The sequence below is a fragment of the Echinops telfairi genome, unplaced genomic scaffold (assembly GCF_000313985.2).
Source record: "Echinops telfairi isolate 266 unplaced genomic scaffold, ASM31398v2 ScPeMD7_3533;HRSCAF=4204_1, whole genome shotgun sequence".
NCBI classification, from domain to species: domain Eukaryota; kingdom Metazoa; phylum Chordata; class Mammalia; order Afrosoricida; family Tenrecidae; genus Echinops; species Echinops telfairi.
Window position 1 is genome coordinate 16,703,977 of NW_022107432.1, and position 72,089 is coordinate 16,776,065.

Below are 72,089 nucleotides of genomic sequence, written 5' to 3' on the forward strand. Positions count from 1 at the left end.
AAGTAAAGTTTTGGAGAGACGTCTTTTCTGAGAAATACCTACATGGGCATAAGGTAAATTAAGGCATCAGAAAACAAAATAAAGAGGAGGACCATTTCTCTTTCTTCTTTAGATTTTCATTTTACAGAACATCACTTCATGCAATCAGGTGATCAGGCTTTAAACAGCTTCAGGTCCATGAATAAATTTATTCCCTACGTTACTGCTACGAAATTTAAAGTATCCTTAAATTCCCATCCACTTCAGATGAATCAAAGCCAATTCTTACCAACAATAACAACAACAGCGATCTCAAAACAACAACAACAACAACAAAACTTTTATCTTAAGGCACATGTTTTGTTAATTGCAGGACAAAATGTATCCAAGGGATACATATGGACAAATGATGGTTGTGTCAGGAAAGATGATGAGGGTGTTAATGGGAGAACATAATGTTACTTTTACCAATAAGTAAATCCTGACCAATTTCCAAAGAATTATACATGATCCTATAAGCAATTAGACAAAGTTTGATTTGTAGCTCACTGGGGGCCAGAGGCTCTCTCTGCTCAGCATTCCTGTTGACAAGCCACATACAGACACAATGATGGAGCCAGAGCCCTGGAGCTGAAGAAGCCAAGTGGAGACCCATACCAGGGCTGAAATGCTTCTACCACCACTGGATCCACAAGCCTTTCCACCCACTGGCCTGTGACCTCCCTGCATTTGACATCATTGCATGTGTTTCGAGAGTCTGAAGAGGACTTTATAGATTGGTATCAGACATATGGGCTCATATCAGACTTATGGACTTGATCTGGACTGGGTTGGGATGTTTTCTAAATAGACAATTACTCTTGGATATAAAGCTCTTTTTTATATACAAAAACAAACAAACAAACAAACAAAAAGAGTATCCTGACATACAGGGGTAACTTAAAAAAACATGTATGTCTTTTTAGCTTCTAAATTATTCTTATCTAAAGTGTGCTTTTTATTAAAAACCATTCTAAAAGATATGCCCATTTTCTTTTTCTGACTAAATGTGGTGCTTTTATTTTTTCCAGTTCCTTTTATTTTTCTCTTCTGAACCTCTAGATGTCTCCCCAGGTTCAGGATTTTTCTATCTCCCTGAATCTGTACATGAAATAATGCTTAGTGTAGAGACTCATAGGTGCTGTTGTTCACATTCTCAGAAAAAGCATTCCTGCCCAATAATCTGCTTAGATGATCCTAAAGTCATCATTTGTGATTGTGATCTATGGCTAATAAAACTAAATGTTGATAATTGTTTATGAACTGTGCTGCCTGTTATGCCAAAGTGATCAGTTCATTAGAAACAAAGCTATAGTATGACCTTGACTATGAGATTAATATTGAGTTATACTCAGTAAATCCATTGACTCATGTTGGTATTAATTCTTCATGGCCTATTTTCTCCTGCATTCAATCCTCTTATTGTTATATTGACCTTCTCTTTACCATTTATCTTGAGATCAGGTTGGATATGCACAGGATTTATGTGCACAAAATACAATACACAAATCCCCCTGGACTTCTAAAAAACAGAGTATGTGTGCAGAATTTAAGAACTTCTTTCAAGGTGTTTCTAATTCTCTTATGACTCTAAGATTATGAGTAAATATTAATTCAGATGAATGTCATGAATTTACAGTAACAGTACTTAAATGATTTACTGTCATTTGTAAATACGACTACTTCTAGTAATAAAAATATAAAGATTCTATTGTATTTTCACTTAGCTCCATGTGGTCACTACATATTACCGCACTCTCTCTAACAAAGAGATATTTTGCTCTTTAAATCTTTATGTGACTAGAAAGCTCAGCCAACCTAAAGCTGGTTTAAGATTATAGAAAAATATCCTCAGGTTTTCTGGACTATCTTTACTTAACTTTAAAATTCTGACCTATTGCCTCCCTTGGTTTTACCATCTTCTTCAGATCAGATGGTCATCGGAGCAGTGCTAGTACCAATTGCCTGTCATACAGAATCTATGTTATATAGGCAATATATTTTGAAGGGCACTGGGCAGATAACCCTCTTTGCCTTTATCACATTCTGTTTGGTTTAAGATGCCAGTGCTTTTAGAAATATTTCATGAAATTGAAAACACACGAGAAAGGTATAATATGAGCGTGAACATTTGAACATCATTCTAAAGCACTGACAGAGAGCGCCATGGCTGACTCTGCACAGGTTGTGCATTGCCCATCTCCAGAGACAGTCATTCACCCTGTTCTGTACCTTGTGCTGCCAGTTTCATACTGAAAGAAAGGCAATAATAGATGTGAATGCACCTCTTTGTTGTAAGGATTAAAGTAGATATTGCATCTAAAGAAGTTTGAACTGTGCCAGGTACAATCAAGGCCCAATAAATGTCTTTCATTTTAATTATTATTACGATACCAACCTCACTTCTCACGCACTGCCTTCTAGTCAGTTCTAATGGACCAGGACTCTATGTGGCAGATTAGAACTGCCCTGTGGCATTTGGACACTAGCTCTTTACGAGGCTAGAAAGCCTTATCTTTCTCCGGCTGAGCGGTGGTCGACCTTGCGCTTAGCAGCCCAGCTCATAACCACTACTGTCCCCGGGACTCACTTCTTGTTCTCGGAAATTAAAAAAAAAATGTCTAAGACATGACTCCTCTCCCTCAGGAACCAGTGGCCAATTTGCAGGAGATGAACACCTTAAAAGATTGCGACCACCGGCCCTAAAGGAAGTTTCCACAAAATGATACAAGAACACAGACACCCCCCCACCCCACCCCCGGCCCCGCCCTACGCTGCCACCCAAACCAAAAACACAGAACAATTGTCATTGAGAACATTCCAATTCGTGGTGGGACTACGTGTGTGTCAGTGTACAGCAGTGTTCCACTGGGGTTTCAGTGGGTGATTTTTTTCAGAAATGAAAAATCCAAGGCCTCTCTGAGTGGACTCTACCTGCTAATGTCATGTACCACTCAGGGAATCTTTGGGAAGCCTCATTGGTGTGGTAGAAGCCCTGGTGGTTTAATGGTTATACATTGGGCCGTGATGCCCAAGGTCGGCAGTTCAAAACCAAAGCTGCTCTGAGGGAGAAATATGGGGTTTTCTATTTCCATAAACAGTTGAAGTCTTGAAAACTCAATGGTGCAGTTCTACTCTGTCCTATATGGTCAATGAGTCAGCATTGACTCAATGGCAGTGAGAATGAGAGTGGTGTGGTGGTTTACAAGCTGGGCTGCTAACCACAAAGTCAGCAGTTTGAAACCACCAGCTACTCTGATGGAGAAAGATGAGACTTTCTATTCTCATAAAGCAGTGATTCTCGACCTTCCTAATGCCACGACCCTTTAATGCAGTTCCTCATGTTGTGGTGACCCCTAACCATAAAATTATTATCTTTGCTACTTCATAACTATAATTTTGCTACTGTTATGAATAGGGTGACTCTGTGAAAGGGTCATTCAGCCCCCAAAGGGGTCACTACTCACAGGTTGAGAACCACCAAATAAAGAGTTACAGCCTGAGAAACCGACAAGGACAGTTGGTTCTAACCATGTCCTACAGGGTTGCTACAAGTTGGAATCAACTCTATAGTAGTGAGTTATTTTATTTATTTTTTGGCTTGGGGAATGAATCTATGAGAACACAGGACCCATTTAACCATTTTTGTCGAGTTGGTTTTAACTCATTGCCATTCCATGTGTGCCAGAGGAGAGCTGGTTCCACAGCATTTTCAGTGTCTGATTTTCCAGAAGTAGATCCTACGTCCTTCCTTCAAGGTACCTCTGTATACACTAAACCACCTACGTTACCCACCAATCACTGTATGTATGTATGTAACTCATAGGAAGTTGCTAACGTATTCCTTAGGACAAGTGAGTCTAGATTATGAGAGGGATTACTGGGTAGAGGTATGAATATGCACTGTACAAGCATAAGGAAACAGGATGTGTTCAGGGTAAGAGGTTGATACAGCTAAAGCATGGAATTCATGGTCAGAGATAAGCTTGAAAATGTACTGGAAGGAGTTTATCATTTATTAGCATTTTACTGTGAATTCTTTTTTAAGCATTGATTTTTTCTGGTAACTGATTTTGGGTAGCAAATATGTATATATATATGTATATTATTGAAGAAACCAACTAATTCTATAATCTTTTGTGTGTGTGTGTGTGTGTGTGTGTGTGTGTGTGTGTGTGTATGAGGGATGGGTTTTGAGCTATCAGGTAGTTTTCTCTCATATTCTTTTTATATCTAAGTCCTGTGTGATAAACAGCTTCCTGAGATGCCAAAATAGTAGGGGAGCAGGAAGGCATTTAGCATTTTTTTCTTTACCTCGGATTGACCAAGGCATCTATGATTAGAGAGCATTTCTCAAACTGTCGTAGATGGCATATCTGCTTTGGCATCCTTTATGAATGTCTATTAAAAAGCACTTGAGCTTCATATAAACCCTTAGATTCAATCAATTTTTCTTTTTTCTGTCAATCCCGCACTCAACCCGGGGTAATTATACGAAATATGTTTGTTGGCCACAGCATGAGCGGGGAAAACAGGCTTTTGAAGCTTGTGTCTTTTGTACACTTGGATTTCTGTATTACTCCTATGAAATGGCTCTGAGAGATGGTGTCTGAAATGGGCCAGATACTGACAGCAACCCGTCTCCACTACCCTTGCATGTGAGGTAATTTAAACACTTTCTATTTTGTTTAACCTAAACAGAAAGGTATTTCTTCAAAACACTAGGCTTTTTGACAAGAGGATTGAATAATATTGTGAAGCAAAGACTCAGCACAAAAAGGGGTCATTTTTATCTTTGGCCCCAAATGCAAAAGGTTGTGTTTTTGTTCTCCAGAATGTCAGGCCTGATTATCATAAAAGATATCTGAGATGATTCTAGACTGCTGTTTGCTTAGGTGTGTTCTGAAATGATGCTTAAAATATGTAAATGTTAGCTAATCTATGGATATGATCACTCTTCAATGGAGTAAAAATAATCCTATGAAACATCTTTCTGCCATAATTCTTCTAAAGATGTGACTAATAGGGAGTACCATGATATATTCTAGTAGAAAAGAGTATATGTTCTGAGAATCATCAAAGTTACTACTCATTTGGACAATAAAGTTGTAGACCAAGAGGAGCTAGATAAGGATGAGTGAGAAAGTAGTTTCCTAGGGCTCTTGTCCATACATAACCTATTTCCATTGAGTACTTTCTGATTCATAGTATCCAAGACTGTAAAATTTTATGACATCAGGGAGGGTAAAGGGAGAATGGGTAGGAAAGAGGGAACCGATTACATGGAACTGTGTGTGACCTCCTCCCTGGGGGACAGACAACCAAAAAGTGGATGAAGGGAGACGTCAGACAGGGCAAGATATGACAAAATACCCATTTATAAACTATCAAGGGCTCATGCGGGAGGGGGGAGCGGGGAGGGAGGGGAAAAATGAGGACCTAATGTCGGGGGTTTAAATGGAGAGAAAATGTTTTGAGAAACGATGTACAAATGCGCTTTACACAATTGATGTGTGTATGGATTGGGATAACAGTTGTATGAGCCCCTAATAAAATGTTAAAAAAGAGAAAAAAAAAAAGAAAAAAAAAATTTATGAGAACAAATAAGCTCTCAACTTTTGCCCACAGAATGGCTGATAGATTTGGACCATAACCTTCCAATTAGTAATCTAACATCTAGCCCACCACACTAGTCCAGTTCCATTGAGGCTGCGTTTGGATTAAGAACCAGGAGATCTCAATATATGTATGATAGGACACTGTCTAAAATATCAGACATGGTTGTGTGCCCCATAGGGGAACACTAATAGAAAGGAAGCTGTGTGTTCCTACAGCTACATAGTATCTGTACATATTACCTTGCCTTTGCCAAATGCTTTATTCTCATAAAAAATTGAGAATTGTAACAAGTATGTGTGTATGTGTGTGTGCATTATATCCTCTCCCTCCTATCTGAACTCATTTGAAAATATGAATTTTCTGAAAGTAAATTTTGTTTATTTCATATTTCTTCTGAGGGTCAACTAAAGGGTAGCCCAGGTGTGCAGATGAAGTGGAAACAATGTAATTGTGTGTCTTGATGGATATTCTGCATTCTTTTCTATTTCTGCTTCAAAGATTCTGACTCCAGTTCTCTGTGCCCTTGGAGCAAGCTTTCAATTCAGGCTTTCACGGCTGTGAAACACCTAACACAGCATAGCCGCTCAGCCGTGCTGAGCCGTATTATAGTACAGGAAGAACACGGATTTGGGCAATAGATTGGTATGGATCCATTATGTCTTGGCCATTACCTAGGTAGTAGATTATGGAAAGTTATCTTTTGTTTTGCTAAGGGCCAGTTTTCTTTATGTTGTTATACTCTCCTGGATTTAAAAAATATGACCCTGTGTCTTAGGCAAGTAACCACTGAAGACATGGTGGGTGTACTCCTCTTCAGGAGAAAGAAAATAAATGCATTCTTTTTCTAACATTACAATGGACAAAGTCATTCACTCAGTTAAAACTGGAAGGGAAATAAAAAGTTAGATTTTTTAAAATTTCAACTACGGAAGATATCACAAGTCAAAAGACACTAGAAAATTGGATGAGATATTTGTTTAGCCTATTTCCAAGGTGTGGGCTTGTGACATGGAAATCTATGGCAGCACAAGCAAAGTAAGTTCTGCAAATGAGTTTGATTTGAGTCACCTTGTCAGTTTAGAAACAATGTCATAAATATAAATGACAAAGTCCCCAGGAAAGGCAACAGACATTCCACTTTGCTGGCTTTCACAAAACGTAATTTTCCATGCAATCTCTGGTGCATTAAAAAGGTGAAATGTAACATTCGTGTTGAAGGGGGTCTCCAGATGGTCTTTTATTAGCTACTGAGGAGGCTGCTTCCACTCTCCATCAACGGCACACATCACAGCAACAATTCTCACCTTTCTGTTCAATACACTCTCATTGTTGCAGGAGATGTTAAATGACACTTGGAGGACTGACTGGTCCCTCATATCACTGTGAAAGTGCTATGTGCGTGGCATAGGTCATGGGGCCAAAAATCTGGATGTGGTTTTTTACCCGAGGATCTGACCATGTGCTCTGCAAGCTTGAGCATCAAGCACGTCAGGGTCCCGCCCCCCCGACCCCCGATTATTTCTACCTTTAGCTTCTCTTAGGAACGTTCCCATCACAACTGTTCAGGACTTGACGTCTGTTTGTAAAGGTAGTTCAAGGACCACTCTTAGCCCCATTTTATATTAGCTTAGGGAACATATTTGTGTATTTTCCCCAAGTTTATATACCATTTTAAAACTGGGTCTGAGAAAATGGCATGGGGGGTGGAGATATATGGCTTCCTCTGGTTGTAAAAGGGAGGAGAACTTAACTCCACATTTATACAAGTATCATTTCTACGAGGCAGAATTCAGACATGCCATCACTAGCCAACATCCTGTACCTCATTCCTCCCCTAGCTTTCTAGTTTCCTCTTTGGTCAATAATCCATTGAAATGGGCACACATAATGGTACTAATGACTCTGGGGTTCCTTAGGGAAGTTAATAGGGTAGTGCAAGGAAGAATCAGAAAATAGCGAGAATACAGTCCTTTTTGTCCACAGAACCACTTCCCGGCCATGGTGGCAGGCACATCTGTCTCTCTGGTCTGTGGCTTCTCAGACACAATGACCCTTGGTCTCTGCCCTGCTCATGTAAATGTTCTAAAGCTCCATTGTGCCTATAAAGTACACTCCATTCTGCAAGTCAGCCTGCTGCCCAAAGTCACTCACCTTCACTGATTCTGAGGGCTTGGAAGTCCACTGCTCTTCCATGGCCTCAGCCTCTGGTGCCTTTTCTGGCTCCAGGACTTCATGTAGAGATCTTGCAATTCCTCAGCTGGTAGATTGTCTTTCTTTATGGTTGCCAGGGTTTCTGGTTTCTGGTTTCTGGATTCTTATATGAAGAATGGAAAAATTGTTAAATCCCTGAGTTAGAGTTGTCTACACCTTACTTAGCATGCTCCCACTTAGTCATTTGGTGAGAGCAACAAAGACTCTGGCTAGCAGAGCCATACCAAGTAATTTCACTTCATCAAAATCTCTATGTTGTAATCCAATATTCCAAGAGCATATTTATCCAGAGCGCCTTTAAGATACAGACTTGAAAGCAAGAGTAATGGGACTTTTGGTAAGATGGAAGACTAGACAGAAAGACCTTATCTTTCAACAAAGAGATGAAATACCAAATGAAATGGAGAAGGATAAAAATATTGGAAGTCTGAGCTTCAGAGGAAAAGATAAAGAAGTGTATTGAATACTACCTAGAAGAAGCTAAACATAAGTATTGAAAGAGGAGAAAGAATGTGTGGATTGTTAACTGGACTGACATAAGTCAGATGTCTTGAGCATTTGTAAGCAGTGACTGAGACAGCAATTGGTGACTGGTGGCCCCCAAACCACCATACCACTCATCTCAACTACACTTGTACCCCCTGCAGCCCCACTCACTGGATGAGCGTCACTACTGACTACTGCTCCATTGCATCAAAGATAGACAGCAGCCAACACCAGTCAAACCTTTCCTTACATTCACTACATGGGCACACATACTCACATTCTATCCCAAGTATCAGGAGAGGTGCTGAATGCCTAACAACATATCATCATGTAATCATCAGTGAAATAGATGCCAACAACACTACATTGTCTCAGAGACAACAGACACACACACACACACAAAGACAGAGTATCTCAAATAAGTGATGAAAATAGAGAGTAACAAAATCTTCCTGAGGAAAAAATTGGCATTGAATGGAACTACCTGAGAAAGAATCCAAAACCATGATGTTTAGGGACTTTCAACACATTGAGAGAGAGATTGAGAAAGTTATGTATGAAAACAAGGAAAACACAGGCTAAACTTTAGACAATCACAGGAAAGCACTATAAAAACAAACCAACAAAATAAATGGAAAATTATAAACCATATAAAATATCAATCCAGAATATTAATATTAATATTTCAGAAATAAATAATAGTTTAAAAGCACAAAGACTTTGAATCAATGAAACAGGGAATTAGTAAGCTTGGATTTCTAAATACTTATCTGATAGAGCAACAATCAGAAAAAAATACAGCCCCCCAAAATATAAATAGAAGGAAATGATCATAATTATGAGGGACACTACCTACGATAGGGATTCCAGAACACCACAATGAGGAACACTACACATCATAGGAAGAGATCAAAAAAGGAAAGAAAGAAGAGATAGAGAATTGTCAAAAGGTTGTTGGAAGAAAGCTTCCCTAATATCATGAAAAATGAGAAATACATTTGAGAACTGAGAGGACCCAAGACAGGATAAACCCCAAAGGAAATGAATAAGACATATTGTAGCAAAATTTTCCAAAATCAATTACAAAGAAAAAAACCATGAAAGAAGCTTGAGCAAAGTAAAAAGTTACCTAAAAGGAGAACTGCTTTTTCTCAGCAGAAACTATGAAGACAAGAAAGCAGTAGGATGACATATAGAAAGCTCTGAGAGAGAGAGAAAATGCAAAAAGGAATTATATACCCAGCATAATGTTCCCTCAAATATGATAATGAAATTAGGACATTTCCAGGAAAACAAAAAATTGAAGTACTTTGTAAAAACCAAATCAATCTGACAAGAAAACCGCAAAGGATTCTTTTCTTTCTTTGTTTTTGCTGTAACAATTTATGTAAAATACTATTGAGCTATTTAGGTTTGATCATTTCAAATGATGATACGGAAGGTCAGAATCACTGGAAAAGTGTGTAGTGTGTGGTCCCCAGACTCCAGAGAGGCTCATGAGGACCTTCACCCCCTGTGAGTCCCTCCCTAGTATAACTCCTTCCCTGAGTTTAACTCACTTCTAATCAATAGATTTTTACCAAAGTATCAGTGATGGTATAGCACTCCTGATGTTAGACTATTAAGACAGTGGCTTCTATTTAGGGTACTATTTTTCACCCACTTTCCCTCCAAATGGAATAAGGTGCCTTGGCGCCCTGGTTAAACAGTTGGGTGACTAACCACAAGGACAGCAGTTGAACCAAACAGCTGCTCCATGGGAGAAGGATGAGGCTTCTGCTCATACTACTCACACGCCTACCAAATATTTATAGTCCTGGAAATTCCAAGGCTAGTTCTACTCTGTCCTGTAGGGTCACCATGAGTAGAAATTGACGGGAAGGCAGTGAGTTAGTTTTCTTTTGGGTTTTACGGAGAGATCCATGTTATTAGAGACTGAAGCCTTAAGATGACAGACAGCAAGAAACTAGTACAGTGTCTTAACCAGTGGGCTACTAACCACTAAGTTCATTATCAGTGCCCAATGAGTTTAGGAACAGTTATCCAGTCTCAAATAACTGTAGTCTTGACTGACAATGTGAGAGCAAAATTCGTAGCAAAACCCATCCAGATAGACCAAGCTCAGTTTTCTTTTTTTTTTGCCATCATCATTTTCAAAACATTTTTTTTCTGCTTGAGCCCTTGGTATCAACTCCTCCTTTTTTTTTTTTTTTTTTTAACATTTTATTAGGGGCTCATACAACTGTTATCTCAATCCATACACACATCAATTGTGTAAAGCACATTTGTACATCGTTTCTCAAAACATTTTCTCTCCATTTAAACCCCTGACATTAGGTCCTCATGTTTCCCCTTCCTCCCCGCTCCCCCCTCCCGCATGAGCCCTTGATAGTTTATAAATGGGTATTTTGTCATATCTTGCCCTGTCTGACGTCTCCCTTCATCCACTTTTTGGTTGTCTGTCCCCCAGGGAGGAGGTCACACACAGTTCCATGTAATCGGTTCCCTCTTTCCTACCCATTCTTCCTTTACCCTCCCTGTTTTGCCACTCACACCACTGGTCCTATAGGGATCATCCGTCCTGGATTCCCTGTATTTTCAGTTCCTATCTGTACCAGTGTACCTACTCTGGTCTAGCCAGTCTTGTAAGATAGAATTCGAGTCATGGTAGTGGGAGCGGGGAGGAAACCTTTAGGAACTAGAGGAAGGTTGTATTTCTCATCATTCAGTTTTCTAATCAACAGAAAATTCAGAATGATAAATGCCTGCTATTTATAGTAATAGACAGCTGTTATTGACTTGGCACCAACTCATAACCTATGTACAATAGAACAAGATGTTGTCTTGTCACGCATGACTCTCATGATGACTGGCATGTTCAAATCCATCATTGTGGATGACTTTCCCACCCATCTCACTGGTCTCCCTTATCTTCACTGGTTCTCTACTTCACGAAACATTCTCACAATTGATCTTTCCTGATGATACATCCAAAGCAAGTGAGAGGGATGATATTTTATTGTAATCTACATGGATTCCATTGGCCAATGTTCTGAAGCAGTTTGCTAGACATTCCTTTCTACTCCATCTTAATCCAAAAGATACCTTGAAACCTGTCCACCAATGGTTACCTTGCTGGTATTTTAAACAGCCTTGGCATAGCTCCCAGCACCCAAACAGCATGCACACTATTACAGGTGACAAACTGACAGGTAGCTATTGAAGATCACAAGAACAAATCCTTTATCAGATAAGATTAACAGCTCATCTTTATGCTCTTGAAACCTAGATCCTTCTCATCTTGCCAGCATCCATCCTACTGTCTACAATGAGTTACAAACATGTAAATGGGCAGACTTCTGTCAGTGGATTAGGAACTTTTGTTTAGAATTTCTTACACCAGCTTTTATGTATTGTTTTCTCATTCAGCTGCACCTCCATTGGAACATTGACTTGTTGAATATAAAGATTCCGATCTTCCACTTATTTTGCCTCTCTGCACTATACCTGAAGCACAGTGATTACTAACTCATCACCTGTCCGTGACAGGGTGCGCTGGGGATCTAGGAACTGGTTTAGAGTAACTGACAGGGAATCAGTTACCAAATTGGATTCACTAAGTCCCTGTGGGTCCTTGGAAGGAATGCACAGTCAGTCAGCACAACACCCTTTTAAAGATTAAATGGACTAGGTATTCATTCAAGTGTTCCTTGAAAAAATATTCTATTATTACATGTTTTAGAAGCAAATCATGAAAATGGTACAATAGCAAAGACAACAACAACAACAATGTTGATAGACTGCTAAGACAGGTATGTTTTAAGTTTTAGATTTAACCAGACTTATAGTGATCACAGCATAGTTTGGAGTCAGAATCCCATGGAATGATTCAAATAAGGGGTGTGTCTTGGCAATGAAATTGGAACAAAGGGATGTCAGAAATACAATAAATGAAGGTAGTTCTTAGAAAACAACCTCAGAAATCAGGCTTTTTCATAAAAATCATGTGGATTTTCAAATAGAAACTAACATGCGGGGACTATTGTTGTCAGCTGTAATGAAGTCATCTTTTTATTCATAGGGATCCTGGGTGACAGCGGAGCGCTGCAGCACAGGGTTCTCACAGCGGTGATTTTTATGGCCGCAGGCAGCCATACCAAACCAAACTCACTGCCATTGGGTTGGTTCAACTCTTAGCAATATGTGCAGACAACCTCACTCTTCTCCTTTAGGCCAACTCTTAATCTCATCCTATTCTATTCACTGGGAAATAATGTCCTCCAAAATAGGACTGTAGCCACAGGTGTATGAATTCTAAAACTGTAATATATCCCACAAGAGCGTATGGCTGGAAAGGCCATTTTATTTGAGTATGACACTCCTAAGGAGAAGCTGGTAGGTTTGAACTGCCCCCCTGCAGTTAGCAGTCCAGCACTACTTGACAACGCCCCCAGGGCTTCCACGGTTGCAGGCAGCCAGATCTTTTCTCTCGTGGAACTGCTGCATGGTTTTCAACCAATAGTCTTTTAGCTAGCAGTTGAGTGCTTAACCATTACATTACCAGGACACCTTACGTAGGAACTACATGAGCAGAAATGAGCCCTGGTGGTATAGAGGGTGATGTCCTGGACTGCTATCAGCAAGGTCAGGAGTTCAAACCCACCAGTCATTCTGGTTCTTCTCGGCCCTATAACGTTGCTATGAATTGGAATCAACTTAATGGCAGTGGACTGGCAGTGGAATGTGACCATTGATATGTGGTGGTCAAAGCACCAACCACTAAGAACAATGTCTTCAAATGTGCCTGCTGAGGAGGCTGAAAATGCCAGTACTTTTCTGTCTTGTCTCTAGAAGCAACGAGGACCTGCACAATGGGCACAATGCTGATCTATGACACAAGGACGGAAACTTGTTTGGTGTCTTCTGGGAAATATTTCACTCTCTTATTTTAAAAAATAAATGTGAAACTATAGTTTTCTGCCCTGATTTGGTTGCTTAGCGCTATCATGGCTCACTTGCCACTCTAACGAGATCAACCAAAACAAGTGCCACCCATCTGAGGGCTTCAGAGTAGAAAGCTGTGAGGAGAACAGATGTTGGATTCTCTTTAACTTCTACACAAATCCTGGGAATTCCTTGCCTCCACAAGTTTTGTTATGTAGGAAAATAACCTTGCAGTCCAAAGCAGTATAACATACATATCTTGACTATATCACAGTATCAGGTGAAATAAATTTAGGTTCCTATAATCCTTGCTTGATTATAGTTCTATAAGCCATTGTATGTTTTCATGTAAATTCATGTTCTTAAGCTTCTTATAAAACCAAAGAAATTGCATCACAGGAAAGCAAAGACAGATTGCTCACAGTATTTGGCCATGTCTCTTCAAGCTCAAGTCTTGAAATAACTTAAACTTTTGGCTACTCACCACAAGATGAACAGTTCAAATAATTAGTCAACCTGTGGCACAAAGATGAGGTTTATAATCTTGGAAATCTTTAGCAACAGTTTCACTCTGTTCCATAGAGTTTGTATGAATCAGAATTGACTCTCTGGGAGTGGGTTGAAATGAAAAGCAGGCATGTTATAGGCAAGATAAAAAGAATCAACAACAAAAACTGCAATCTTTCTACTTGATCTATATCCTAAATAAATAAAGAACAAAACACAAGAAGACATCAACACAATCATGTTTATTGCAGAAATTTCTATAACATCCAAAATAAATAATAAAAAAAACTTTTCCTGTAGAGGAATGGATATACAAACTCTGGTACACACACACACTCTGGTACATACACATTCTTAAAAATAATGATAAGTTTGTCAAATACTTCATGATATAGACTAAATTGCAGGACATTATGCTCAGCAAAATTTGTTAATTTCATAAAGATATTTTATGAGACATTATTATAAAGATAAAAATGTTTTTCTCACCAAAGAAGAAGACTTCAAAGACTATGAGGAGGGCAGCCCTGGAGGGTGGGGAAAATGGGAAGGGACAGGAAATGATGGAAGGAAGGAGAGCAGTAAAAGAAAGAAAAAAATAGCCACTTGTGTGAGGGCTTTTATGGGAATCTGTCACTGTTTTGATGAGATGGACTGTAAAAAATAAAAGTTCATTTATAAAAATGAAAAATAAAACAAATAAAAAATATGATGAAAAACAGTGTTCCCAACAGTGCCACTATTATTTAGCAAGGCAAATCTTCATCAACCACTTGCTTAAATAACTCCTGGGGTCACTATGAGTGGGTGCCAAACAACAGTAGACATGGGTAAATTTGGATAAGGTATATTTGGAGTATCCTTCAAATTCTAGTCATTGAATTTCAGTGACCTCATGTATGACAGGTGTTCCATGACTGCAGTTTTTATGGGAATAGATTGTCAGGTCATCTTCCCACAGAGCCACTCAGGGGTTCCAATCAGCCATCTTTTGTTTAGTCACAGAGTGCTTAACTGTTGCGCCACTACTCAGGTTCTTTTGAGATTGTAATATCTCCCAACAGGAAACACCATTTTCCCTGGACACATCTCATTCTAACTAAATGGGATGATGTCCAAACTCCGTTGTGGTCTAGGGTCCTCTGAATGTTTATAAAGTATTGAGAAATTGATGCTACTTAGGCATTCAGGAAAGGTTTTACAAGGAGCTAGAAAAACTAAGTAAGAACAAAGGCAGTTCTATACCTTTGCTAAATCTCCATTTTTCTGAAATCAGTGAAAGCTGGTTCTAATAATGATTCTAATTAGTGGATCAATCAATAACTTGTGTGTTCCCTTCATGAACAGTTCTCTCCCTCCTGTTTTCCTCAAATCGAAGTCATGTAATTTAATTATGTTATTTTTTTTAAAAAAAGAACTTCACATTGTGACCTGGGTGAAGGCTTACACAGCAGATCTATTTTATAATTTAAATTCAGGAAGATTGGCTATGAATATGAGCAAAACACTCCAAGTCATATATATTTTCTATGGATATTGCCTTTAGAAAGATTCAAGCCTATCATTAAATACATGTATCATTTAAAATAATTCAACTGAAATTGTTCATCAGACTGTATAAATTGCATCAAGTACATTTTACCAGTTGGGTACTTTTCATTGTTAACACTTTGCTTTCTAATTCTATCCTAGCCTGCAATTATCTCACTGCATGGAAAGAAAATATTGCTTGAATAGATGAAAAATGCCCTTATCACATTATTGCATTGAGCTGGTTCCATTGCTGGCTAGCAAACTGCTGATCATTACTGGCTACTAGTTTTATGACCCATGGAATCGCTTGCAGTTTAGTGGTTGTACAAGGGAACAGAGCGAACTGAAGGTTCTGTTTTCAATCACAACTGGTCTTCTGGATCCTTTAGCCAGATATAAGAAAGAACCGCTTACATTGAAAGATCCTCCAAGGGAACAGTAGAATTTCCGTTTCCCAAGGTCAGCCATGATTGATACTCAACAGTTAAACAAAAAATTTAGAGTGAAGACTCATAAAAATGATTTTGGAGATCAATTTCCAAGGCTTCCAGAGCAAGGCTCCCTGCTCAAATTAGGCAGCAGAGGAATAGACACACGCGGAGTTGGTGAGCATTACTGTCAACAAATGAGACCAAACCAAGCTCACTGCCATCGAGTCAATGCTGACTCATGGAAACTCCCTGTGGGTTTCTGAGCACCGAAACTGTTGGCGGGTGGTGCAGTGGTTATGAGCTGGGCTGCGATCTGCATGGTCGGCAGTTCCAAACCACCAGCTGCGCCGTAAACAGTTACATACACAGATGAGAGTAAGCAAATGCAAACCAACGAAGGGGATCTTATCTGGAAAAATGCCCAGGGGTGAAAAGTATCTACACAGGCATCTCCATAGCTCTGTACTGGGGTTTGTGGGGGTTCTTAAAAGTATCTGCCTCATGTGTAGCTGGATTTGGATTATGGCAGGAATGACATCAAGGGGTCTGTGATATAGGATGTGAGCTCTCATCTGTGCTAACTCTTCACGTGCCTCTGGGGACATGTCATGTCATTTGTAAGGGTAAAGGTAGAACTCAGAGGCATTGCTGGGTCATACGGCACTTCTATTCTTGGTTGTTTTAGGAAGCATTATGTCCATTTCCATGTCAATTGTATGTATTAACATTTCCACCGGCAGGGTTTGAGAATTCCAATCTTTCCACAGTCTCTCCAGCATTTGTTGCTCTCTGCTTTGTTTGAATTGGGCTCTGGCTGTCAGTGTAAGGTGATATCTTCTTGTTTCTATCTCCTGGATGGCTAGTAAATCTGAATTTTCATCCAGAGTCCTTACCTTTAACTGTGTGTGTGTGTGTGAACTGAGTGAAGATGTACAGAGCATATATTTTTTCTATTGAACAATTCATACATGTTTTGTTTATCGCATTGGTTGCAAACCTGCAATAGCATATCACTTGTCCTGGTTCCTCCCGTGCATCCTGCTGCCGTTTCTCCTTTCCTAGCTCCTCTGGGCTTCGTCCTTGTGCAAATACGCTCCTTTGATCTCAAATGGTTGATTATTCTAAAAGGTGGTACCTCCCGAATGTAACTATTCCCTTTATAGACCTGTCTTTGGTTTTGCATTGCTACTATGTGTTTATATTTATACTTATATTTATAGTTATATATTCATCTTGTGTTTTGAAACCTTCATAAATTAATTAGTTTAATTAATTTTAGTGTATTCTTTAAGATTTTCTAGACATAAAATCATATTATCCAAACCCAGAAATATGCATTTTTTATGTAGATGTTGTTTACTTCTTTTTAAAAAAAAACATTTTTATTGGGAGTTAATACTGATATATCATTCCAGAGTTCAATCACATCAGCAGTATTGTACAATTGCTAATACAATCAGTTTCAAAACATTCTCTTCCTTCTTGAGCTCCTTGACATCAGCTCCCTTTTACTCCCAGACCCACCCACCCCCGACCACCACCACTGTATCCCCCAGAATTCCTTATTCTACTTGCTGTCCCTATAGGTTCATCAATCCTGGGTGATGATGGCAACAAGTGTACAAAAGTGCTTGACACAAATGATGTTTTTATGGATTGTGATCAGAGTTGTACGAGCCCCCAATAAAATGATATATATTTTTTAAAAATCTACAGTCTTAGAAACCTACAGGGGCAGCTCTACCCTGACCTATAGGGTCTTTATGAGTCAGTTGTCACTCACTGGCAGTGAGTTTGGGTTATTTTACTGATTTTCACCTGTTGAATGTTGCATACCTATGATATATTTTATTTGGTGATGATGTAAAATTATTTTTATATTTAATATTCTGTTCAATAGTTTTATTGAGTTCCTAGTCCTCTCAAATTTTTTTGCAGCATCATCTCAACTTTCAAAATCTCAAATGTCTGCTGGCATCAGACTTCCTAATCATGTCCTAGCTGCCAGGGAGCTGGGAGCTTGGAAACACAATTTTTCTGTCTTTCTTTGTTTTGTCTTCCTCCTTCCCCTCTTCTTTGCTTTCTTCTTTTTGTATCAATGGATAGAACACTACATTTCTTTGCTTAGAAAGGGAAAATATTTGCATATCCTTCCTACAGAGACGACAAATGTCCATTGTTGTATTTCATAGAGCTCTCTATATTTCGGATACTAGGATTTTGTTATTCATTAAATTCATGTTTATAAGCATGTAGTATGATAATTCCACAAAATTAGTTTTTCATTTCATAAATTGAATGAAACCATACTCAGCTTTATAGTTTTGCTTTGATGTACAGCTTTCTTTGGTGCCTCTCGGGTGACAGTGGAGGCATGGACAGATATTGTGACATGAGTGCATATGCCAAGGATAGCATGTGGGATGATTTTTTTGTGGAATATGTTTTATTGATTGTGGTAGTAACATAATCTGGTTTTATTTTGGAGACTTGATAGGATTAACAGCAAAGGGATGGAGTCTAGTCTGACAATCCGGTCATAGCCAATGAAGCCTCTGTGTGGTCATGACCTTTGCCTGAGAATTCTGGGAGTTCCTAGATTATCCTCTTTGGAGGTGGGAGAGACTCTCTTTCTCTACTCACTCCCTTGGAAACTCTCTACTGACAAGACACTATACCTGGGAGCTGGTGAAGTCACATGGACCTACTCTGATGCAACCAGACCTCTGGTCCCAGAGAAACCCTGCCAGCGCTGAAATGCTCACAACGCCACTGGATCCGGAAGACTTCCAACCCACTGGCCTGTGACCCTCCTGCATTCAGCATCATTGCATGTGTTTCATGAGTCTTTTGCAGAATTTATAGATTGGTATCAGACATATGGGCTAACATTGGACTTATGGACTGGGATGGGACATTTTCTCCATATTCAATTGCTCTTGTTTATAAGCCTCTTTCTTATATGCATACGAGTGCCTATGAATTTGTTTCTTTAGTCCACCCAGACTAACACATTGATCATGAAAACCTCCCTCTATTTTCACTCTCGAAGCTATTGCTTGCTGTTAGGTGAACATGGTAACAGCCTGTCTCAGGGAGTCAGAGGCCACTTTTTAACCCAGCTCAGTTCGTATGGTTGTTTTTCTTTATTTTGTTCTTTATATCACCTCTCCATTCTCAATGCACAGACACCAGTGTAGCGTGTATTACCAAGGGGCTTTTGCAGCCTCGTGAGCCATCTCTGCAGGAGATTTGGATGACGAGTCAGAGGGAGGTGAGAACTTGGTCCGAGCGCCCTCTAACATGATGAGAGTTTCCCATTGGAAGTGCTCGGTATGTCCTCGTGAATTGATCATCTTAAGCTCCATGTGTTAGCAGAGTCAAGAGTTCCTGGCCCAACAGGGAGAAAGCTGGAATTTTCACACTGTGTTGAACAAAATTGTTTTTTGTGTTTAGGTCACAAAACCACCAACCCTAGAACTGAAGCACTCTTCTCAGCTCCCTTCGGTTTACACACTGCGTAGGGCAAGGCTTCACTCATAATTGGGCACATTCATCTTTTGGTGACAGGATGCTGGTTTATACTGTGTGCTGTGTAGAGTGAATGAGCTCATTCTCCTGAATATGGAGGAATACAAGGTAATTGTGCTTGGATTTTTAAACCCTGTCTTATTTTCTTGGAAATTGATTTGAAATGATTACAGGATTTTTCCCCCACTAAGGAAATGTTCCTAAATATCGCCAGAGTTTGTGATAAGGCTTTCATCAAGTGCAGTAGGGGAGTAAGGGGTCATGACTGAGCCAAGAAGCCATTAGTGGCAGCTGTGGGAAGTTGATCAAGTCACTTACTTAGGGGACAAACAGTGGAGTTTATGGACATCATGATATTCTGAAATGAAAACCAAGGTGTCGGGAGATGGGTAAGATGTCTTATGGTCACTTACAGTTTCATTTTTAATATTTTTAATTGCAAGCTGAGCCATATTCATGTTCAGATATATAAAAAATCTATAAATGTGGTAGAACTTTGAAAAGTATAAAAATTTTCTCTGAAACTCCTATCGACTATTCTAATTCACAATTAAGTGACAGAGTCCAGCTCCGGGAGGGAGGGTTGAACTGGATACCTGAAGAAGGTATGGAATCGGCAAACAGAGGAGACAGACACGAGAGATGTTCTGATGGAAGCAATCTCCAAACAGCTTCATTTATACCATAAAGAAGTTTTGCTTTATGCTTAACTCCAAAATCACCCTTATTTTTTCCACTGAAACCTGATAAAAGACAATTATAAGGTCTGTACTTTTTTCTATCACTTTCTGTCCTCTTCCTGGTTCTTTCTTTCTGGGCTGCTTGTCTTATAAGTCACATGCTATTCTTGATTGAGGTGTTCAGAAAATTTGGTTAGACTCATATCTTACTCACTGCCCTATTTTTCCTTCACAATGTTTCTTTCCTGGTTGACTAACTTAACATAATGAAACTACCTCACTTGCTACTTCAAAGCCTAATATCTACAAGCAGAGTTAAATGCTTCTCAGAGTTAAATATTTTCCTTTACAAACTCTCCCATGGTAACTGTTCCATTGTCTACCTATGTCTTTTTTATTTTTTATACTCCTGAGATACCATGGGGGGGGGGGGCAAACCATCTGATTCTTTGCAAAGACTTAATGTTTACCCTTTCACATGTTTTCTATTAATATTAACCATTCTCTCTCCTTCTATGTAAGCCCCTGTCCAAGGTATAGTGGCGTCGGTTGGGGGAGGCAGTCTATAAGGTCCTCTATATCGGGGCCAAAAGGAGTCCCCCACTACCTAATCTGAATGGAATCCAGGGCTTTTGATGGGTTTCATTTTCTCCTCTGACCTCAACTTTGGGGTTTCTTCCTCACTCAATTTCCACATATCCCTCTCAGAATTCCCAAAGAGGTCTCGCTGTCTAAGCCTCTTCAATGCCTTATAAGGAAAGCCCCACCATATTGAAGCAAGTTTCACATCTGATTTCATTTGTACTTCTCAAGACTGCCTTCGCATCTACTCCAGGTGCGGTAAACGTGACAATGCACAAAATTCTCAAGAATGGATTTAACAACAGCAAATATTTGAGGGATGTTGGAATCCCTCCCTGGGAAGCTCTGCTCTGCAGATGCTTCTTCCACCAGCCTGTAGCTTTGCTAGAGCATGGCTGGGATGGCTCCCAATATCTCCCCCTTTTTTATTATTTTTCAAATGAAGCCTTTGGATTTTTGCCTGCTCTGAGCGTAAACTGCAGAAGGTCAATCAGAAGATGATTGGAAGAAAAAGAACAAGAAGAAGTATTATCAAAGCTGCAACTCCCAGATTCACAAAAATTGATATCCAGGACTTTCCTGTAACATATCCAGTTATTTTTTCTAACAAAGATTTGGCCACTTCTGAAGCTGGTAGTACTGAGCTTCCAGAGTGACTGATGGCTGTTATACTGGTGTGTAAAGAGGCTAAATCTAATGAAATGTCTGAATGGTTCCATACTCCCTGAACACGATTCTTAACCTTTTCCCATGGGACTTCTGATTCATTGTAAATTAAAGGAGTGACCCAGACCCATTTAAACTGCGAGTGGCATCTAATCATCATTCTAGTTTTTAGAGCCTGAATCTGATCACTAACTCATTTGTCACGTTTTTGATCATTTTTTGCTTGTGTTATTAAGGCTATGGTAACATTTTTGGTGAATTCATCAACATGTTCAGCAGTATGTACTTCTTGGACCAAAGCTACAGTAGAGGTGGTCAAGGAACCTATAATAGCAAATAATGCTACAATACCTAAAATTAAAGAGGCAACAAATCTTCTTTTCCTTTGAAAAATATCTGACATTAACTGTAAGTCATGTACTCCCATATCATCATACCAAGGGGTATCCAGTTTTAAAGCAACATAACATAAGGGGGTTGTTGAACAATGACAAAAGAAATTATATTCAAACTAGAATAAATACAATTGGTTAAAACACAATTTTTACAATGAGTAACAAAGACCCCATGCCTCTCTATATGTCTCTTTATTTTCCTTCTTTTCTTCCATTAAATAGAGATCAAAACATTTTAAAATCATTTTATTGAGAGCTCTTACAGCTCTTATCACAATCCATCCATCCATCATGTCAAGCACATTTGTACATATGTTGCCATCATCATTTTTAAAACATGTTCTTTCTACTTGAGCCATTGGTATCAGCTCATTTCCTGCCCCTCTCCCTTCCTCATGATCCCTTGATAATTTATAAATTATTATTTTTTTCATGTCTTACAAAGACCAGTGACTCCCTCCACCCACTTTTTGTTGTTTGTTCCCCCTGGGAGGTGAGGAGTGCTATATGTCAATCATTGTTATCAGTTCCTGACATCAAATTTTAACATCAAAAAAAATCTCTGGGGGATAACAAACAAATGAAACACAACAAAAGGAGATGCAACTCATTATTACTCAACTACTAACCAAGATATTGGTAGTTCAAGCCCATTCAATGGCACCTCAGATAAAAAGGCTTGGTGATCTGCTTTCATAGGTCACAGCCATGAAAAATCTATGGAGGGACTTCCTACTACTCTATAACACATGAGACTGCCATAAGTTGGAATTGGCTTGACAGCAACTGATGTAATTTTTCCTTTAAGCATCGTGCTAGACTTGGTTATCTAGAGAAACAAAAGAGTGACACTCATACATGTGTGAGAAATAACTTTATATCAAGAAAAAAAATTATATCAAGAAGGCGTCCCATTTCAGTTAAACTTCAAGTCTATGGCACCAATGCTAGCTGGAGAGCTCTGCATTGGTCTGGAGATAACGCAGGGAGATCACAGGCTGGTGGGTGCAAGTCTTGTGGATTCAATGTCTGTGGGAAGACACCAGAGCAACTACTCACAGGACCAGCTAGCCCACATGCGGTTTCCTTTAGAGACAGACACAGAGTCCTAGTTAAGAGGAAGGTGAAGAACCAGAGAGAGGAAGATAATTTCTCACTGTCTGACGTAAAAAATACTACAGCCCCCAGAAGGCATCCTCAGGCTATGACCCAACTGATAGTATTGGATTCTACCCCTACACTTTCGCACAAGGTTAAGTTGACTCCAAATCTAATCGCTACAATCATAGAGAGTAGTCTCCTGTAGGAATATTAGTTTGGGGTCAAACATATGTGACCCTGAATTGTAGCTCTATCACTTGAGTGACTATTAGCTGGCTGCTTAATATCACTAAAATCCAATTTTTTGAACTGTAACATGGCAATGTCAATGCATAGTGTTGTTATAATAATTAAAGTTGATCGTGTAGATACATGGTGATTACAAACTCCTCTCTTTCTTACAAATTGGGTATCTAGAAGTGAAGGACTCTGTTCATAACATCAGACCATTTTGAAAAAGAGAGATAACAAATATGAAATACTAGAATGACAAATATTAACTAGTATAGTGCTGTGTGTCACTAGAGTTCATCAGGATATCCATAAATGCCTTAAAATAATTTTTAAAATTTACCAGTGTTATGTGGTGATGCAATTGGTCAAGCATTTGACCTATGAGGAGACCCCATATGACCTCCTCCTGCTTCACTGATGAGGAGAAGAATCCAATTCCACATCTGCGCAGGGAGGATTGCTATGAGGCTGAGGTCAGGCATCTATGTTTCTCCTGCATTTTTATTGGATTCTGACTCCTACCATCCCTCACATAGCATACAACTTAACTGCTGGGTTTGATAATCTATTGCATGACATCACAGACAATATTCACAATTTGGGGGCTTTCTTAGGAAAGATAATAGGTTATCACAGGTCAAGATTAGAAAACATTAAGGATATAGTTCTTTCCCTGCAGCATTGCCTCTTAGCCATTCCAGCAGCAATATCTCTCTTTGGTTTTCCATCTCTCAGCCATGGCATCATGGCCTCTGTGGGCCAAGAAGCCCATTACTCTTTTTCAATGATGTCCTCTATTCTGTCTCATTGTGTCAGTGCTGTGATCTCCAAGGCTTCTGCCTTTGCTGCCACTTCACACAGGGATATTGGATGCATCTTATTCCTTGCTCTTCTTTCTTTTAAGACCAATGACTTATTTATCACACATACCCATTTCAATCACACAAAGGGTGACTATCCACCCGTACTGCATGAGACAGTACCCCAGAATCACATCCAATACATCTGTAGAGAGAGACAATGGAGGCATTCAATATCAGCTGTTGGAATAAGCCAGGGATTGATTGTCAAATCTCCTTAATTATCCATATAGAAGTTCAAGTTGAAGCTGAATAAAATTAAAACAAATCCACCAGAGTGAAAGGATGACCTTAGTATATCCCACTTGCATTTAGAGACTATATCAAGAAAAAATTTGATATACTGTTCACTAGACAGAAGACTAGTCAGTTGCAATATGACATCAAGGACATTGTAAATGGAGAAATAAAAGGCTAATAACAAGGAAGGAAAATTAAAGATAGAAATGGATGTCAGAAGAGACTATACACTTGCTCTTGCATGTAGAGTAGCTAAAGTGAGTGGAGTAAATGAACTAAAACAACAACATATTTGTTTAAAGGACTAAGAAAAGTCATTGTACCAAAAAGCATTGTTCAACCTTCAACCATTTCCTGAGGTAGCAAATGTTGAGGACCCAGAGAACTGAAGAAAGAAGTTCTGTCTTCCCTGAAGGAGTTGATGGAAAGCAAGGATCAAAGAACTGAAAGAAAACCAGTTGAGATATTTCAAGAGATGCATACAACATTCAACGCAATCATTCTTTTATACCAAGATATCTGGAAGATAGTTACTTGGTCAATTCACTTATAGAGATTCAAATATTTGCCCAATTCCAAGGGAAAATGATACAACAGAATTCATACATTATGGAATAATATCATTAATATCATATGAAAGTAAAATGTTGCTGAATATAGTTCAACAACTGTTGCAGCAGCATATTGACATGGAGTTGCCAGATATTCAAGCCCGGTCCAGAAAGATGAGGGATATCATTGCTGATGTCAGATAGCTCTTGCTTGAAAGCAGAAGATACCAAAAATCAATGTTTACTTGTGTTTTACTGACCATGCAAAGGCATTTGACTGCCTGGATTATAACAAGTAATGGATAAAACTGTGAAAAATGGAATTCCAGAACACTCAATTTTGCTCATGCAGAACATACATACAGCTCAAGAGACAATGTTTTCAACAGAACCAGAGGTGAGTCTGTGGTTTAAAATCAGGCAAGGTGTGTCTCAGGGTATGTGCCATGTCTTCACACTCATTCCACCTGTATTCTGAAACTGGACTAGATGTAGAAGAACACAGCGTCAGGATGGGAAGAAAACTCATTAACAACCTGACATATGCAAATGACACATTTTTTCTTGCTGACAGCAAAGAGGAATTGAAGCATTTACTGATGAAGCTTTAGACTGCAGTGTTCAGTATAGATTATCCTGGACTGAGTTTACCATAAATCAGAATGGACCGAGTTTGTTTCTGAGTTTTTCCCTATAGAATTACTGCTGTGGTTACATGCCATTGAGTTGCCTTTTGTCTTAGTGATCCTATCTGATATTGATAGGTCTTTATTCTGATGAGTTGCTGACTGGGTTCAAACCACTAACCTTTGCTTCATCGCCAAGTGCTTCATCTATTGTGTCATCAGGATACCTTCAGGTAGAATGAATGAGGCGATATTTCATTGTAACAATACCGTTCTAGGTTTTTCTAGTATGGTTTATTCTTTCTTTACATAAAAGTAATGACTATTTATTAAAAATAAGTTAGCCTTCTTACTTATAGGGAAAATATGGAAGTAATTTTTTTCCCCTTTGGTCTCAAAGAATTCAGAATGTGTTCATTTAAAATAAGGAAGTTTTTAAGAGTATCAAAACTGAAATGTCAAAACATTGATATGCCTTTTTTAAAAAAAAATTAAGACTAAAGAGTTACAGATTAGAAAACATGTTTTTTCCCTTCAGTGGCTCATCTTAGCAAGTTTTCGATCTTTAAATGTGAACACATACACCCCTTGAGCAGCAAACCCTTCACCATGCCCCTCTTTGCTCTAATGTTAGCATCACTAGCTTCCTGTAAGGCAGTGATAGCTTCCTGTGAGGTGGAAATAAGTAAGAATAGGGTGGCACCTCCTTCTACTTCCTGCCAATTAAAATTGTCCTAATCCACCTGGCACTCCGTAAATACAACACTGGGCTCCTGAAGACAGGTGGGATTTATAATTTACTTGAGTAATTATTGTGTAATAATAAGAGGAGTTTCTTTCACAACCAAAGTAGGTCTAATTATCATGTTTTCTGCAGTATTCTGCATATCCAGTGTGGACAGAAAGTCAAAGCTGTATCACAGCTTACAGAAAATGTATCGACCAATGTATCTGTGAGCCAGTGACCTTTGATAGGATTCACAATACGGGACCCAACAAGCCATGTCTACAAACATTCTTTTTCTCTGCCCAGTTTTCATGTTGAATGCTTGAATCCAATACAGTAGGTCAATGAAGAACTGAGAATAAGACAAAGTCTTATCTAACCCACCTCTTTACCCTTTACACACACACACACACACACACACACACACACACACACACCTCTTTTCTTATAATTTCAAATTCATCACTTGAGAAGTTGAAGCCTCTAATGTTTCCTCTAGTTCCTGGGTACATCAATTATATGCTTCCAAATGTTTTCTCCAGATGTCGATGTAATGCGGTTCTTCTTGCTCATTGGGGTTTGGGTGTGCATCCTCCGAAGAGTACCCTGATCTTTGTGGGTGGGCTGGGTGACATGTAAGTGTACCAGGTTCTTCAGCCAGCTCTTGACGTATGCTTTCTAGAATGGTCTTGTATTCCTGATGGGCCACCATCATCAGCTCAGCCATCTTATGGAACTGGTCCTGGGCTCCATTGTAGGTGAATATCCCGACCCTACGGACAGGAACCGCTTTCTTTAGACTGCGTCCCAGAGATTTGCGGTGGAGAGCAAGCACAAATGGAATGTTCTGCTCACAGGCATAATCAATAATGGTATGCAAAGTGTCATCCAACCCACCTTTGGATTGTATCTTCTCAACAGTTGGGAGAAATAATGACACATTTCAAATATTTGAGCTTCAGGTGTTTGAGAACTTCTCTCAGTCCCAATACAAGTTGGGGTTTGGTTTTAGCTTTGTTTGGATCTTTCTGATACATACGGTCTTGGAAACGTACCAGTTCTTTTAGAAGATCCATAACAGTATCAACTTCCTTACTAAGCATCTGGCTGCAGTCATCCCTGAGCCTCCAGCTGTGAATCTTCGGGAAGCTGGCTGAGTCGAGACTAAGATGGCCAGTTTCTGAGTCACTCTGGGGCTCCGCTCTGAACGGCGATTCTGATCTTCTTTCCTCTCCAACGTGGAGGAGATAGATTCTTCCATTTCCCCTGAAGGGTCATCCTGCTGAAAGGACTGGTCGGCACCATGCTGTCTACATCTTGCATGTCAGTTGCAACATTTTCTTGAAGATGCTGCTGCTTTTTCTCCTGATGTTCCTTCAAGAGAATCTTCAAGAACGCTGGTGCTTGGCCTTGGGAACCTCTCTTTGCTTCCTTCCTTCCTCAGCCGGACACTGGAGTCTAAGGGGTTGTGAGGGGTTGGCTCCTGATTCAAGTGGTGGTCCTTCATCCCCTAGGGTCTTCTTTGGAAAGAACTGGCACAGCACCAACTGAGACCACCACAGGTTTGGAAGACTGCTTTGCATTCTGGGAGTGCTGCTTTTTCTCCAATGCTGCGAGCATTCTGCCCAAATCCAGCTGAACTGGAATTTCACTCTTCTTTCCACTGTTTTTAAAATCATTCTGTTGTTGCTGTTTGGATTGACATTTTGTTGACTTGACTCTGTTTCTTCTTTCAGCAGCAACTGGCAGCATCTTCAATCCTTGGTGGTTCTTGAATGGTTAGGACTTCATATTTTGATTTAGATCTTTCTTTCTTTTTCTTGAAACTTCATTTTGTTCAAGGTTGCCACTTTGTAAATCTGTGGACTTTTTAATAAGTTGAACACTATGTTTCTCTTTATTGTAGGAAGGATCAGAAGATAAAACTCTGCAAGATGCTGTACTAACCTTTTTATGGTCTGCTGCTGAAGCAACTGTCTTTAGACTTTTCATGGAAGTGACCTTTTTAGTGCCTGGTGACAGTTCTGTAGACGATGTCTGCCCAACAGCATAACCCATTGGCGTCCAAGATAACTCTCTTGTATATGAAGTTGAACTGTGAGAATCATTATCAGCTACTGATTGAGTTGCATTTTACTTTTGACCACGATTTCACCTTCTGATTAGTGGATGACTGCAGACAAGTTCTCTTGATCATATATTTGTCTTACGTTTCTGTACGGTGCCTGATTTAAAGCTATTTTCTGCATGAATGCATCTATGATGGGATACTTAAGCTGATTTTATATCAGATGATATAGTTCTACCAGCTCTTCTACTGTCAAACTTTGGCTCATCTTTAAGTCCTTTTCTAAAGCAGACCTTTTGTTTCTTGAGGGAGAGGACCCAAGCGCTCCCTTTGGGGGTCAGAGACTTGTAAATCTTGGTAACAACTGGGTTGATTATATTCACACTGGGACCCAGGCACTGAGCAGACATTTTGTGTAGATTCAAGGGTATAAGGAGAATAGCTGTATGGATCAATAGTTATATCAGAAGATAAATACTGAGGTGGTAAAGTTGAAGCTCCAAAGGCCATCTCTTCCATATATATTTTCTGCCTTCAGAGTCTCGCTGGAGCTCCGGTGCCACGGTGGGTGGTTCTGGGTGCCACCACGATGGCTGGTAGGACAGGATCCTTCATGTTACTTTCTCTTTTTCTTCCGCCTTTGTAGAGTATTCGTGTGGAAGTCTGTTTTATTCTTAATAAATACATTTGTCTCAACTGGAATGTTGTTTCAGAGACAAATTATGTCAGGAGCTGGTCTACCGTAAAATTTGAGGATGCTATAGACTAAGGACCCAGAATCTTCAGTTCTGATTCCCATTCAGAACGCCCTGGGGAAAGTGCTTTCTGTGATTTGGAATGAAATTCCTTGGTGGGGTTTTATTTCCCAATGCAATTTCATCTAAAAATTGAGGAATGCTTTACTTGCAGATCCAGCCCATACTAGAGAGTATTACTGGCTATGCGGGTGGCTTATGCTCTGCCAAAATGAGCAGTGAAGAGACATACTCTTCTGATATGAGATGCTGGAATTTTCTGTAAGATCTTAGCTATTCTATTCCACAGTCAACGTAGTGCATTTCCTCCTAGGTATCAATTCCTGCTCCTTGCACCTATGTGATTCTTGTTTGGAAAAAAAAAAAGAAATGGGCATTGGGAAGATGAGATTTTGAGGAAGATGCAAAACTTTCTGGTATTGATTGACAAAGATATTTCAGATGCTAAATTTATATGGCTTACTAGTGTTTTTTATATTTTATCAATTATTGTACCAGAGTTGTTAAAGTAACTGACACACTTTAACTTCTGATTTTTTCTCTTCCTTAAGTGACCTTGATCATCACGTCACTTATATTTTTAGTGTCCGATGTAACTGTCCTTTCCTTCCTTCTGCTGGTGTAGTGTAAATGGAGGAGGGTCTTCTTTTCTGTCCGTTCTTTTTCCACTTTGGTGATTCCTTTGACTTATCATTCTTATTGATGACAGATTCTTCTAGGTCTGTCTGTGTTTGCTTCTTTGAAAGGTACGATTCAGTTCTTTGATCCCATTTTTGGTTTCTCTGATGATGCTTTACTCATAAAGATTCATTATATTGTGGTTGAAATAGTGACTAGCAGATGAAGGCTTCTAATGACAGGGAATATACTATCACACAGTACCTAACTCACAGGGTCATTGAGGGTTAGAACAGCAAACAAGGAAAGATAACTTCCTTTGGTTCCCCTACCAAAGTCAGAATCACATGAAACATTCTCAACCACCAGAGATCTGTGAAGCTTTGAAATGCATTTCTCCCTTACCACCAACCACAGAAGGAATCTGGAATATATCTTTCATCCATGCAAGTCATAAATGGAACTTTTCTAATATACAAGGTACACTCTTAAAAATCTGCACACTCTACTTAAATAGAAAACTCTCATCTGCTTCAAGACCAAAAAGAAAAAAAAATACATGAAAGAATAAGGATGTCAGGTTATAAATAAACATAAGCATCTTGTGCCACTTTGGGCCACATATTTAGAAATCCCTTGAAGTGGTCTCTGTTGACATATACTATACAACCAAAAAGCAAATCTTTGACTTAAAAGTTTTTCTCCTCCCTGATGTTTTCCCATTTGGCTTAAGCTACCCTCCAAAAATCAGAAAGCATATTTTAGAAGCCTCATCTTTTATTCAGCAGTTCAGATGAAATCCTTGTCATCTTTGGTAACACATTCAAATAATAACAAGAACTTCTCTTTACTTTGCTAATGATTAATTATTCATATGATTGATATAACAAAGTGAATGATAGCCTTATTATTCTCCATAAAAGTACTTTGGTATAAGTTCTTTTATAAATCCTCCAAGATTACCAAGAACTTGCAAAATTATTTAATACATCTTTCTATTTCATTGAGCTAAGTCAACAGTGTTACAGTATTACTTGCCACTTAAAATTACAAAAGAATTTGAAATTATTTGTAAAATGTAATTAATGCTTGTAGGATTTTCCCACATGCACCCTTGTAAATTTTCCCCCTCACAGATTATGTTTATGGGTGGGTTTTCTATATACTATTTTTTAATACAGTGAAACCTGGGTTTATATATTAAGCTGTTATTTCATCTGTCTATACAGTTTTCTCCATTTATGTGTTCAGCCATTTCTGTTTTCCCACAGCCACATCCTAATCCAAAGGCCACTTACATGTTCTCATTCTTCTTTATTATTCTCTTTTTCATAATGCATTTTATAGCTGGTATTAGAAAAGTTATTTTATACATTTTCTTTACACTCATAGAATTTCTCAATTTTTATTTTTAAATGAGAGATTTTATTTTCTTCTGTATCAGTTGTATTCTTTATTGTCTTAAATGTGTATTTTAATTTCTCACTTGCTGTTTTGTTTTCCTTCTTTGCCTCATCTAAATTAATTTTAAATTATTATTTTAATGTTTTTAAGATCACACAGATATATTAATTTTGGATATATAAATTCTACTTTTTGATAATGTTCTTTTAATATTGCTACTTTGGTTTATGAAACAGATATTTAGTTTTTGCTTATTTATATAGCTTACACAATCTAAAATTCACCCTTCTAGCAAATTATTAAGTGATATCATTTATATCACATTCAAGAAAATTTTTCTGAATATAATTAATAAAATGATTGCAGGAATACATTGACAGGGCATCACCAGAAATTGAAGCTGGATTCAGAAGAGGAGGTGGATCAAAGGTACCATGGGCTGAAAGCAGAGAACACTGGAAAGATATTTATGTGTATTCTGTTTACCATAGACTATGTGGATCATAACAAACTATAGGCAATATTTTGAAGAACCAGAATTCCAAAACACTTAATTGTATTTATATGGAACTTGTATCAAGAGGTACATCAGATCAAGAGGTGGTTGTACTAGTAGAGCAAGAGGATATGGAATGATTTAAAGGTGTGTCAAGGTAGTATCCTTTCGCCAGGTATATTCAATCTACATGTTGAGCAAATCATGAGACAAGGTGGACTTTATGAAGAAGAATGTGATATCAAGATTTGAGAAAGCTCATTCATTTGCCAAATGCAGATGATCCAACCTTGTTTGTTGAAAGTCAAGAATACTAGATGTGCTTACTGATGATCGTCAAAGATGACAGTCTTAAATGTTAAGTTACAACTCAATGTAAAGAAAAAATCCTCACAATTGGATTAATTAACATCATGAGAAATGGAGGGAAGACTGACGTTGTCAAGGGTTTCATTTTACCTGCATGGAAACAATAGTCAAGAGATCAAATGGTATATCGCTTGGGGCAAATTTGCTGGGAAAATCTTTTTAGAGAAATAGAGAGGAAAGCTGTTACTTTGAGGACTAAGGTGCTACTGACCTGAGCCATAGGATATTTTCTTTTCTTTTTAATCTTTTTATTGGGGGCTCATACAACTCATCACAATCCATACATAAATCCATTGTGTCAAGCACTTTTGTACATTTGTTTCCCTCATCATTCTCAAAACATTGCATTCTACTTGAGCCCTTGGTATCAGCTCCTCATTCCCCCCGCCCCTCCACACTCTCGCCTCCCCCATGAACCCCTGATAATTTATAAATTATTATTATTTTGTCATATCTTACACCATCCGACATCTCCCTTCACCCACTTCTCCACTGTCCATGCCCAGGGAGGAGGTTATAAGTAGATCCTTGAAATCTGTTCTCCCTTTCTCCCTCACCTTCTCTCCACCCTCCTGGTATGGCCACACTCACCACTGGTCCTGAGGGGCTCATCTATCCTTGATTCCCTGTGTTTCCAGTTCCTATATGTACCAGTGTACATCTTCAGGTCCAGCCGAATTTGTAAGGTAGAATGAGGATCATGATAGTTGGGGGGTGGTGTGGAAGCATTCAAGAACTAGAGGAAAATTGTATGTTCATCATTGCTACACTGCACCCTGCTCCTCCCCACGGCTCTTCTACAAGGGGATGTCCAATTTCCCACAGATGGGCCCTGGGTCCCCACTCCGCACTCCCCCTCATTCACAATGCCATGGTTTTTTTGGTTTTTGATGCCTGATACCTGATTCCTTCGATGCCTTGTGATCTCACAGGATGGGGTGCTTCTTCCATGTGGGCTTATTGTTTCTCAGTTAAATGGCCCCTTGTTTATCTTCAAGCCTATAGGACCCCAGACTGTATAACTTTTGATAGCTGGGCACCATCAGCTATCTTTACCATATTTGTTTATTCACCCGCTTTGTCTTCAGTGATTGTGTCGGGATAGGCTGGTGTGCTTCTTCCATGTGGGTTTTGTTGTCTCAGCTAGATGGCTGCAGTTTATCTTCAGGCCTTTAATACCCCAGATGCTATATCTTTTGATAGTCTTGCACATTCAGCTTTTTCACCACATATCAGTTTTCTTCACCACATATTCTTGTGCACCTGTTGTCTTCAGCGATCGTGCCAGGAACGTCAACATCTCAGACTGCCGAATTGTTAGAACAAAGCATTCTTGTATTGAGGGAGTACTTGAGTAGGGGCTCACTGTCCATCTGGTTCCTTAATACTAAACCTATAAATATATGTATGTAGATCTATTTCCCTCTTGTCGTATATAAATATATTTATATCTGTATATGCCTGTATTTAGATCTCTATGAATGCCCTTTGCCTCTTAGTTGTTTCCTCTATTTCTTTGTACTTTCCTCTTGTCCCACTGTCATGTTCAGCCTTCATTTGGGTTTCAGGAATCTCTAGACATAAGAGAAATGTAAATTAAAACAACCATGAGATACCATCTAACACCCTCAAAGATAGCCCAATTCAAAAAATCAGAAAGTAACAAGTGTTGGAGGGGATGCAGAGAGATAGGAACTCTTGACCACTGTTGGCAGACCTGTAAGTATGTACAGCCATTATGGAAATCAATTTGGTGATATCTAAAACAGATTGAAATTGAGCTACCATATGCTACAGCAATCCCCCTACTGGGCATATACTCAGAAGAGGCAATGACAAACCACGGCCAGACATCTGTGCCCCAATGTTCATTGCAGCACAGTTCACAATTACAAGGAGTTGGAAACAGCCCAAATTTCCATCAACAGATGAATGGATTAAAAAACTGTGTTACATACATACAATGGAGTATTATGCATCCCTAAAATGCAGTGATGAACGCATGAAGCACATCGCATGGGAAGAACTGGAGGGAATTATGCTAAGTGAAGTAAGCCATGCATAAAAGGACAAGTACAACATGAGTCCTCTGAGGTAAGCGCAAAAGTCAAAAGGGGCATAGGGAAGAAGCTACTGTAAACATACGTCCCTGGGGTGAGGGCCAGGTAATATGGCAGGGGCCAGACTAAACTCAGGGATACATACGGTAGCCCACTGAAAAGAAGAGGGGAGCTGGGGGAATAGGGGGAGGGTTTTGATTGTGTCTCCACAGGGAGAGGGTTTTGATTGTGTCTCCACAGGGAAAGAGGGACCAGACTTCAACCCGATGCTCCAAGACAAGAACGCAACACACTGACATGAAGCAGGGAACCGACAGAGAGGCCTGAGGGGCCGGCCCCATTACCAACTAAGTGGACAGCACCGCCCCCTCCCCCACCCAAGAATTCACTTCAGAGGACAGCACTGAAGCTACAGTTCAAGGAGAGGGACTTATCTGATCAGAGCACACAAGAGCCAACGAAGGGAGAAAGAGGGAAAAAAAAAAAAAGAGTGAAGCACATCCTGGCTCACCAAGCCCTGAGGACAATGTTTCTGCTCAGAGCAGCGGTGCATAGAGAGGACCACAGGGCCGGCCTTACCACGGGACACAGCATTCCTCATTGACCCATAGCACCATGGGAGACAACACTAGAGACACACGGCGGGAATTGTGCCCACCCTGAGCCCACTACATTGAAGCCAGCCACTGAGGGCATGCAGCATAGCAGCAGGGGGAGCAGAGCAATGAAGTCCCCAGGGGGTGTCAGAGATAGATGTGGGGCCAGGGCACGGCACCCCATCAGACTCGACTGGAAAGCACTCATAAAGGACAACAAAATAGACCTTAAACTATTTATAGGTTTTGTTGTTGTTGTAGTTGTTGTAGCTATTGTTTTATTTTCTATTGTTGCTTCTTTGTATTTGGTCTTGTGATAGTGCATATTGTTGTCACTGCATGTCTACCTGGAAGGGACAGGCGGGATAAACAAGCCGGAAGAGAGAACAACGGGATGGCAGTTCCTAAGGGACACGAAAGAGGGAGAGGTGGGGGAAAGGAAAGGGTGTTAACAAACCCAGGGACAAGAGAACAACAAGTGATTCAAAATCAGTGGCAAGAGGGTGTAGGAGGTCTGATAGGGCTGGATCAAGGACAATAACTGAGAGGATATTTTCAATTGTATCATATGCACGTGAAAGCTGGATCACGAACAAGGAGGACTACAGAAGAATTGATCTATCATTGAACTGTGGTGTTAGTGCTTAATGTTGACTGTACCATGAACTGCTTGGAAAGCCAATAAGTCTTTTTTGTCAGAAACACCACCAGAGTGTTCCTTAGAAGAGAAGGCAAAGAGATTTTGTCACAGGTACTTTTCACATGTTGTTAGGGCGGGGGTGTCTCTTCTCAGAAAGGACATCATGCTTATTACAGAGCCAGCAAAAAAGAAGAGATGCATTGACATTGGCTGTGACAACAGGTTCAAACCCAACAGCAGTTGTCAGGATGACACAGAGCTGGGCCGTGTTTAGTTCTATTGTACATCGGGTTGCTATGGATTGAAACCAATTTGATGGCACACATTCCCAACAATAGGTGTACAGTATAGTCATATGCCTTTTGACAAATTTCTGCAATTACTGAACTACCACTACAAAGTCCATTAATCATAGGTGATTTCAAGTCGAAGCAGATTAAAATGAAAACAAATATGTGAGAACCAAACAAAAGCATTGGATGTATTCCAATTGAATTGAGAGACTATTTTAAGAATAAATTTGACACCCAGAACACGAATGTCTTCAAAAAAATTGTGGGATGATATCAAGGATATTGTATATAAATTTTTAAAAGGGTCATTAAAAAGACAAGAAAAAGAAAAGAATTAAGTGTATATTAGAAAAGATTCGGAAACATACTCTTGAATTTAGAGACGGTAAAGTGAGCATAAGAAATTATGAAGTAAAATAACTGAACTAATTTCAACCAGCAGCGTAAGCAGACAAAATAAAGTCTTATATTGAGATACTAATTGAAATGCTTCAACAAGATGATGAAGCACTTGTGTTTTATTGACTATGTCAAGGCATTAGAAAGTGTGCATCGAAACTAACTATGGGTAAACTTCTGAGTAATGGGAACTCCCGAGCATTTGATCGTGCACATGGATCAAGAGGCAGTTGTGAGAATAGAATAAGGGGATAGTGCGTGGCTTAATATCCGGAAAGGTGTGTGACAGAGCTGTATCTTCTCATTATACTTACACAATCTGAATTCTAAGCAAATAATCAGAGACACTGGATTATATGAAGAAGAATATGGCATCCGGTTTGGAGGCTAGTGATATGCAGGTGACACAAACTTGCTTGTTGAAAGTGAGGAGGCTTTGAAGCACTTGCTAATGAAGATCAAGGATGGATTACCACTGTATGGATCACAACTCAATGTAAAGAAGACCAAAATCTTCACATTGGACCAATAGGTAACGCCATGATAAATGGAGGAAAGGTTGAAGTTGTCAAGGATATTGTCTTGCTTGGATCTCCAATCACTGCTCAAAGAAACAACAGTCAAGAGATCAAGACACTACGTTTTGGTTCCTTTTGCTTTAGGATTGTGGAGACTGACACGTGTGTGGTCCATTCGTCCATTGCACTGATTGTTTCCATATGTCTTTCCATTTTAGTGACTCTTCTGTCCTATTCATGAGTTTTTCAAACCCCAGACACTACTCACCAAAGTAGGCAGCAGAACACTATCTTTGTGAACTACGTTATGCCAAATGACCTTGATGTCCACAGAGACTACGATCCTGATGGAATAGACCCAGTGCAATAGTCTATTTTTGGACTTGCGCACTATGTTTGCTGATTATGGAAGATATGAGTATGCTTTTGTCAACCCCACCAATTTATAAAATCATTTTGCTAATACTACACTACAGTGTTTACTATAATGCCGCAGTCAGTTTTGCAAGTTTATTTTATATTGGATATATTGCAATATATTTTATATTTTATATATAATATAAATAAAAATATTTTAAAATATTTAAAAATAAAAATAAATAAAAAATATTGCAATATATTTTATATTATTTTATATTTTATATATAAATGCCAATATATATATATTGGGCATTTAGGTTCGATGTTTTTCAGATAAATTTCACATTCAGTTTGAAGATTTTCACTAAAAAAATCTGTAATTTTATTTCCTTTTTAATTTAATTTGTGTTGTCTTATTTTATTGGATTGCTGAGACTTACCACTTATTATTGATAAAAACAGTGGGACTGCACATCTTAACCTTGTTCCAGACCCTAGGGAACAATATGTGTGATATTTTTACATGAAGTGTGATACTAAGTCTAGTTTATCTGCAGATTTTAAAAAAGTAAGATTAAGGAAGTATTCATCTAGACTTAGTTTTTTGTTTTTAGCACAATTCATGTTAATTAAATTTAATTAATAGATTTTCCCATAAAAGTTTTCCTTTACTCTTTAGTTTATTAATATATTCAATTTATTAGTTAAATTTTAACTGTTAATGCAACTCTACATACTTAGAAAAAATTCTACTGTTCATGACAAATATACTATTTATTAAACTGACAGAGGATATTGGCATTCCTTTTTTTGTGTGTAGATTTTGGTATTTAGATTATTTGGCTTCAGAAAATAAGTTCAAAAGTATTTTCTTCTCCAATGTTTTCATTAAAATTTTGCTTAGGGATAATTTTTTTTCTAAGGTTTGATATTTTTAGTTGAAAGATTTTATTTACAGATTCAATTTCATTAACAGAAATCTACTATTGGTGCTTTATATTTCTTCCTGTGTAAATTCAATAAATTTGGGATTTTCAATGAATATACATTTCTGATGATTTGTTAAACTTGGCATAAGGTTTTATTTTATAATAATTCCTTGTTTAACATCTTCATAATATGTAAGAATATTTTAGTTTTCATTTATAATTGTAGGTTGTACTTATTTTCTACTAATATGTCAATTTATAGGTTTATTAATTTTGATTTTTTTCTAAGAAAAAAATCTTTATTTTAATAGATTTTTATCAGATTGTCTGTTGACACATTATTAATGTCTTCATTTTTCCCCCTCCAACTTAATTTATGTTTGCATTGTCCTTTTGATCCTATATTCATAAGATGAAAGTTTAGGTAGCCTAATTTGAACTACATTTACTTTGTAATAAAAGCATTTAAAACTAATGTATCCTGCATACACAGCTTTACGTATATCCCAGGATGTGTTAGTCATAGTATTTTATTATCATTTACTTGAGTTATTTTATAATTTCAATAGTTATTTTTCACCCTTAAATGGTTTATTGAAGGTTTAGAATAAATTCTTTAATTTAAAAATATTGTAATATTCCTGGTACTTGAAATAATTGACATATAATTTAAATTTATTGTTATCCAAAGGTATTCTCTTTATAATATAATAAAATTAATTTATTTTCCATTTTTTGGGGGGGATCTTACAACTCTTATTATAAACCATACATCAATTGTATCTGACATATTCGTACATATATTCCATCATTCTTTTCTAGACTTTACTTTCCATTGAGCCTTTGGTATCAACTCCTCTTATTTTCTCTCCCTCCTCTCCCCCAAAGATATTCTTAGTTTCAATTCTTTGAAATTTACTTGGCTGGAAAAAAAATAAATTTACTTGGCTGTTTTAAAGCCTGCCAGATGGTCCATCCTGGTAATATTTCATAATAACTTTAATAGAAATATGTTAGCAGGTGTAGGGTACTTTAAAAATATACATTCAGATAATTTTCTTGGAATTTTCCCAAGTTTATTATTTCTATTTATGTATTCAATCAATTACTAAAACATAAATATTAATACTATACTACAATTATATATTTTTTATATCTTTAATTTTATGGTTGTTACTTTATGTTTTTTGAACTTGTGATATTAGGTGTATTGCTATTTGGAATTGTTATGTCTTCTTGATAAATTGAATTCTTATTTATGTGAAATATACCTCTATATTTCATAATATTCTCTTTTAGAATCCACATTATAGGATATTAATATCATCATTACAACATCCTTATATTCATATCCTTTCATTATACTGATTCAATTTATATGCTGAGCAAATCCAAGAAGCTGGAATATATGAAGAACAAGGCATCAGAATGGTGGCTAATTAATATGGATGATTAATGCAGATTTGTGGAAAGTGAGGAGGACTTAAAGTATTTGCTGATGAAGATCAAGGACTGAAGCCTTGGATTGCAATTGAAGTATGGATTACAACTCAATGCAAAGAAAACCAAAATTCTCACAACTGGAACAATAGAAAACATCATAAATGGAGAAAAGATTGACGTCATCAAAAATTTCATTTTGCTTGGCTCCACAATCTGTAATCATGGAAACAGAAGTCAAAAAATTAAATGACATTGTACTGGGAAAACCTGCATAAAACCTTTTTAAAGTGTTGAAGGTAAAAGGTGTTATTTGGAGGATTAAGAGGCACCTGATCCAAGCCATGGTGTTTTCAGCTGCCTCATAAACATGTGAAAGTTGGATAATGAATAACACAGACTGTAGAAGAATCAATGCATTTGCATTATGGTGTTGGTGACGGATAATGAAAGCTTCATGGACTACTAATCTGCCTTGGAACGACAACCAAAAATCTCTCTGTCAGAGTCAATTCTGACACAAGTGAACTTACAGAGTAGAAATGCCCCTGTGGGATTCTGTAGCTGTAAATCTTTACAGGAGTAGAAAGTCTCTTTTTCTCCCACCAAGCTGGTTTTGAACTGCTGATCTTGTAGTTAAATGCTCCTTAGAAGTTAGGATGACAACACTTCATTTCAAGTTCTCTGAACATGTGAACAGAAGAGACCGCACCCTGGAAAAGATAGCATGCTTGGTAAAGTAGAAAAAGTGGTCAGCAAACAGGAAGACCCTTGATGAGATGGATTGATGTAGTGGCTTCAACTATGGGCTCGAGCATAACGACAATTGTGAAAGTGCTGCAGGGTTGAATGATGTTTCCGAGCTGAGTTGATGGAGCTTAAGCACAGCAGCAGCAACCGGCGAACCTTGGAAAGAAAGGTCTGACAAATACTTCGAAAACGCCAGCCATTGAAATGGAGCGTGCTTCATCACGAGTCAGAATTGATTTGAGATTATGGTGGTCATCAGATGTGAGAATCAGCCTAAGGGACAGTTCTGTAATTGAAGGGAAGAAATTAAGAGACAGACAAAAGTTTGGGGTTGCTCACTTCCACCGTGGCATCAGGAACCAGGTCCCAGCAGAGAGAGAGAATATATTCTTAGCATCAATTTACATAGTCTTGGGGTATGCAAGGCCCTCTAAGAACAGGTAACCATACAGTTAGCAAAGTGGGCTGTACCCTAATCCTAGAGGTCTCTGAGTTCATCGGAGGAGTGACCTAACACCAGTGCTGGGGGCAGCCAAGGGGAATTGACAGTCTTCTGAGGAGGGAGAGCAATTGCAACATAGGAGCTTTACCTGCTCCTAGAGATAAAGCGTTGGGCTAGACAGTAATCAGCCATGTGTTTGTAGGAAGTAACTTTAAGGTAGCAGCATTAGGGGAGGATATTGTTGGGATTCGTTTTAGTTATGAGAATGTGATTGGGCCTCATTTCCAACTCACAAGTGCAAAGGCCTCCTTCCACCCAGAATCCTGGCCTGCCAGGCTTCTTAAAATATGAGAATCAAGAATTTGTCTACATATATTCTTCCTGTTCCTCATTTGCCCACAATCCAGTTCCAGATGGGCATACTTATTTTACTGTATAGAAAGCCAGGAGTTACTTTTTAATTGAGTGGAGGGAATAGGACAGAAAGACAGAGTGACTGCAGATTTGCAGCAGCTGATGAGAATGATGGTGTCAATGCTAGGTGGGAAGGAGAGGTTGGATAGACTGAGAAATATATTGGATGGCAAGCATGATCATTTGATTACTTCAAATGTGTTCCTCATGAAACTTTGGCATAAAATCAGTTCTCTCTCAGAAATCCATGCTTTTGAAAGGTTATGTAAGAAACAGAAAGGGATGGAGGGACAACAGTACTGAAGGTCATGTTAATTGACTCAACCATGCTCATCCATAGGATAGAAACAGCAAGGAAAAAGAGTTTTAAATTAAAAAAAGTGTTTTCTAACCAGGTAACATTTACTGAGAGCTGTGTTTTGCCAACATCTTAACTTCTCTCTATAGTCCATGTAGTCTAATAGATTGATACAACAAACCAGTACATGTTAGTTTCCAGCTGTTCCCTGAGTCATGTTACATGTTAATTCACACTCATGATGACCCCTACTGTGCAGAGTAGAACTGCAAGGTTTTGACCTTGGAAATCAAATCATCAGGCCTGTCTTGCAAGGCACCTCTGGATATGTTTGAACTATTAACCTTTTGGAGTACCAGTGAGTGCTTACCCATTCACATGATATTGAATTGAAACACAATCTCTAAGTCTGATGCCCCACTGCCTCTACCAGGTGATGCTCCCATCCTATTTTGCTAACATTACAACTTAGCCTGGGACTGGATTTCACTTCCTGTAAGAATTCTTGTTATCATACAGTTATTTAAGGAAATCCGAAAAGTGTTGATACTGTGAGAAGTCTGGAGAGCTCGTTAAACCAGATATATGCTGCATTGGAGAAACTTGCTAAGCAAATTTTCAAGGCTCCTTGGCATCAAAAACCTCAATGTTCAAGCCAGAAAATGTGTTTATTGAGATTGGTAATTTGTACAGCTGCTTTTTTTCACACCCATGGCCTTCAAATACGCCAGCATATGTCAAAAATATAGTTCTAATTAAGTTTGGAAACAACATAGGGGAAATCTTCCAGTCTGGAATATTTTTTCTTTGAACAATCTACAAAAAGAATTTTAGGTTAATGTAACAGCTTTAATTTACAACACTGCCATCTGAAATGTATTACTCGTCTGCAAAACAGAGCAAGAAGTGTTTTAAAAAACAGTGATTTCAGAGAGTAATTTCAAAATTACCCTGGGAAGAGAAATACAATTTTTGATGTTGTCAATATGTTGGCTCTATACATGTCTAGAATCTTGTGCATTGTCACTGCATCAATTCCGCCTCGTAGAGATTCTATAGACAGGGTAGAACTGCCCCTTTGGGTTTTTGAGACTAAATCTTTTAGCAGCAGAAACTGTATCTTTCTCTGGCTGAGTGCCTGGTGGGTTTGAACTGCTGACCCTGTAGTTAGCGGTCTAGCTCATAACCCATTACACCAAGCACATGTTAATTAATTATATTTAATTTTTTATGTCTGCATTAATCTTAATGAAAACATAACAGCTCCCTTTAACATTCTACTTCCATCTTGATTGATGGTGATGCATAACAGGTACCGAGCAGTAGAAAATTTTCATCATATCTCACAGCATATGAGAGTGAAATGTCACCACTTCAACAGGTAACTAAGCCCATCATTTGCATATGAAAAGATGGATGAACATACAATTGGAAGGATGTGAAGACAATGACAGTGTGGAAAGATATCTTCCTAATGAAGAGCTTTATTATTTGGATTAAGTCAAAATGTACTGCTATGAAATCATAGAAACTTTTACTAAACAAATTGTCAAATCAGAATCTATATTATTTCTTGACTTATCCTCAATTTAGGTCTGTAAACTTCTGAGGGCGGCCGTGTTTCCACCCCTCTAACCCTTCCTTGAAGAATTCTGTGCTGTTTGATTTACATCCTGTCAAAACACCAGGTTGGGCATCCTCAAAGGATGCAAATTATACCTTTTCAATGTTCTTTGAGTTTTTGAAAATAAAAGTAGTATGGTAGATGGATCACTGACGAATGAGCAGGGTGTGTTGTCCTGAAACAATTTCTCAGAATATTTTTCCTGGCTTCTTTCCCCACCAATTCAGGGTTCCACTTAAAAAAAAAACCTTTTTCATAGTAAACCTCCATGACTATCTTGTGTCTTTGAAGAAGATCTATTTAATTGTTTGAATCCAAAAAAATTGTTGCCATGCACCTCTGAGCTGACCTCTGCCTTAAATTCAGCAGGCTTAGCAAATCTCTCCAGAAGCCCTTTCACATTTTAAAAAACAATTTTAGTGGAATATAACTCACATATTATATAATTCACCCATACAAGGGGGTACCCAGTGGCGTGGTCTGGGAAGGTTCTGTGTGGTCACAGTGAATTTTTTTGTCAAAGCAGTTTCACGGGAACCTCATTTTTTTGTGATGGCCAATTTTACGAGAACAGCATACAGCTGTGACATTTTGTTTCCTGCTTGGGAAAATGCTGCAGAAAGTGTTGTGGGGTTGAACACAGCTTACAAGGACACGACAACTCAAGTGTACAAGAGATTTTCTCATTTCAAAAAAGGTGAAATGTTGATTGATGACAAACCTCATTCTGGACATCAGTCAACTCCCCAAACAGATGAAACTATTGACAAAAGCATGCACTTGTGCTCAAAGCCCGATGACAAAGACCAATGACAAAGCCCGATGACAAAGACTGATGAAGAAGACTGATGATGGACCATCAGCGGAGATGGGGAGATTATCTGGACTATCTTGGAGCTGGTTCAGTGCATTTTAATGGAAGATTTGGGAATGAGAAGGGTCACTGTGGAATTTGTGCCTCAGGTTCTGATTGACCAGGTGAAAAAGCAACAAGTGGAAACATGCTGTGCTTTGAAAGAGCGGCTCCGAAGCAACCCAGACTGTTTTTCCATCATTACTGGTGAGGAGGCCTGGCGCTACTTTTAGGACCCAAAAAGTGAACATCAATCAAGCCAGTGGAAGACGCCATTATCACCTCACCCCCAAAAACTCATCAAGCTCTTCAATACTCTAAAGAGGTCTTGTGGCGCAGATCTGACAGCGTTCTGCCTCATTCTTTAGGCCTTCAGTATCTGACAATATTTCAAAGTTATGCATAAAGGTTTCAGTGACTCCTTCCTTCGAAGTGGGGAGCCACGGTCTTCATGGTCTGTTCTTAGTCTGGAAGCTCCCCTGAAATTTTTTCATTTTGAATGACCCTGCTGGCATTTTAAATGCCAGGGTCATAGCTTCTGGCATAACACAAGCTGACTGATAAAATGGTATTTACAGGAGGCTTAATACATATGTGGACTGGTTAGACAGGGTTCTCTAGAGAAACAAAACCAGGACACTAATAATTTTGTACATATTTATATAGATAGACATATACAAAAGAAATAAATTCACTAATCTATAATGCAGTACAAATGGCTCATTGCAACTCTCTCCCATGAGATAGTTGTGAGACACTGGCAGTCTTTCAAGTCTTGAGGGCCACCAGGTAGTCCTCCATGGAGCAATTCAGGTTATCCAAGCACAGGCAGCAAACAACAAGCAGGTCACCAACAGTCAGCCAGATGACAGAGACTGACAGTCCTCGGCTCAAGAGATGTACCTCTCAGTAGTGTGGCGAAGCAGGTCTTGAAGGAACCTCAAGTTACAGCGGGTAGGTGTCCCACAGGTAGTTTAACTTGCAAATGGAGGCACAGAACAAGCAAGGCAGCCGCACACTCGTCTGATGATCAAAGAGGTGAGGTTCGCTGAGCTGTTTATCTCTCTGCCCTACAACCAATCTCACATGTGTTCATTGGCCATGTTGGCACAACAAACCTACCTATCACATGGACCCTGCAAAAAATTTTGGGCTTCCACTGTCATCCATAGCCTTCTGCAAACCAGATGTTCACAATGTAAGCTCTGACATCATTCCTTCCTTTTTATTTGTGTTTTATTATTTACAATCCTTGGATCCTTCAGGCTGGTGTGCTTCTTCCATGTGGACTTGGTTGACATTTCATTTAGATGGCTGCTTGTTTGAAGACAAGCCTTTAAGACACCAGATGATATTCTTTCTGAGAGCTGAGCAGTACATCTAGTTTTTTCACCACACTTTGCTATAGCACCCATATCAGAATCCACTGTTTTAATTGGATTTTCTTTTCAAAAGCACCTTAATTAAACTAAGACAAGTGTATCACTGAAAAAAAACACTTGTCTGGTAATAATGTGGTTATCTCAGTGTCATCTTTCAACATGCTTGTTTGGAATAAACTGGAGCATGTACCAACTAGAACCCTAGTAAGCCCACGAGAATAAAGCTGATTCTGACCTATTGTGATCATTTATGACAGAACTGCTCCATAGGTTGTTCGAGAATTTAAATCCTTTAGAAGCAGTTTTCTCCATCCTCCTTCTGGGGAGTGACTGATGGGTTCAAAAGGCCAATCTTTCAGTTACTGGCCCAGGACTGCACACGCTGTACCTCCAGGACCCTAGTAGTAATATGTATATATTTAAACACTCTCATATTAGAGATCTTAAACTGGTGGCTGTAGCCCAAGTCTGTTTTTATTACAAGGCTATTATTATGCTTTACTTTGGTGTACACTTGAATGCTTTCATATTGGGGAGCTCCTTTCCATTTCGAGTCAATGCCTACCACTTGTTTCTCCATTTTTGGTTTAAAGTTGGAAATATCTTATTATTTTTACTGATTATAAAGGGAATGGATAGCCACCATAAATGTTCAAACAATTTCATAGTTCAGATCTATCTTCTGACACAACAGAGAATGGGGGGAAAAAGACCAATTAGTGATAGCTAAGTTATTTGAACCATCCTCTTTCAGAAAACAGCTAAGATTTTGAATAAAATATACTTCCTTAAAAGCATGTGCAAGATAAAATGAATTAGTCATTCAAAACCAAAGGAAAGTGTGCACCTCAACAGGTAACAGAGCCTTTTTTTAAAAATCATATTGTTGGTGAAAGTTTACATAGCAAACTAATTGTCCAACCAATAATAATAATAATAATACATTAAACAGACATTGTTTTTAGACAAATTGCTGAATAGATAATTTGCTGTTAAAACCCACACAAAAACCACAATGAAAGAACAAATAGTTTTTGAATGGATCAAGCATTTTAAGAAAGGTCTGTGTGACCTTGAAATGCGTCACGCAAAGGAAAACCATCAGTCTCAAATAACGGAGAAGCTGTGACTGAAGTACAGAGACAGTGGAAGAAGATCATACAATGATCATTGATATACTTACTATTGATGATGGGATTTCACAATTCCACAATTTCAGTTTTCAATGAACATCTTGGTCTCAGCATTCTTTTTAAAAAATAGTTTCATTGGCAAATTTTACACCTACTTTACCATTTAACAGTTCAATCACATTAAGAGGAGTTGTGTAATTATCATCACAACAAATTTTAGAACTTCTTTGTTGTACTTGTTAGCTCCCCATTTCCTCCCAACCTCCCCTGTCTGGTTATTATCTCTATGGATTTACTTATCCTAGACTTTACATACAGAAAATAATATAAACAAAATCAACAATGACAAAATAAATCAGAGAAAAACTTTAATAAAAAAGAAATCAGAAAGTATTAAAAACTGAAACAACTACAATGTATCAAAATGGAGATCCAATGGTAAGTTGTTACATTGTAACCTATCTCTATCTGCCATCATGGACTTTGTGATGCTCTCTGCCTGATAGCAAGGCTATTCACATGTGAGGACTAAGGTCAGAGAGGAGTTACTGGAGGCGTAATCCATGTAGGGTCCCTGCAAATGCATTTTTGGTTTTCATTGTTTACCATAGCCTTCTGTAAATGAGTGCTCAGGATTTAGGCTCAAATATAATTTCTTCTCTGGTCTTGGGTTTTGTTATTTACAATCCTTGGATCACACAGGCTGGCTGCTTTTCCATGTGGACTTAGTGGATATCTCACTTATATGGCTGCCTGCTTTAAGGACAGCCTTTAAGATCTTAGATGCTATTTATTCTGATAGCTGGACACCATCTGGTTTCTTCGCCACCCTTTCCTATAGCACTTATATTTTCAGGATTTCTTTTCCTGAGGGAGGGTATCAAGCAGGGGCACGTCATATAAACTAATTGTTCTTAGATTAAGGCTACAATTGAGTGCAAGCCAAAATCCATTCATAGGTGGTTTATATATGTCTCCGGTTCACATTAGAGACATTATTTTATAATAGAGAATATTATCAATCATTTCCATGGGTCATAAGGTAATTCTACTGATAGTATCATTAGTGTAGCCAATGGTATAAAATTTAAAACGCTGTTGGTAAAAGCATGTTATACATTCATAGGCCAGCTTTTCAGACCAAAACACATAAATTGTTGACTAGTACAGTTTAATAGCTTAAGTGACTGACCATTATTTACATGAACAAAGAAGACGGAGAATAAAATGCGTGTCGTTTCTCATTGCCTTATACTCTGATTCAAACTTTAATGCTACTTTTAATTACTGAAGTGTAAAAGCAATTGACATGAAGAAGACACTTCAGGTTTCTTGAACTCTGTCAAAATTTAGAAGACTGATATCTAGTTGCAGCAAGGGTACATAAAAACAGCTATTATGTTACAATTAACACAAGAGTTTTAAAAGAAGGATAGAGCTTGGTTGTAATTGCTTTCAACTTTTAAAATGTATATATCTTTACTTTATTATTTTAATTTTAGAAATTAAAATATCCTAAATTTAGAAATATTTTCTAGAGGACTACTTGAGTATGTACAAATCTGCTATGTAAAATCTATGTTTTGCTGCAAAACTCACAGTGTCAAAATACTGGAAAAAGTATAAACGTCAACTATATGAGGGATTAGATTGATTTGTATATGTAAACGGATGCATAATGACTAAATGAGGGGGTACCCCCCAAAAAGAAAAGAGCTCTGCTGGGTGGAAATTTCATAGCACACATATTCCCTGTAAGGTGAGCATCGAACAACAACTTCTGAGTTAGTGCACCCAGTAGTGTCACCTGGGAAGGTTCTCTCTGGTCATAGTGAATTTTTTCATAAAAGCAGTTTCACTGGAACCTTGTTTTTTGTGATGGCTGATTTAAGAGAACAGTGTGTGGCTGTGAAATTTTGTTTCATGCTTGGGAAAAATACACAGAAGCTGTTGTAATGTTGTAAACAGCTTACAAGGACAGCTCTATGAGAAAAACTCAAATGTATAAGTGATTTTCTTATTTCAAAAAGGTGAAATGTCATTTGATGACAATTCTTGTTCTGGAAGTCCACCAACTTCCTGAATGGACAAATATGTCCACTGTAGAGTATTTAGAGTTTTTTCCACCAGGTCAGCTTGTTCATCAAGCTTTCTATTTAGAAGTTCTGAAAATATAGCAAAACAGTGTGCAACAAAATGGCCTGATTTGTGGCAGATGGGGGACTGGTTTTGCCACTACGACAATGCACCTGCTTACACAGTCATCTAGGTGTACCAGTTTTGGGGCCCCAAACAGCATGCCTCTCTTGCCCCATACACCTGACTCACCTGACCTCTCTCCTAGCAACTTCTTTTTGTTTCCACAAATGATGAGGAACTTGAAAGAAAATTTGACAACTGGAAGAGGTGAGGGGAAAAAATGAGGAATGTGTTGTCTCCATCCAAAGAGATGAGTTTGAAAAATGTTTTCTAGAATGGAATTGCAGCTTTGACAAATGTATTATGTGTGATGGATAATACTTTGAAGGTGATAAAGTTGTTTTCTAAAAGAAATTAAATATATAACCTTGAAAAAAGATCTGTGTTGGGGGAGGTACTCCCTCATATATACTAGAAATGAAAGTTCTCAATACAAAAAGGAAGTTTTAGATGAATGTGTACACTATGATCCCATTTTATAGACAATTGAAATAAAAGATTTCTGTATACAAATACTTGGCCATACAGAGGTGAGTCACTTAGGATTCAGTAGAGCAATAATGAAACCCACAACCTTCTTCTAGTTCTTAAACACTTCCTCCTCCCAACTACCAGGACCCTAATTCTACCTTGCAAACCTAGTTAGACTACAGGATGCATAGCAGTACAGATGGGAACTGGAAACATGGGGAATCTAGGACAGATGAACCCCTCAGGACCAGCGGTGACAGTGGCAATACCGAGAGGGAAGGTGGGGTAGAAAGGGGGAATCGATTACAAGGATCTACATATAACCTCCTCTCTGGGGGATGGGCAACAGAAGGGTGGGTGAAGGGAGACGCTGGGCAGTGTAAGATAAGATATAATAATTTATAAATTATTAAGGGTTCATGAGGGAGGGGGGAGTGGTTTTGAACTGCTGACCTTGCAGTTAGGAGCCTACTGTATGACTCACTAAGTCACTAGGGAACAGAAAATATGTCCTCCAAAAATCCAAACCAAACATACAGCTATCAAGTCGATATTGACTCACATCAATCCTATATAGGTTTCTGAGATTGTAAATCTTTCAGAAGCTGACAGCCTCATTTTTTATCCCTCAGAGCAGCTGGTAGGTTTGAACTGCTAAACTTAAATTAGCACTGTGATGTGTGTCCCACAAAATTACCAGTAAAATTATTTGTGTGTTTGAGTTTGTCATCTTGATATTATTATCTTCTTTGTCACATCTGTTCTTTCTTCTTCTTTCTGCCTTTATTCTGGATTGTTGAGAAAGTTTCAAGTTTTAGTTATTTTCCTATGTTTTCTTCCTAACTACACTTTATTAATTTATTTGCCCCCTCCCTTCATTTTATGACTTCACAAGAGGTTAATAAATGCATTTTTACTCCACAGTTTATGTTGAGTGAAGATTACCATTTTTAGATATAGGTGTAAGAATTGAGGGTATATGACTTGATTGGTTAAGGAAGACTTCCCTGATGAGTTAGTATTTAAGTTAAATGAACAATTGTTTTGGGGGGCTGCCATATAGCTGATTATGAATCACAAAGATCTCATATAAGAGAGTGGAACTTACCTGTGGGGTTTTTCACTGTTAATTATTTTTTAAATCATTTTATTGGGGGCTAGTACAACTCTTATAACAATTCATACATACATACTTTGTGTCAAGCACATTTGTACATTTGTTGCCATTATCATTCTCAAAATACTTGCTTTCTGCTTGAGCCCTTGGTATCAGCTCCTCAATTTTTCCACTCCCTCCTCATGCCTCTCCCTCATGAACCCTTGATAATTTATAAATTATTATTTTTTTATGTTTTACATGGTCCAACATCTCCCTTCACCCACTTTTATGTTGTCCATCCCCCAGGGAGGGGGCATATATGTAGATCCTTTTAATCAGTTCTCCCCTTTCTACCCCACCTTCCCTCCACCCTCCTGGTATTGCCACTCTCACCACTGGTCCTGAGGGGTTCATCTGTCCTGGATTCCCTGTGTTTCCAGTTCTTATCTGTACCAGTGTACATCCCCTGGTCTAGCCAGATTTGTATGGTAGAATTGGGATCATGATAATGGTGGGGGAGGAAGCATTTAAGAACTAAAAGAAAGTTGTATGTTTCATCGTTGCTACACTGCACCCTGACTGGCTTGTCTCCTCCCCGTAACCCTTCCGTAAGGGGTTGTTCAGTTGCCTAGAGATGGGCTTTGGGTGCCCACTCCACACAGTGAAATGATTTTTTGTTCTTTGATGCCAGATACCTGATCCCATCGACACCTCGTGATCACACAGGCTGGTGTGCTTCCTCCATGTGGACTTTGTTGCTTCTCAGCTAGATGGCTGCTTGTTTGTCGTCAAGCCTTTAAACCCCAGACACTGTATCTTTTGATAGCCGGGCACCATCAGCTTTCTTCACCATATTTGCTTATGCACTCGCTTTGTCTTCAGCGATCATGTCAGGAAGGTGAGCATCATGGAATACCAGTTTAATAGAACAAAGTGTTCTTCCATTGAGGGAGTACTTGACTGGAGGCCCAATGTCTGCCTGCTAATACTAAACCTATAAATATATGCATATAGACCTATTTCCCCATCATCATATAAACATATTTACATATGTACATGCCTATATTTAGACCTCTATAAATGCCCTTTGCCTCTTAGTTCTTTCTTCTATTTCCTTTTACTTTCCTATTGTCCCACTATCATGTTCAGCCTTCCTTTGGGTTTCAGTAATTCCTCTCCAATACATTGCCCTTGATCAAGCCCTACCTGGCCTCTTACACCCTCCTCACCACTAATTCTGGATCATTTGTTGTCCCTTCTCTCACTGTTAATTTTTACAGACGCTGGTCACTAGGTCTTTCCCCTATGGAGTAACTTGGGTGGGTTTGGTAATTGTTTTTAGGGACTGCCAAGTTGGCAGTGCTGACAATGACCTGAAACTCAACAGAACAAATTTTTACCCAGTCTTGCATCATCCTCACAATGATTTTTGTGTCTGAGGCCATTGTTTCAGCTATTGTGTCAATCCATCTCATTGATGTTCTTCTTTTAGACTGAACCTCTGGTTTACCAAGTATGATTTCATTTTCTAGAACTGATCTCTCTTCACAGCAGTCCAAACTACATTATGAGAAGTATGGCCATCTTGTTTCTAAGGAGCATTCTTGATGTACTTCTTCTAAGACAGATCTGTTTGTTCTTTTGGTAGTCCTCGGAATTTTTACTATCCTTAACCAACCCCATAATTCAAATGCATCATTTTTTCTTAGGTCTTCCTTCTTCAGTGTCCAAGTTTTACAAGCCTAAGAGGCAAATGAAAAACCATAGTTTGGTTAGGCACACCTTCGTCTTCAGAGTGACACCCTTGCGCTTCAGCATCTTATAAAGAGGTCCTGTGCAGCAGATTTGCACAGTTCCATAGTCAATTGACTTTTTGACTGCTGTTTCTATGAGAATTGATTGTAGCTAAAATCCTTGGCTACTTCAATCTTTTCATCAATTGTCATGATGTTTTCTATTGATTCAATTGTAAAGACTTTGGTTTACTTTATATTGAGTTGCAATCTCTACTGAAGGCACTGGTTGATCTTCATCAGCCAGTTTTAAATGTCCCTTGCTTTCTATAAGCAAGGTCGCACCATCTGCATATGACCGGTAGTTAAGCCTACTTTCACCCCTAAGGCCTCATTCTTTTTCATATAATCCAGTTTTTCAGATCAATTCCACAGTATATAGATTACATAAGTATGCTAAAAAGAAGACATATATAAGTCACACCTTTCCTGATTTTAAACTGTGCAGCATTCCATTGTATGTTTGAAGACAGCCTCCTGGCCTAGGAGGGTCAAATTCCACATGAGCTTGTTAAGTGTTTTGGAATTCCCATTCTAATAGCTGCCTTAAAGCATTACCCAAGCCATGACATGATAAACTGACAGAAAAGTGGTGGATACAATACATATAACATACATAAAATGTGAGTTGATTGCTTTAGTAATAAGTAACACTTTCAGTCAACAGTAAGCCATTAATAGTTAGGTTTTTGGGGAGTCCAAAGGTATATGTGGATTTTTGACTGCTCTGGGGCAGGAAGAAGTGCCCTTAACCCCCAAGTTGTTCAAGGGTCAACTGTGGATTTTCTTTCACTAATATGACTTAAGAGACTAACAATGAATTAGTAATATCCCTCATTCAAGCAGTTTGCTATACATTTTTAATGATTACACGTAAGATGTTTATCAGTTAGGGAAAACATTTGGGCATATGTAAAAGATAGCTGCTGAATACAAAGACTTAGCCAAAACAGAAACTATGGAGCCCTGCAATGTAAGTTTGAGTTAGCAGCCCGTATTACTTTTGCATCCTTACTATGTGCCTGCCATACTCACAGTCTCATGATAGCTGCTACAGTTACAGACCACATTCCAGGTGTAACAAAGAAGGAAAGGACAAAAAGGCAACTCACATACTTTTAGTAACATGAAACATTTCCTGAGACTCCAAGCTAAGTATGATTATAATCTCATTATCCAGAAATAGGTCATATGACCAGAAATATGTCACATGGCCATCCTAGCTACACGGGAATCTGGAAAATGTTAATTTTAGTCAGAAAACTGTCAACAGTTTGTGAGAAAGAATTAAATTGATAGTGGATATTAGATGGGAAAATAGTGCTGCCTGTAGTTTTTTTGACTTACTACATTGTTTACTAGAGTACTAAAGAGTTAGTGATATATTTCTCTAAAGTAATTCCTTTGCAAATAAAGTGGAATTAGACTATGCATAGATATCTCTCTTGGATGCTTATTTTTGTGAGTAGAGTCCCCCCCCCCCCAGTGGAGAGGTGGCCAAGTTATTTTCTGAACTACTCCCAAATTTGGAATAATATTTCAATATCAAGAAAATTAATGTATCAAGCATGATTCCCTATTAACTAACCTTGATAACCCTCATTTGATCATTGCTATATAAATGAAATTGTTCTTTTAACCAGAGAAATTATCTTTATCACATATAGTTCTTTGGTTATTTTTAAAAATTAGATGAAATTCTTTTTCTTTTTTTTTTTTGCACATGAGAAACTCAGGTTAGTTAGAGCACTTTTAATTCTCCTGCAGTTCAATTATAGAAGTAAGATCTCTGACTACATTAGCAGTAAAATTCTTGATTTGTTGTTGTTGCAGCAACTTTATCCACCCTAAAACCCAGTGACCTACTCTCCTCAAAGAGAAAGCTACAAGGGTGTAAAAATTTAACTCCTTCAATGTTAAAGTCTATTAAAAAAGAGTGCCCTGGGAGAAAGACAACTTGAAATAGACCTTGCTATTAGTTTATTCCTAGTGATCAACTCCAGTCACACACAAAAATGTAAAAAAATATATATGGCAGTTTCAAATTAAAAAAATGAGAGTGTTAAGGTTCTCTGTTAACCAAGATGGAAAAAATCTGGGATCAAAATGTTGCTACAACATAAATCATCTAATTTTGAAATTAAGTTGTTACTGTTGATTTTAAACAAAGAAAAAGAAGAATTACGGTAGACATTTTAGGAGAGGATAATTAAAATGCTGAAAGTTATTTTCTTTATTTATTTTAAACTAAAGCTTATTTTGCTTTTATTGTAGTTGCTGCTGTTAAATAACGTACTATTTACTTCACATTAAGTGAATTTAATTTACTTTGTGCTTAGTAAGCAAGCTGAACTCACACTGCCACTTTGTTTCCTTTTGGGTTACAGACATTTTTGATAGTGCAAAATCCTAAATGAAAAGAAAAATTGAGATAGAAGAAAAATAGACCTTTTACTGGAGATTAAATGAATAAACAGATAAAATGTGAAACTTAGATACTGTAATTATTATTTGGAATTTAGAGTTAACAGAGGACCAAATCCAAAATCAGCTCCTTACTTCTTCTCTCCCCAACAGCTATTTAATTTGTTTGATGGAGCTTTTAATTATGGGAATCAAAATAGCTTATCAATTAAGACTTATTAATGAGGCATAGTATTTATCATCCAAAGAAAACAAGAAATCACTCTTCAGATAATCCAGACATGCACACATTGACTAAAAGATGCCCTATCCATACTTCTTTGGTATTTACATTAATAAGAAAGCTCATACATAACCTTCTAGTGTAAAGCAACCACGACTCTTAGAGAAAGATTTTTCTCTGATGTGCTGGACTCGCTCAGGCTGGACTGATAAGCCTGGAAGCAGCCTTCATCAAGTTAGTTCTTCACATTTCCCAGAATTCCCCTGGAGGAAATTATGCCTGAACTATTTGTCACAGATTAGCACACCTTTATTGGCTTCCGCCTGTTCCCTGATTTAGTCTCTTTTCTACTGGTGCTTCCTAAGAGCTCCTCACAAATAAACTACTTGTCCTCAGATTCTTGTCCTACCTTCTGCTCCTGGCTCTAGGAACCCACTTACTTCCTCTGTTCTCTGACATAAAATATTATTGTAGGCTTACTTTCTTTCTGACTGCTATATCCTTCCATTCAAGGATGCTTCTGTAGGTGAAAGTGTTCATGTTGTTCTTGTAGTCTACATGGTCTTTATGCTTTATCTTCTGTCTAGTATATTCACATAAGCCTAGAGCAAAGTCCCTGCTTCAAGATTCAGTATCGCTCCCCAGGCTCAATTTTCCTTTACCATATCTTACCTCCGAGGATAGTGCTTATTTTTGGAAACCGTTCAGTCATTTATTGAAAAGGGTAGATTTTTTCATATTTTATAATTGAATAGTCTTTATAAAATAAAAGTTTATAGCATACCACATGTGCTATAAAGAGTTTTGATTAATTAAAAAATAAAATTGATTGCTTTTAAAAAATATAGACACGCTTTCAAGAATTTTCTGTAGAATATAAGATTTCATTGAATTTGCTTAATGAATTAAAGACTCAGCAATACTCTCTCTCCCTTGTATTTCTATCTGCTCTTTATCTATCTGTCTAAGAAATATTTTAAAAAGTGATTAGAACAAAGTGTTTCTTCTTCTAGGGATATTTGTGTGTTAATAGTAATCAAAATCTAAAGTTGTGTAGCTATGATGAAAATCTAAGCATCGTGAACATTTTGGAAGACAATTCATTTTAAAACTTTACCCATAATTATGGTATAATAGAGAGGGCATGGATTCAAGATTTAAAATTTTTGACTTACTATGTTGGAAGATTTTAGAGAGGAGAGACAAATACATCGTACATTTTTCTGGTGCTTTTCCGTGGATTTCAGTTCCCTAACAAAAGCCAGTGGTGCTCCATACAATTTCAAGACTTTCCGTAACTATGGAATACATAAAGCTCGTAATTTTAAAAGCAACTTCACAGCATTTTATGATAAAATTCCTTTCAAAGATGCATGAGCTGATAATTCTTTAGTAAAATGATACTATACAGGGTATTAAGCATATCTATAAAGCTCAAAGCAAATGCTGACTAAGGTGTAATTTTAGAGCTTTCAATTAGTTTTTATTCCCTCCTCCTTAAATTAGTTATAACAAAGCCTGCAGGAAAATTTTCTGAGCATGACAAAATTAATGTTCATGGCTCTTTAAAAAAAATTCTGGATAGAAATTAAGCTCCGTTGGAACGTAATCAGATCATCACGACAACTGTAGATACATAGCTGGAGAGAGAAATTGACATTCATGGGTATCTTCCAGTTCTGTTGATAGTTTAAGAGTTACTGCACTAACTTTTCCAGTTTGTACTATCTATGTGAAGAGCTTAGAATCCTATGGTGTTTCTGGCTTACTAAATTACGTGGGTGAATGTTACCTCTTCCTCGACTAGAAAGGTGAACTTAATCTGAAATGTTGAAAGTAAAATTTAATAGCCACGTTCGTGCCTGGATCACAGAAGTATATCTCAGAACAGAGGCAAACTACAACTGGTTGTTCGGTACTAATAAGTCAGTTCTGCCTCATAGAGGACCTATGTATAACAGAAAGAAACTTCCCAGACCTGAGCCCTCTTCACAATTATTCTAATGTTTGAGCCCATCAATGCAGCCACTGGATCAATTGATCTGGTCAAAGGTCTTCCTCTTTTTCTCTGATGCTCTACTTTGCCAAGCATGATGTCCTTTTCCAGGGACTGGTCTCTCCTGACAACATGTCCAAAGTATGTGAGATGAGGGCTTGACGTCCCTGCCTTAAGGAGTTTTCTGGCTGTATTTCTTCCAAGAAGATCGGTTTGTTCTATTGATATTACAAGGTACTTTGGATATTCTTTGCCAGCATCATAATTCAAATGCATCGCTTCCTCTTCGGTTTTCCTTATTCATTGTCCAACATTCACATGCATATGAGGCCATTGAAAATGCCATGGCTTGCGTCAGGTGCAGCTTAGTCCTTAAAGTAGCATCCTTGGTTTTCAACATTTAAAGAGGTCTTGTGCAGCAGGTTTACCTAAAGCAATGTGTCTTTCAATCTCTTATTACTGTTTCCATCAGCATAGATGGATCCAAGCGAGACAAAACTCTTGACAACTTCAACCATTTCCCCATTTCTCATGAAGTTATCTGTTGGCCCAGTCTGGAGGATTTTTTTTTTTTACATTGAGTTGTATTCCATAGTCAAGACTGCAATATTTGATCTTCATCAGAAAGTGCTTCAAGTCCTCCTCACTTTCTGCAAGCAAGGTTTTGCCATTTGATAGTGACTGTTGTTAATGAGATTCTCCCCAGTCCTGATTCCTTATTCTTCTTCACACAATCCAGCTTCTCTGTTTATTTTCTCAGCATACAGATTGAGTAATTATGGAGAGAGGTTATAATCCTGAGGCATACTTTTCCTGATTTTAAACCGTGCAGTATGCTCTCATTCTGTTTGTACAACCTCCTCTTGATCCATGTACAGGTTCTGCATGAGCACAATGTAGTATTCTGGGATTCCCATTCTTCTCCAGGCTATCCATAGTATGTTATGTTCCATACAGCGGAAAGCCTTTGCATAGTCAGTAAAATACAAGTATCATCTTTCTGTTAGTCGCTGCTTTCAGTCAATATCTATCTGATGTCATCAATGATACCCCTTTTTCCACATGTTCTTCTTGATCCAGCCTGAACTTCTGATAGCTCCCTACCAAGGTACTGCTGCAACATCATTGGATGATCTTCAGAGACATTTTACTAGTGTGTGATAGCAATGATACTGTTCTAGAGTCTGGGTATTATGTTGGGTCACCTTTCTTTGGAATGGGTACAAATATGGATCTCTTCCAATCAGTTGGCCAGGTAGTTGACTTGCAAATGTCCTGGAATTGAGTGAGTATGTCCAGTGCTTTATTGGCTTATTGAAACATTTCTATTGGTATGCCATTGATTCCTGGAGCTTTGTTTCTGATTACTGCTCTCAGTGCAACTTGAACTTCTCCCTTCAATACCGCTGGTTCTTGTTCATCTGTTTCCACTTGGAATGGTTGAATGTTGACTAATTCTTTTTGGTACAGTGACTCTGTGTTTTCTTTCCTTCTTCTTTTGATGCTTTCTGCATCATTTAGTATTTTTCCTATAGAACCTTTCAATATTGAGACTCCCAGCTTGAATTTCTTCATGAGTCCTTTCAGCTCAGTGTATGCGGAGTGTGTTCTTCATTTTTGGTTTTCTAATTCTAGGTCTTTGCACATTATATAATATTATAATATTTGACTTTATCTTCTTGAGATGTGCTTTGAAATTTTCAGGTCAGCTCTTTAACTTCATCATGTCTGTTACGTGCCCTAGATATTCTATGATGAAAAGCAAGTTTCAGAGTCTCTTGTGACATTCACTTTGATTTTTATTTTCTTACCTGTCTTTTTAATGACCTTTTTTCATGATGAATGCAACGCCATTCCTCTTGATTGTCATTCCCAGCATAGAAACCACATGATTTTCTGATTTTAAATGGCCAAGAATAGTCCATTTCAGCTCAAGAATGCTTAGAATGTCTTTTTTTCTGCATTTCATTTAGTTTTTGACAACGTCCAATTTTCCCAGATTCCTATTTTGTACATTGCAAGTTCCAATTATTAATTGATGTTTTCAGCTCTTTCTTCTCATTTTGCGTCCTGCTTTCTCAGCAAATGCAGGTCCTACAGGCTTTCCTCCCACAGACATCAGTCCATCCACGTTAGTAGGGTTGGCTCTACTGTGAAAAGGCAGCTCTTCCTTATCTGAGAGCCTTCTGACTTACACGATCTCTGACAAGGTTCTGCATCTTTTTATGAGGTTTTCAGTAACTCACAATGTTTTGATTCTGTCCTTAAGGTTTTGCTTCCAAATCTCACAGTAATGATGTAATAAAATTACCCTTTATTCCTTCTCTTGTTGCAGTTAGTGTGAAAAGTTGAGGGGCACATACAGTAAGTTCTGAAGAATGGCACATCCTATGATTGCCCCACAGTTCTTGCCTGTGGTTCATGTCCTTCTACAAGCTCCCCTTTGAAACGTGGACAGCCTCTATGATTTGTTACTAATCAGTATCATGTGGTAAAGGCAATGGGATTTTACCCTGTTTACAAAGTTATAGTATATGTATCTGGCAATTTTGAACACATAATTAATTTTGCATACATATTTTTGACATGATTAGGGTCACAAATCATTGATGTGAATCAATAAAAAGTATGATTATCAATGAGACCATAAAAACACTCTTGAAAGGTTAACTGATTCCTTCCTGAATGAGAACCTCTCCTGGTGGCTTTGATGAAGTAAGATGTTATTATATGAATTGGATATAGAATATGGATATAGTAAAAATTGTAAAAAAACTAATTGTGAAAATTAGTTTATGGTCTTTAGAAGAGCCAAATATTCCAGCATTAAGCTACAAAGAACTGGGTTCTGCCAACAATCATGGGAGCCTGAAAGACTACCCCTAGCCTCAGATGAGAATGCAGTACCTCTAATTTCTTGATTATAGCTGGTCAGAACCTGAGCAGAGGGTCCTGCTAAGGCATGCCTGCATTTCTGAGTCAGGAAAAAGGTGAGATAAAAAATGTTTGAATTTTAAGTCACTAAATTTATGTTACTTTGTTATACAACAATACAAAATTAATGTATAAACCATATAGATGGTTTAAAATTGTATCATCATACGTCTCATACTCAAGAATAAGTGAGAATAATTTTTTGCTCCCAGAAATCATGGGGAAAAAGCCTCTTCTATTAATGTTTATACCCATTCCCATACCCACAAATTGAATTTTGAGCTCCATATTAGAGCTGAATTCTGAGCACCAGGTTTACAAAAGGCTACGAATAACATTAAAACCCCAAATCCATATGTGGAATCCCCACATGAATTAAGGCTTCTTTGAATTTCTTCTGACCATTAACTAAGAATTAGAAAGTGGATTACCACCACATCTCTAGGTTAAAGCGGAGCCTTTTCCCTTGGGGGGCGGGGGGTTGCCTGGGTTTGCCATTGATGGAGATAGTGATTAGCGGCTCAATGCTAACCACCAAAGCTCTGGTAAGTAGGGCACCGAGGAGGTAAAATAAATGCTAAGATACTTGAAGATCTCCAAGGGACCAGAAATCAGAACTGTAGAGAAAAAGGACCTTCCTCCTGAGCCAGCAGAGAGAGAAAGCCTTTCCTTATAGCTGACACTTTGAATTTGGAACTCTGGTCTCCTAAACTGTGGGGAAATAAAGTTCTGTTTGTTAAAACATGGAGGAAGGTGAATGACATTTTTTACACATCTATTAGCAGCTAGGTGCTTTATATGTGCTACCTTTATTCTCACAACAATACTGTCAAGTTCCAAGTAGAGTGGTTAGCATTGGTTGCTAAAAGCAAAGTCTGCTGTTGAAAAACACCAGCAGCTCAGAGGGAGAAGGACAGGGCCATCTACTCCCTCAAAGACTTGCAGTCCTGGAAACCCACAGAGGCAGTTCTACCCTGTCCTATAAGGTCACTATGAGTTGGCATCGACTCATATACCCCAGGTGCTTGGGTCATTTGCTCAGTGTAGAGATTGAGTCTGTACGATGAGAAGATACAACCCCAACACACTCCTCTCCTGATTGTAATCCACGTAGAATGAATAGCCTTATTTTGTTTTAAAGCCTCTTGGTCTATGTACAGTTCTGCAGGAGCATAGTGAAGTGTTCTGGAATTCCCATTTTTATCAGTGTGATCTATAGTTTTGCTATGATCCACTTCATCCAATGCTATAACATAGTCAATAAAACACTAGTGAACATCTCTCTGATAGTCTCCACTTTGTGCCATGATCCAGCTGGTGTTAGCAATGGTGTGTCTTATTCCATGTCCTCCTCTAAATCCAATTTGAATTTGTGGTAGCCCATTGATGTATTGCTATAGCTGTTTTAAAATGACCATTAGCAAAATTTTACTTGTGAGAGATATTAATAAAATTGTTTGATAATTCTTGCATTCTGTTGGGTTGCTTATCTTTTCAATTGACAAATATCGAACTTTTGCAGTTTGCTGGCTAGGTAACAGTTTTCTAACTGTCTTGACATAGACTCATGGCTACACCAGCAGTGCATCCGTTGGTGGAACATTTCAGTAGCTGTTGTTTCAGTTCCTGGACCCTTGTGTTTGGTCCATGCCTTCAGCTCCTCCTTTCAATGCCATTAGTTCCTGATGTTGACCTAGTCTTTTTTGGCACAGCGACTCTGTATTTCTTCCACCTTTGGTTGATGCTTCTTGTGTCACTTTTACCGACAACATCTTTTAATATTGCAATTTAAGGCTTGACATTTTTCTCCAGTTCTTTCAACTTGAGAAATGCTGAAAAATCTCTGTATTTGGGGTTTCTACCTCCAGAGGGTGGCTGGTTCCTCAGAAGTGGATGGCCTATTACTTTCTCCTGATCTGTGTTCTGGAAGGTCTGCTGAAACCTGCCTGTGATGGGTGATTCTCCTCATATTTGAATTACTAGTAGCATACCTTCCAGCATCATAGCAACGCACAAGTCACCACAGTACAATAAACTGACGAATGAATGTTGAAAAAAAACATATATAGAATCTATTGAGAGAATAAAGGACTGATGGACTTGGGTGGCTAATTTAGACTAGGACATCAAGCAACATTAGCCATATTCATGAGTTAAAAGAATGAGAATGGTTACTTACAGTTTAGATGCTTTGAAATAATATTATCTGATACTAAGTAGATTTATTATTATTTTTGGATATAGTTAAGTAATTCTGTTTCACTTCAGAATCACTAAACAAACAATTTTATAAAGTATGAAATTTGCCTGGGAATTTAAATTAAAAATTAGTCTTAGAGAACTTATTGGAGAGTTATTTAGTTTTAATTAGAGTTAATTTTATTTTCAGGGATTAATTTTCACAAATTTAGGATTAGATAAATGAGAACAATCTTGAAATCAAGAACCAACTTAATTAAAAATAAAAGTAACTATCTCTCAAAGTGAAATTGGAAACCAAATATTAATTTTTTCTCAGTGGTCACTCTTGGCTAAAACAAATAACAGAATGAGGAGGATTTTAAGAAGGAAATGCAACTTTATATCAAATATAAGATTAAGAACACAAGTTTACTTAACCACTGAGGAGAAAAGCCTGCAGCTCTGATTTACTAACTAAAAAGAAATTACCATAAAGTAATCTTCAGAAGAGTAAAATCTAGAAGTCAATAGTAGGATTTGTCTTCATGATTCCTCTCCAATTATATGTCCAATCTATGTTTATTATTTTTAATTCATGTAGTATTTAGATTTCTTCAGAAATGTTGTATCACAGCTCATAGACTTTGTTAGAATGTTATTAAAAGATTTAATGAGTTTAACTCTTTGCTAATTTTGGGTAGCAATTTATATTTACAAGCTATGCTTTTGGTCCAGTGTCTTTCTTTACTTGACATTTAAACTATTCACCTTGTTTTCATTTTTTCTTTGTAATTACCATCACCTCTATAAACGACATTTATTTCTTTTTCTTCCAATTTATGCACTGCATTCCTATTTGTGTTTTTTCCCTCAGTATGTAGATGAGGTGTAAGAACTTCCACTTTCAAACTTGAAGAATATATGTGATAGAAATTACATTAAATACACATACATACATGTGAAGACACACATGCCATTTAAGAAGCTAGCATGTACATGGTGTGGAATTGAATCAAGTTAATTAACACAACCTAAAAAAAGGATGTATACCTCTTAAAATATTCCAGTGAAACTGTTAGTACCATACAGCTTTCTATATACATACACGTTTTAATTCTTTACACATTAATGTCCACTAAAAAAGGTATCAAAACTGAGATATTCCTTGGCCCGTGTTTTAATAGTCTCACAAGGAGGGTACTGTTTATATTGTCAGGGGAAAGGGAGAGCAAGAGTAGACCTCGCTATGATGTGCCAATCCTTGAGGGCGATTTTCCTGCTCAGAGGAGCTTGTTCCCAGAGATGACCGAAGGACTGGCCTCAGCCAGAGATGTGAAGTCCTCTCCCTAGATGACAGCATTACAGAGGACAGCCCTGAAGATACAGTTCAGGGAGAGCAGTTGGTCTGACTGCCCCACATGGGTGCAAACCAAGAAGGGAGTGCAGCAGAACAGCAATGGGAGTGAAGCCTCAAAGTCTCCAAGGAATCCAAATTGCAGACAACTCTCATCACAATCCACATATACATCAATTGTGTAAATATGGCTAACATATTTTTTTCAATGTTCTCTTACTCAATTTTTTTTGGTTTTGTGTTCTACATTTAGACTTTAAATGCATTTTGATTTAATTTTTATATAAGATTTTAGGTATAGATAAGACTCCCTTCTTGTTCTCTCTCTCTCTTTACTTATGAATGTTCAATAGTTCTATCTCTATTTGTTGAAAGATTGTCCTTTGTTTTTGAATCATTTGGTAGTTACATAGTTCATATCAACCTTGAAGATATAAACGTGTAGGGGTTGAAGCTAGGCTGTCAATCAGGTCACCGCCTGATGGTGACTCCTTGTGGGAATGGCCTTCTTATAAGGAGGGTCCTGGGACACCCTCCCCCCACTCTCTGCCTTCACCTTCCTACTATCGAGTCACTTGGAGAGGTGCCAGAGCCACCACCATTGGATCCACATACTTGGCACCCACTGGCTGGTGAGGTTCCTGCATTCTACATCATTGCCTATGACTACAGGAGTCTAAAGAGGGGCTTATGGACTAGTGTCAGACATGTAGACGTGTATTGGCCTGGGATGGGAAGTTTTATTGATGCATAATTACATCTTAATATCAAACTCTTACACATATGAGTGTCTTTGGATGTATTTCTCTAGAAAAGCCAATGTAACACATTATGGTACTTTTGGAGTGGGGTATTAGAGAAAAAAATCGTGAAGATGGAGACTGGATGCAAAATCTAGAGATAATTCTGTAATATGATGTCCATGAAAAACTAGAAAATGAAAATTAGTGGAATGACTAAGGTGAAAACACTGACTTTTTATTTATAAAATTAGTATGCTTTGTCATATATTAAGATAGTGAAGAAAAATTGATAGTAGAATCTGGTATTGCTAGTTCATAATTTTTATGTGACATAAATTGAATGTAGGGACAACATACTTTAGAACACAGTATGAATTTCATGAGGGGGTATTAGACACATATGTGTAGATCTAGAGCTACCTTGTTGCTTTTTGTTAGCACATGTTAACAGAGTTAAAATCTAATTGGGTATCTCTAGAGGGGGATTACAACATGTCTTTTATTAATTAATAAAAATCTTTTTTCCCCCCTGATTCTGCACTTGCTTACTTATTGTGTGATTTCAGGAAAATTAACCTGCATCCACGTTTAAGTTTGTAATTACCTGTATGGTAGTGTGAGTGTTCTAAATGATTGCCTGACTCCTCTCACACTACTCATGTGCCATTGCTTCTGTTTTGTTGCATTTAGGAAATATGTGCCTCATTTGGTAGAAGGTATAATTTCTTTCTAATGCTCATGGAAGTAACAGTCAAGAAATCAACCAAATATTGATTGGCCCTGTATGCTATCAAAGACTTGTTTAAAGCACTAAAGAGGAAAGTTGTCACTTTGAGGACTAAGGTGTGCATGGCATATTCAGTGACTTCATATGCTGTGGGGGACCAGCTGCCCCAAAAGCAAATGGGTCCAAGGGGTGGTTGTATAATTGAGGGGTAAATTAAAGGGACATCAGCAGATAAAGCATGCAAGGGCTCACCTCTTCCAATGAAGACCGGAACCAGAACGAGATTATACTTTATTCTTTCAAAGACTCATATAATCTCAGGCCAGCAAGCTATGAGAAACTCATAGGTAACAGGAAGGGGTTGTACTAGAGGCATACATGTGACAGGAAGGTAAATGCCAAGCAGGTGAACTTCAAACGTATAGTAAGTGACTTTGTGTGTGCAAACAGCACTTTAATTTGACGTTATTATGGGGGGACGTAGTGGGAAATAACTTTTACTTAGGAGAATATGAGGGGAATGCATCTCTAACCCATGAATATGAAGGGTCCCTCCACGGGAGCCTTGGCCTCCCAGACTCCTTACCATATGAACATTGAGCGTTTATCCACTTACACTCTCTGCAAAGTTCTGTTTCCCACAATATGCACATGAAATCTGGACAGCGAATAGGAAAACCTCAGAATAATTATTGAATGATCATGTCGAAAGTATTATGGACTGCCAGAACCGAATCTGTCTTTGAGAAGTACATATGGAATGTTCCTTAGGCATGAGGATGGTCACTCTTCATCTCATGTACTATGGGCTCGTTATGAAGATGAATCAGTGTTTGAAGAAGGCCACACAGCTCGGTAGATTGTCGCCCAAAAAAGGAAGTCCCTCAATGAGATGCTGTAACAATGGGCTCAAGCATAAGAACCATTGTGGAAATGGTGTGGGATTAACAGGGTTTGGTTTTGTTCTGTTGTACATAGGTTCGCTATTAGAACGGACTCCACAGAATCTTACAATAGCAGCAACAAGTTCTGTGGAGTTAAAACTGTAAGATGAAAGGGAAGAAAATCTAACTATCGATCACTTAATGACACTGAGAGTAAATTGTTCTCTTCATGTGCAAAAATGTTGACTTGATGACTCATTAAGTTCTTTCCTGTTTTAACACTTCTCTGCTTTATTTTTATAAGAAATCTACAGCTTATCTCTTTCTAATCAGAAACCAGGAAAGCTTTGGGTCATTGTTTTGGAAATATAGGACCATGTAGGGCATCAGAATGAGGGAAAGTAGGTGCTGGTGTGCAGCACGATAGCAACTAGACTCCCCAAATCACACTAGGTGTACAAAGTTGAGATGATCGAAGGGAGAATCAGAGTGCTCAGGACAAAAAGCACATTTCACAAATTACCAGGAAAATCAACTAAATTGTTTCAACTTTCGTATGTAGTAATGGATATAACCTTTTAAAATAAGTTGTCCATTTGGTGACATCAATTATATTGCTAGGTTTCTGGAGTAGTTTATACCTCAGTCCTTACTTTGCTACACTGAAAGAATTGAGCAGAACCACTTTTGTAAATCCAAGTGACTTTTGTGAGAAAAAGGGAAGTTTTAGGTTTTCTCAGGAAATCCCAGAGGCCAGAAGCAGGGAATCCCAAAAGAGCACCCTGAAAGGGAGCTCAGGACCAGGGTGGCATGAATACATCACCCCATCCTCCGACCTGCAAGAGCACACCTGAACAAGAAAGGAGTCAAAGAACCTGTGGCAGGTTCTTTTTCCTCTGGCTGGGGAGGCATGGTTGAAGGTATTGACCAATTCCACTGACTGAGTTTAACTGCAAATAGGTGATGCCATGTGGCTGGGCACCCAGGTGGACCTCCCATCTGGCCCCAGGGGGCTTGTGTCTGAGCATGCTCAGTTTGAATCTTTCCATAGGTGTTTAATGGGTATCTGATTTCTTTCCAACCCCTTTCTTGTGACCTTAGGCAGGCACTGGGGAGAAAACCCCCTTAGTCCCTTTTCTGGTTACCTAACAATATGAATGCCAAATATGTACATTTTAATCATAAAATTTTCTAGAAGAAGTTAAAGGACTATTTTTTTCAAATGAAGAGAGAAAAGTCTATCTATAAGGAGAATAATAGATAATTTATACTATTCAGCTTTGTGGAAACAATTTGGGCTTATTTCTAAGCATTTTGAGCTTATTTCAAAGGTAAGTTCCCAGCTTTACTTTCCCATTGCTGATAAATCATTCTTTATGTTGTGAACTCTACCTTGGTTATTTTTTTTCCCTGACGGTTTTCAGAGAATTATAGATCCATGTGTATTTATTATTAGGGAATGCAGATTATTAGCTCATTTATCATTTAATGGAAATCTGCTGTGGTTCTTTATTAACCTAAAAATGAGCTAAACAAGTCATTTTTCATTGTACAAAGGAGCTTTATATTCCAATACTTCACCAATTGAAAAAGATCTCTCTTTGGTATTGTAGGTTACCACTTTATCACACTGCTCACTGCCGTGCTGCTCAGAAACATAATTTGGTATGTTGGTTTTACAGTTATCCAGATATATTCTAGATCTTGGATTCTTTTCTTATTTTAACTGGCTACTATGCAAATTTTAAAGGTTGAGTATTAAATAATAGTAATATTAAATATGAGTTCATTCTTTCTTTAGAATATAGCAGATATGAGTTTGGGGAATAATCCTTAGTGAAAATATATTAATGAAAAACACCTTATGGCATCCATAATTTTTTGAGAACCACTACAAGTGATAAAAAGAGATAAAAGTAAAGGGCATTTATTGTCATTTTTAGGTGCTAGTCAAAACTTATAAGACCACATAGTGTTGACACTAAATAGCTACGTGAGTACATATAATAAATTTACAATGAGACGGAGGATCTGGACTACATAATTGTAATTGACAACCTAGAAATAAAATGGAGATGATTGGTATAGATAAGAGAACTTTCAGGTGTTAAAGGGAATATAAGTGGTTTGGTAATAATCATCCAAAAAATAATAACATGAAAAAATAAATTACTAAAAAGAACTCCTCTTTGAGGGGGAGTTGATGTTTAATAAAATGTTTGACATTAAAAAAAAAAGACCACATTAAAGTATGTTTTGCTGAAAAGTCTATTAATAGCTCAGATTTTATTTACTAGAACAATTCTGGGAAATGGATATTTAATTAGCCGGCTGAATTGATTTGGAAAATGTTGTCCAGAACCATCCTCTAAAACTTTAACTTCACAGAGTTTCAGATAGACCCAAGATTTTGCTGAGATCTCTTACCTCATAATAAACATGGATAAGCATAATGTATAGATGCTTTCCTCTGCTGGTTTCTGTGCCTAGCTGTAGTTCCGGAGTCTCTCAGGGTTACGATGTGTAACCCTGAAGGGAGAACTGTGCCTGAGTCTGTTATTTTGAGGAGGCGGAGCGCTTTGCAGAGTCAGGCCTCAAACAAATGCTTCAGCCTGGGTGAGTCATGCTTTCTCTTTGAGTGACATTTTCTGCAGCTCCACAATGGGAGGTCTAGAGCTGTAGTTGACATTGTGTTTTGATGGAGGGATAGAGCAGTGCTCCTACTCAGATTGAGGACAGAGTTAGTTGTCTTGGCGGCGTCATGAGGAATGGATTGAGGCGGCAATTGGAGACAAGGTCATGCAGCAACACTGAATGCCACGCAAAGGGATTTGGGGCAAATACATCTCACAGAGTCGGCACCATCTCCTGTTGGAGGCCAGTTTTTTCTTTTGCCTCTCTTTTTATCACTAACCATCCAAATGTCTATTTATACTTATATATAAAGAGTACTTTGGGAAAAAAGAGGTGAAAATAATATGAATAATACGAGTATGAGTAGTAATAGTATCGGTAGTTAGAGTAGGAGTAAGTACATGGGTGTGAGTAGTAGTTGTAGTAATGTGGGAAGACTTGTTTGATATACTGGTGTTTTCTTCACTGGTAAAACATTATGATTTACTCTTCACTTCTTCACTGCTTTCTTCCAGGGGCAAAAGGCAGGTTGTTGTTGGGAATTTTGTGAAGAATGAAACAGTGGTCAATATTCTTTACTCTTTAAAAACAATTTTTCTTTTACTCTTTTATTTCTATCCTGGGTGACACACATGATTTGTATTTGACTACTAACTGAATTGATGTAGCTGATGGCACAGAACCAGACCATGTTTTGTTCTGTCAAACATAGGGTCGCTATGAGTCGGAACTGACTTGAGGGCAACTAACAACTAACTGCAAGGTGAACAGCTCGAATCCAACTAGCAGCACCACAAGAAGAAAGGTCTTGCAATCTACTGACATAGATTATTGTTGTTATTGCGAATGCAATTGAGTCAACTGCGACTTATAGCCCCATATAAAAGCATAACTGGCCCATAGGATGTTCTAGGCTCTAATCTGAAATCTTTACAGAAGAAAATTGCCACGTCTTTCTGTCAGAGCCACCAGTTGCTTCAAACCACCGATTTATTGATTACCAGCTGTGAGCTTAACCACTGTGTCGCTTGGACTCCTTGATGTTTTTGATAAATCATGTTGTGTTGATTTTGACTTACAGCAACCCCTCTTTGGGGATAGAACTCCTCCATTGGGTTTTCTCAGGTTTTACCAAAAACAGAGTGCCAAGACTTTTTCCCATGGAGTTTCTGCGTAGGTCCCACAACCACGTTTTGTTAGCACCAAGACTCCTTCTTTGATAAGAGTGGTTATTGAAAACTCACGGAGGAAAGTTCTATTTTGAAACACACAGGGTCACCCTGAATTGGCATCAACTTGACAACAATGGGTTTTAATCGTTCATGTAGTTAATCATTAACCTCTGTGGGTTCTGTGTGGGAGCACCAATTTAGTTCTCTCATTAAGATCTCTGCTTCTTGATCTCTGTTAATCATTACAGCTTTGTTTTACTTCCACTAGGTCTCCTTTGTCTGATTCTTACTTTGTTCATAATTTAGCAAGGGAAACATGCTATTTTTGTCACTTTGAGGACTAAGGTGTGCCTGACCTAAGCCAGGGCATTTTCAGTATGCTATATATGTGAAACCTGGACAATAACGAGGAAGACGGCTGAAGAATTGATGCATTTCAATAACAGTCTTGGAAAAAAATGAAAATACTGCCATTTACAATAAACGCATTTACTGCTAGAGGAATTTGGAGGAAGTAGAGCTGCATGCTTCTTAGAAGTGAACACGGTGAGACTTCATCTCATTTACTTCAGACACATTATCAGAAGAACCTTGTCCCTGGAAAAGAACATCATATTTGATAAAGCAGAGGGTCCGTTAAAAAGAGGACTACCTTAATTAGATGGATTAATATAGTGATTAAAACAGTGGGTTCCAATCTAAGAATTGTGATAATGTTACAGGATCAAGCAATGTTGAGCTCGGTACATATGGTCATTATGAATGAGAGCTGATGTAGGAGCACCTATAACAACAGAGTCATCAAGAGAAACATCCACTAACCTTTACAGGTTAGATCACATTCCCAGTTCTGTGGGTATAGGGATGACCATGATCTAACTTACATTACAATGCCTTGCTTCCTTACATTTCTAGAAGATCTCACCTACTTAATGCCTTTAATGATCCTGTCCTAGAAATTTTAAGATGTTTTCATCTTAGTAAGGGTAAAATAAGGGTGAAAAAGATGAAGCTTTCTGCTCCCATAAAGATTTACGGCTTTAGAAGTCCTAGGGGGCATATTGGGCTGATATCGGGTCACTAGGAGTTAGAATCGATTTCACAGAAGTGGATTTGATTTTTGGTGTGGCTAATGGCTCCTTTAGACCAATGGGTCACCAAATGTGAAGTCTGAGACATTGCTAGAAATGGAAATACTTGGACCCCTACTTCAGACTAACCAAATCAGAAACTGTGGTTCTAATAAGATGCTGCAATTCTGTTCTGGGTAACTACCTTATGCCAGGGAATGTACTATGCTCTGTGAGTATAGGGATGACCAAAGAGAAGAGGTATCTCTGTCCTCAAGAAGTTTAAATTTTAATGGGGAAAATAGTTAAAAAGCAATTACATGAATTTATAACTGATTGCAGACTATGACACATTTTTAGGAGAGGAATAGCACAATATGGATTTGCTCATAAAGAGAGGCCAGGAAAGGAACTTATGCTCAGAGCTGGCTGAAGAGTGTTTCAGAGTGAGAAATGACTTTGGCCTTCACTAAGAATTGATGGAAGATCAATGTGACCAATGTGACTATAGCACACTGATGTGTCAGGACTTAAGATTGAAATCTTGGTAGGGGTCAGATCATGCTACTCCAAATGTGTTCGACTGTAAATATCTGCTTACCTGATTTCATATGCCTTGTGAACATAAAACTTGAATCTGTCCTTTCACTGAATCCACTTCTTGACAAAGCCGCTTGTCAAGAATTCATGGTGTCAAAAACTGGCCTTTACCAAAACTCTCCTATCTGGCTAATACCCTGCACACAGATCTGAGTCTTGACATCAAATATTCTTTTTCTAGATATTAGTATCAAATACCTTCACCTCTTCCACTACTCTATAGAGGTTTTTATCAAAATGAGACGGATGGTTATTATATGAGTTATATATGACTGCATAGCAAACGTAGCAGCTTGAAACAACAAATGTTTATTATCCCACAGTGTCTGAAGACATGAATCTGGAAGTGGTTGTGGGTCAGGGTTTATTAGGAGGTTGCAGTCACACTGTCAGCCAGGGCTTCAGTCCTTAGATGGCTTGACTGAGCTCAGCAGGTCAATTTTTATGGTCACTTGTGTGGATGTTGGGAAAAGGCCTTGAATCCTCATAACATGGAACTCTTTTGTGTTCTGCTCTCAACAGGATAGCTCCTTTCTTTTGTAGCAATGGCCTGAGAAAGAGAGCAGCGATGGAACTATAGTGTCTTTTATAACCTAATCTTATAAGTGGCATAGCATTATTTCCACTAAAACCTGTCAATCACATTAACCAATGAATACCAGCGGATAATGAATACCAAGAGGGAGGACTCTCTAGAGATCAACCTGGGGTCTGGTTTCCATAGCCTAATTTCCAGCTATGTACTTTCAAAAACATTTTGTCTACGAATCTTTTGGTTGTTTGTCTTTGGACTATCAACAACTGAGTAATGGCAACCAGTAAGTTTGGCAAGAGTCCCAGAGAAATGTACAGAAACACAAGGGATTCAAAACTTAAAAGTAGCTACCATGAAGGACCACATACAAGGAGGTTTCAAAATTTTGAAATATTTGTCATGAATCCTCCAATAAAGTCATTGCCCTAAGCTGAATTTCAGCCAGGGAATTTTCTCTTATAAATGTTTATAGAAGTTTCAAATATATTGTCCATTATTTTAGATGTCATATAGTAGATACATTTTTTCTGAGTTCAGCTCTCTTTTAAAAACAGTCCTCATATTCTTCAAAAAGTGAACATAAAAAAAAGAAGTGAACACAAAAAATAAAAGTAGTGGTCTATTAGTTTGGGGAATTTAAATGAGAGAGAGAAAAGAATTATATTTTAATTGCTGTTTTATTTAGTTGCCTTTTATGTCTGGTTTGGTATACTTTCTGGAAGATTTTGATATAAAAGTTTACTCATCCTGGTATTTTTTCAAATAAAACAACTTGAATCATAGTCCTTCCACGAGGACGAGACAAGTGGAGGGTGGAGGAGTCTTTGAGCTCTTAAGTATAATCACTTGGTTTCATGAAAACTTGAGATAATGAACTTTGAGTAATTTTTTATGGGTAGAAATTATAGGGTACTCTATGACATTTTCTTGTTAATGATATTTATTACTCTGAAATTTTATTGCTACAACATATGTATGAACCTCATTCACTCAATTAATTTGCACACATTTTATGAATTGAATTTATTAAACAAAACAATGCCAAGACTCTCTGCTTGAGTTTAAATGGCTGGGCTGAGGACATAACAGCATTTGTTTAATTGTAACTCTTCCTGAAGCCTGAAAGTGATGTATATATGCTAAACTCTTCTTTTTTGTAATGGAATAATGTGGACGATGATTAGCCTAGTCTGATTAAGACATACAATAATAAGCATGTGACTTAGTTTTATTTATGTCCATTTTATGCTAACTCATTTTGGATGCT

At 38.1% G+C, this 72,089-nt stretch overlaps 1 pseudogene; it reads right to left on the reverse strand.

Annotated features, from left to right (window-relative positions):
- Positions 1-26,387: 26,387 nt before the first annotated feature.
- LOC101664375 lies at positions 26,388-28,520 on the reverse strand (annotated as a pseudogene).
- Between the last annotated feature and the right edge of the window lie 43,569 nt (positions 28,521-72,089).